At 52.0% G+C, this 70378-nt stretch overlaps 2 protein-coding genes across 2 annotated transcripts; both read right to left on the bottom strand.

Annotated features, from left to right (window-relative positions):
* Positions 1-43842: 43842 nt before the first annotated feature.
* On the bottom strand, positions 43843-44760 carry LOC148591586 (olfactory receptor 14C36-like). Its single transcript, XM_088537271.1, has one exon. The coding sequence runs from the start codon at positions 44758-44760 to the stop codon at positions 43843-43845; it is 918 nt and encodes a 305-aa protein (XP_088393397.1).
* Positions 44761-62579: 17819 nt separating this feature from the next.
* Positions 62580-69492, bottom strand: LOC148591585 (olfactory receptor 14C36-like). Its single transcript, XM_088537270.1, has 2 exons — positions 68827-69492; positions 62580-62885 (listed from the first exon to the last, which is right to left on the bottom strand). Exons 1-2 carry the CDS (start codon positions 69490-69492, stop codon positions 62580-62582), a joined length of 972 nt encoding a protein of 323 aa, XP_088393396.1.
* Between the last annotated feature and the right edge of the window lie 886 nt (positions 69493-70378).

Genomic DNA, 70378 nt, shown 5'->3' with positions numbered 1-70378 from the left:
TGGCCCCGCCCACGGCACGCGCCGCCACGCCCCCAGCCTCCCGCCGCGCGCTCATTGGCTGCTCCTGCCGCTGCCCCGCCCACCTGCCAGCAGCAGTACCTGCCCCGCCCCCGGGCCCCGCCGCCGCCACCTGATTGGCTGCGGATTAATGAATATTCAATAACATCGGTAACATTGGAGCCCAGCGCTGCGCCTGGTGCCAGCAGGGGACGATCCTCTGTGGGCTGGAAATGTCCCACTGCAGAAGCCTCTGCTCCCGCCACGGAAGAGGACAGGACACCTGCCCAGGAGCAGGAAGTTGGTTCGTTTCCTCCTGCTCCACAGGCTCTTCACGGGGAGTTAATCCATGCACCAAATGCCCATGGAGAAGCTCCTGGGATGCAGCGGGGTTCAGTTCCCTCCTCTGTGCTCCGCAAGTTCACAGGAGGTTTCCCCTTGACTAAATTTTATGTCTCTCTGCATAGGAGCTTCCTGTCTAAGCTCGTAATCCATAGGGATGGAGAGAGGGTGGCAGCTGGACACACACAGACACCTTTGGACTTTTGAAGGGACAGAGTGGTGGTGGGGTTGTGTTTCCATGTGTTTCCTAAGTAAAGCAGGACAAGGCAATGGGCAGCCTTACGCCAGACTTAGCCTCCAGAAAAACATTAAGTTTGTGTCTTTCTTCTGAAGCTGGGGTCAACAGTACACCAATGCACCCAAGGGATTGCAGCATGAAAGGGCCTCTGCTCTGCCTGTGCGCTCTGTGGGCTCCAGGGGAGGAGGTCAGAGGCCCAGCGTGGTCTTTCAGGGACCAAGGGCTGCATTCGGGGTTCATGTCCCTGGGAGCACTGCCATGGGAGGTGCAGAATGGTCTCTGAATTGAATACCTGGGGCTGTCGCACAGGTGACAGTGCTGATGACAGATGCCCATCCTTGTGGAAGGGAACCTGAGGCTCCAGGAGAGCTCAGGGGAACCCCGGGGATGCCTAGGGGTGGCAGTGAGTGGAGTCTCACCAAACATGGGGCAGCCCATGGTAGAGTCCCCCAAAGACCACGCAGCAAATGCAGGCATGCCTGGGGAAAGGAGGGCTCGGCAGTCCCTGGAGAAGCAGGGGGGACCCAAGAGGTGCAGGGAAGCAGAACTGGAGAGTGATTCATGCACTCACAGTGAAACACCACAGGCCAGAGCTAGTGCACCCCTGAAAACATCTCCTGCTCTTGCAAGAGCCCTGGGGTCACTCTGAGAACCATAGACACATGCCAGCCGTGTCAGTCATGACTAGCCCTGTTTGGCCCAGCCACCAAGGCCAGTGAGGAGTCAGGAGTCACCCAGTCAGGTGCACACAGCCTGGCTGAGCTCAGTCTAGAGCTGCTCCCTGAGCCTCAGCACAGAGCTCACAGGGTTTGGGTGGCCCTGGGAGGACCCTGGTTGGCGTCTTTTGTCTGAGAAAAAATACCAAGGGCTGAGAATAAATGAGCCTGTCCCAGAAGAGCTCGTGCCTGGCTACCTCACCCCAGCTCCCCTTCCAAACCATCCTTGTGCTCTCCGTGTCAGTCCCATCCCTGCTGCGTGCCTCTCCCTTCAGCCCCACTGCTCACCTCGCTCCCGCTCTCCTGCAAGCCTGAGAGCCCGTCTGTGGGCTGGGAGCAGGCGTTGACCTGCTGCTCCTTGTCCATATTCAGGATCCTCTTGTGGGGACCTGACACTGGCACCAAGGGGAGCTGCTCTCTCCTGATCGAGCTGCTCTCCTCAGAGTGGGGATCTGGGGTCTTTTCCCCCAATAAAGGCATGGTCACCATGGGGACTGCCCCCTCACAATGACCTTGTGAGCATGATGCCACTGACATCACAAAGCCCTGCTGAGTGCCATGAGGACCTCGTCACGATGTCCTGGTGGAGACCACGGGGACACCATCACGATGTCTTGGTGGAGACCATGGGGATTCATCCCATAATGATGCCTTGGTGGAGACCAAGGGGACCCCATCATGATGCCTTGGTGGAGACCATAGGGACTCCACCATGATGTCCTGACGATCTCCATGGGGATGCCCATCACCATGTTGCTACCTCCAAGTCCTGATCCCAGCCTCTGAGCCTGCCTGGGAACTGCTATGAGGGGAGCAGGATGAATGTTCCTCCCTCCAGCTCTGCACTCCCCAGGCCTTGCAGAGGCTGCACTTCTTCAGGCGCTGCATAGCAGAGATCCACACAAGGCCATCGCTGTTGGTCTGCCCATTAATCCTCACCCCTACAATCCTGACTGACTCTCTGTCTGTCCCTAGGCAGAGTTCCCTGCATCCTGCTGCGCTCTCTGGGGTTTCCTTTGTCCACCTCACCTGCACCTTTCCCTGCCATCCCAGCCCATCACTCCCTCACTCTTGCTGTAGTCTTCTTCTCTGAGTCATTCTCAATTTAAGACTCTCCTCACCAGCTTGGCCAACTGGTTGGTGACCATCAGGTGGGCAGATGGGAACAGTCTCCTTCCAGATGAAATGTGACAACATGCAGTCTTGCTGCCTTGCTCTAAGCTCAGCTCCAGGTTCTCCTCCAGCTCCTGCTGAAAAAAAAAGACAGACAAAAAGAGAAGAAAAAAAAAAAAGGAAAAGAGACTCTTTGCTCTTCATCCTCTCCATTTCTTGCTTGTCTTAAGCTGGTATGAGGGTACATGAGAGCAATCTGAATTATGGTACCTGAAATGCAGAATTAAAACCTGAATCCTTCAGACATGTTTCTCCTTCTTGTATCAGTGCATGAGAAAATTCCTGTTCCTTCTGGATGAGGACATCCTTTCATGTGGCCACACTGAGGACATCAGTAGCATGCTCACAGTCAGGATCACCACAGGTAAGAAGGTTCAGGAAGAGGAGACCCCTCAGCCTTTAAGAACATAGGTTCATGAAAAGAGACCCCAGTGTCATGTGTCTCCCATTACTGATTCCTCCTTTCATGTGTTGGTGCTCAGTTGCTGGTCCATAGGCCCTGGACCACCTTGAGAGGCCTCAGAGTTCCTGCCCTCTGCACCCATTCCAGGAGGTTGTGTCTTTCCTGGAGGTGCTGTGCTGTATTTGCCAGCCATGGCTGGCTGTAATGGGCACACAGGGCACCTGGCACAGCTCTAGAGACCTTGGACTGAACTTGGATGCCTGCCGTGCAGGGATGTGTGTGTGTCACTTTGCTTTGCTCTGATTTGAGCTCACATGCCCTAAATGCACATGCCTGGTTCCATTTCATGTGGTCAAGGACACCCTCCTTGCCCCTATGTCCACCAGCTGGTGCTTGGGAAGGATGTCTATCTCTCAGGATGGTTCCAAGAGAACTCGAAGACCCTTGCATTTGCCTTGGACCACCCCATCCCCTCAGGCATTACCAGGTGTTATTACTGACTCCTACCCTCTCTCTCTAGCGATTAGAGATGCCAGGGCCATTTCCTACCTGGGATGTGCTGCACAGGTCTCTGTCTTCTTGAGTTCAAGAGAATGTTTTCTTCACACAGTCATGGCTCAGACCACTTTGAGGCCATCTGCAGACCCTTGTACTACGGGATCCTCCTGAGCAGCAGAACTTGTGTTGAAATGGCAGCAGCTGCCTGGGCCTGTGGGTTTCTCAATGCCCCGGTCCATACTGCTAACACTTTCATGCTTTCTTTCTGTAGAGACAGCTCTACGGACAGTAGTTTTGTGAAATCCCCCAAATCCTCAAGCTCTCCTGCCAGGCTACAGGCATTTCCATGTATTTGTGATGCAAAACATCAGGATGTGGCACAGAAGACAGATTGGTCATGGTAGACCCTATTACCAAGAGCCAAGGACATCGTGTGTGCAGTGGCCCCACTTGAGAGCAGAGAAATGCTGGCATGGAGAGAAGATGTCAATGCAATGGTGAAAGAAGGTTCCCACTAAGCGAGCAAAGCCTGCAGTGCCCAAGGCCAGGGAGAGGCCACACCCCTGGGGCCTGTGACAGAGTTGGGCCAATCTCCAGGCAGGAGAAGGCATCATTGAAGGTGTTCTTGGGCTGGAGCCGTCTAAGATCCAGCCATCCTGAGGCCATCATTAGCCCAGTCATATCATCCAGGTTGAAAGGAGGTTCTGTTTGATAAAAGCGAGAAGCTGTTAAGAGAGCAGAGACCAGAGCAGACACCTTGGTGTGATGTGCCTCTCCCATTTAGGGAGCACGCTTGGCTGTAGGAGGGATGGACTTGGCCTAAAGGCAGTGGTGGGATCCAGTTGTTTTGGCACTGGTAGTGAACCCGAGAGGTCCTGGGGTGCTTGCCCAGCTCCAGCTCCAAAGGGACATGGCTTCTCATAGATCCCATGCTAGAGGAGGCATTTGGTTATGCTGGACAACGCAGGCATCTCTCGGCCCAGCCAGCCTATTCCGATGTCACTGAATGATATGCCTGCCCTGAGTTAATTATATTAACTTTTTGCACTGTGATGATCTGTCTGAGTCTCTGCTTTATACTGCATGGTGCTCACACAGTAGTGGAAGGCACCTGGGGTCATTTGAGATGGCCAAGAACATTCCCCACCTGGTCTCGTCCTGGAGCTCCATGAGAATGTGGGTCTGAGATTTGCTTCTTAAGAGCAGACAGACCTGGGCAGCTTTTTGGTACCTCCACTGTCTCTTCAACTGTCCCCAGGTGTTTGTGTGTCGTCAGCTGACTCCCACCTTCCTTCAGCAGTGATTACAAGGGGAGCTTAGGGAAGGAGCTCCCATGGAGCTCCCATGGAGCAAAGTGTGCTGTGCACACTTCAGCATGGGGAAGCAGAATCCCACCTTCTGTGTGTTTGTGGAGTTCAGGGGAGGAATCTGAATCCCATCCCAGACCAAGGGCTTCAGAACCAGCATGGGATGCCCAGATTGACTCATCTGAATCCATGAGCCCCCTTCTAGCCCCTTTCTCAGTGTCCTGCTTATGGGGTCTTCCTAACTAGGTACTTCCAGAGTGGGACCATTCTAACTTGCACAGATAGTCATTCTCTTGATGAAATAGACGGCAAGTTGGGAATCCTTCTTTCTCTACTCATTAGGAAAAGACAACAAGTGATTATTTTAGTTTACTTAACAAACATTTCCCAGGAGGACAGGGCACGAGGGACAGAGAAATTGGTGAGTTCAGCTGGGCCTCTGCTCCTGAGCGGGGCCAGGCTCCTGGGACGGAGGCAGCTCGTGGCAGCCTGTCAGCACTGCCCAGAGACAGCCGAGTGCAGGAGCAGCTCCTGTGCCAAGAGCAGCAGGGCTGCGGGCACTGCCTGCTGCTGCGGACAGCAGAGGAGAGAAGGCAGCGAGAGGGGAACGGCAGTGTGGAGCGGGAGCACACAGGAGACCTTCACAGCTCTTGACATGGTGAGTTTGTGCTTACAGGACAATGCTACGGAGCTTCTTGAAGGGGATATAAGAACCCATCACACCTCATGGCTGGCAGCATTTTTCTCTTCTTTATCCTGGCTTTTCCAGTGCAGAGGAAGAGGAGCTGCTTCAGAGCAGGGATTCTCTACCATACCACCTAAGGGCAGGGCATCCTGCTGCCTTCCCCAACAGAAACAGCAGTGATGTGAAGCTGGGTTGTGCAGACAGGGTGAGAGGTCTGCACTTCAGAGCAGGGTCCCTGCACCCAAAGGTGCTGTGTGCCCGCAGCAGTGACTGTGTCGCCTGTGAAGGTCAGCGCTCAGCCTGCCCAGGGAGCTCCCCACAGCACTGAGGGGAGAAGTTCTGGGTGGGAGGATTATCCTCTACCAGGACAGGCTCCTTCTCCTGCTGGGAGGTGCTGCGGGGGTCAGGTCTGCTCACACGTCTAGCTGTGAGCACATTTCAGGGGGCACTTTGCAAAAGGAAAGGCAAGGCAGGTATTGAGATGGTGCTTAGAATTTCCTTCCACTTGGTAAGAGGAAAATGGAAACGAAACTGGCAGATTTGAACAAGACACTGAGACTCATTAAGAGATTCAAGGAGCAGCCAAAGAGTCTGCCAGGGACTTCTGACTGTCCCCTCAGCCATCCCTTAGTCCATAGACAGCACCAGCTTCTCCTGGGCTGCTGCATCAGGGTCTATCTGAGCTGCTCGTTAGCCCCCGCAAACATGGGGGTGCCCCTGGACAGTCCCCTTCTCCTGGGAGGTGTCTGCAGGGAGAACTGGGCTCACTTGTGAGTGTCGTTGTCCTTCATGTGAGTGAGGTGCAAGTACATGACAGTGAGGGGCAAGGCTCAGTGATGAAGCAGGTCCCATGACAAATAACTTTTTCTCCTGAGATTGATTGAAATGCCAAAGATTTCTGTTCTATCAAAGAATGCTCCCACATTGAGGAGGCACCTTTGTGTGTTTCTGTGTGCACCATCATATGTATTATATATATGCACATTTCTATACCAACAGACTCCTGCAGTGACCCTTTTGCAGTGAACCCTTGATTTCCGCATATTGAAGAGTCCTGCCATAGAAGGGGAGGCCATCGATTCCTGCATATTTTGTGCAACAAAGCTACTCCTTCTCTCTGAAGTTTCTGGAATACAGGTGCAGATGGTGAAGTGGCATGAGGACAAGTACTGTCTCTAGACATCTTGACATCTAAAATGAGGTAAGGTCTTTCCTTGCTTCCATTTGACTGTTCTCCTCCCTGGCTGGAGTCAGATCTGGTGTGACAGATTCAGATACAAATATCTCTGTTGAGGAGGGCAAGGTTGATGGGGACAAATCCTTCACAAAGCTCTGTTCCTTCAGACAAAACTGGTGTGAATGCTGTATTCAGCTCTGATGCTGGTGAATGGAGAATATTCCCAGCGCGTTTTCCAGAAATACTAATAAAAGCGTAGCTTGACACATCCAATTACACCTGCAGCACAGCAGAACCAACTCCTTTGTAGCCATGGGAGTGGGTCCCTGCTGCAGAGAATACAGCCATTTCAATGTGGATCACCCGAAATGGGACTGAATTAAGGGAGAGAGGAAATATGGGGGATTTTTGAGAAACTGAAATGGTTTGGCCTAGACGAGTCTGCTCTAAATTTTTGCTTTCTTTCCTTCCTTGGACAGGACTAATGTCTAACAGCAGCTCATTCAATGAGTTCCTCCTCCTGCCATTTGCAGACACACGGGAGCTGCAGCTCTTGCACTTCTCGCTCTTCCTAGCCATCTACCTGGCTGCCCTCCTGGCCAACGGCCTCATCATCACAGCCGTAGCCTGCGACCACCGCCTCCACACCCCCATGTACTTCTTCCTCCTCAACCTCTCCCTCCTCGACCTTGGCTGCATCTCCACCACTGTCCCAAAATCCATGGCCAATTCCCTGAGGAACAACAGGATCATTTCCTACTCAGGGTGTGCTGCCCAGGTCTTCCTGGTAGCATTCTTGTTTTCAGCAGAGTTTTATCTCCTCACAGTCATGGCCTATGACCGCTACATTGCCATCTGCAGACCCCTGCACTATGGGACCTTCCTGGACCTCAGAGCTTGTTTGAAAGTGGCAGCAGCTGCCTGGGCCAGTGGCTTTCTCAATGCTCTCCTGCACACTGGGAACACGTTCTCACTACCACTGTGCCAAGGCAATGTGGTGGAGCAGTTCTTCTGTGAGATCCCCCAGATGCTCAAGCTCTCCTGCTCAGTCTCTTACCTCAGGGAAATGGGGCTCCTTGGGCTTACGATCTCTTTGGGCTTTGGGTGTTTCATTTTCATTGTGGTGTCCTACATGCAGATCTTCAGAGCTGTGCTGAGGATCCCCTCTGAGCAGGGCCGGCACAAAGCCTTTTCCATGTGCCTCCCACACCTGGTCATAGTCTCCCTGTTTCTCAGCAGTGGTACCTTTGCCTACCTGAAGTCCCCTACCATCTCCTCCCCAGCTCTGGATCTGGTGGTGGCTGTTCTGTATGCAGTGGTGCCTCCAATGGTCAACCCGCTCATCTACAGCATGAGGAACAAGGATCTGAAGAATGCCCTAATGAAACTGGCTCAGTCAGTGCTAGAAATAAGCTCCCTGTCCTTTCTAACAAGTGGTTCCTAATGCATCTCAGACACTTCTGTGCTTTGAGCATTCTCTCTGTGTTTATAATGATTTTTTTACATAAGTTTTTGAATGCATCCTACTTTGCCAGAAGCATGAACCCACTCTGTGTAATTGCCATACCTGCTGTAAATATGTCTGTCCTTGCGTTTCTGTGTCAGTCCTGGCTTCACTCAAATAAAAGTGGATTTCCCTACTGTAGTACTTGAAGGTTGGCCTCTCCTTCCAAAGTCAGATTCTAAAATGTGCTCAGGGACTTTCACCATCAAAGTATCTGTTTTTTTCTCAGGGCTTTCCAGGACCTCCAGCAATGATCTCATATATGATGTGTTAGGGAAGGAGGGTTGGATTCAGTTCTCACTGTGGGTGCTCGGAGCTCCTCCAGATGGTGAATGGCCAATCCGTATCTTCCATGTCACAGGGCTGAAGATGGATATGGAGCCTCCAGGAGATCACAGGGCATCTCCAAGGGCACCATGTTCCTCGCAGTGAATGGATCTTCAGGAACTCAAGGGGAGCCACCCAAATGGAAGGGGCAAAAGCAATGAATGTGCATGCTAGGGAGAGCTCTGCACTCCCACAAGAGGCAGTGTGGACCCAGGAGGCCCAAGGATGGGAGCCTGGAGAGTCACTAAGGTCACCTTCAGTGTCAGTGTTTGGCTGCCTGGGCAGCTCCTTCCTGCCGGCCTCGGTGCCTGTAGCCAGAGGACCAGCCGGCCCTGCCCAGCCTCCCTCCCAGCTCAGAGGCCAAGGACGGCTCTGCACCAACCCCAACGTGGTACAAGGCTGGGCCCAGCAGGGTTTGTGGGGGGACAGGGCAGTGCGGGCTGTCATGGGGACCATGTCAGAGGGACATTTCCCCAGGGCTGAGCACCCTGCCCTGGGTGCTGTCTGCACAGTGGAGCCAGGGAGCCGTGTGCGGGTGCAGGGATGGGCACACATGGAAGCCCCCATGTTCCACTTGGGAGAAGGGAACCTGCCAGGAGCTCTCCCACCCCTGCCCCACCAGCACCAGTGATGACCAGCCCTGCTGCTGCACCCACACTTTCTTGGTGCTGAACTCAACCACATCCCCAGGCTGCTCCCTACAGGTGGCTGCAGGGACACCCATGGGGCCTGGCCATTCCTGCTCCTCACAAGCCGCTTGTTCAAGGCAATGCTGGAAGAAGAGGCCTGGCGCCATCCTCTTGGCCCTGCACTGCCTGGGACTGTCACAAGTGAACACTCCCCTCCAGAGAATGGTTCCTGGGACAGGCACTTGGGAACAAGCAGCTGGCAGTGTTGATGGGAGTCCATCCGGGACATGTCCTCTGGGTGGACAAGGAGGCCTCAGGCTGCCTCAGCCTCTTGGGGAGGAGTTGTCCGCTGGGAGGAGTGCGGGGAGGAAGAACATGAGTCCTCCTGTGGTTTGCGAGGTGAAGGCGCTGACATGTGGTGGAGACCAGGGCACTGCTGCCTCCTCGGCCCTCTCCCAGCTCCTGGGAGATCATTGCAGGAGCCAGCCAGTCCCCAAGAACAACTATTCCCACAGCTTTGCAGCCAGTGCTGGCAGGCTGTGTGCACGTGGGGTGCCCTTTGAGCCACACACTTGTTCACATTGCTTAAAGGAGACTGTACCCACCTCCTCACCCTGCCTGGGTGCTTGGTAACTCCCACTGTGGTCTCACCCTTGTCACCTACAAGCTTGAACTCAGGCCCTAGCCCTCATGTTCAAAGAGCTCCACACAGCTGAGCTGCCCCTTCACACTAAGGGCCACCCCTTTGCTCATCTTCCTCCGCTCACTCCTGAAGATCTCCTACCCTGCTACTGTATGAGATGTAGAATCATGTGTGAGATTCCACCACACCTCAGCAATATTTCTCAGTCAGATGGGCACCTCCATCTGCTCCTCTTTCTTTGCCCCAAGCTTTATGCACTTGTGCATGTTTCTACTGCAAAGCCTCAGCTGTGGTGCCGAGAACAGGTTGGTGATGGTGAGACTTGTTCTACACCAAGGGCCAGGACACAGTGTTTCTGGTGCCTGCACTTCAGAGCATGAGCATGCTGTCATAGAGAGCAGGTGGCAACGTGATGGTGAGAGAGGGGTCCCTCTAAGAGAGCAAAGCCTGCAGAGCCCAGGGCCAGGGGGAAACAGAGCTGGGTTGCCCAGCCTTGGCACCTGGAACAGAGCTGAACTGATCTCCAGGAAGGACAATGCACCAGTGAAGAAGGTCCTGGCTTGGACTGCCATCCAGTCACCCTGTGAACATCACTAACATTGTCCTTGATCCTTTCATCCAATGGGAAAGGGGTCTCTGCTCTAGTAGCCTCACCCTTAAAATCTTGTAGCTCTCCTTCTCCAGAAACTCTTCACACCCTTACATGAGGGAAATGGGCTAACGATGACCTCCATGTGGTAAATCACAGCCAGCCCAGGTCCAGGGACTTCTTCAGTGGCACCTTATCCTTCCTGGAGCGGGGTCCACTTCTGTCACAGGCCCAAGTTGCCTTTAATTACCCCTAGGAGGCAAATCCCTCTCCTGTTTCTCCCTGGCCTTGGGCATTCCAGACTTTTCTCTCTTGGTGGGAACCTCCTTTCAGCATAACCCTGACAACTGCTCTCTACACGAGCATGTCTCCGCTGTCAAGTGGGGCCATTGCACACACGGTGTCCTTGGCTCTTGGTAACAGGTTTCTCCATTGCAGACCTCTTCCTTGTGCCTCAGTTGAGGCTTTCCAACCCCTATATCGCACACAAGTGCGTGCAGGCTGCGCCACAGAGGAGGGCAGATGGAGAGGCACAAGCTGTCACTGCACGGAAACACGGTTGGAATAATGGAGATGCTTTGAGACCACTCACATGACTAGAGGACTACGATGGCAGAGGACAAGCCCCGCAGGAAGAAAGGTTAGGGGGAAAGAGCAGGATGTCCTTGATGTGAAGAGACAGCTCAGCTGGAAGGAGCTCTTGCATGGGATGGATCAAGGTCTCGGCGAGAGCTTGTGTAGGCTCCCTCCCCATGGGAGAAACTGACAATCTGAAGGGTGGTGGAGCTTAGGAAAGCCAGCAGGTCTTTAAGGAGCACAGCCACCCAGCCCAAGGATGGTCTATCCAAATGCTCATTAAAACTAGAACATGCCTTGGGAGATCAGCTTGGCTACACAGGATAGCATTGTCTGCTTTGTAGGAATGGTGTTCCAATAAGGACAAAAAACAGGTCCTGCCCTTCGGACAGACCAACCCTTGCAGTGATATGGGCTGGGGAATGTCCGGCTGGGCAGCAGGTCTTTGGAGAAGGACCTTTGTGGGCAGCAAGCTGCATGTGAGCCAGCAACATGCTCTGGAGGCCACAGCGTCCTCAACTGCATGAACAGGAGTCCCTACTCTGTACTCATTAGAGTGCCTCTAGCTACTGCATCCAATTGGGGCTCGCTGTAGAAGAACTCTGATCATCACATGAAGTGAGTTCAGTGTCAGGCCCCCAAGGTGTTTGGAGGCTCGAGTATCACTTGCCCCACCCTGTGAGGAGAGGGTTTGTGTTTGTTCAGTGCAAAGAAGTTAAGGCTTCTACCGATGTTTTTTTTACCCTTTATTTTTCTTTTTTGCCTATGGGTCAGTACCTGACCTGGCCTCCCCAGAGTCAGGCCCTTCTGCTGGGGTGAGGTTGCTTTTTCAGGCCTGGGCAGCACATGGCCTGCATGGAGAAGCTGAAGGCCATGAGCTTCTTTAGCCTGCTCAAGTGTTACAGCTAATGGGAAGAGAGCAGGAGCGTGTAACTGCCTGCAGGGTGGTTTCAGGGATGATGGAAGTTCTGGTAGTGGGAAAGAAACTGAGAAGGGGAAAGAGCCACAAACTGCCGCTTGAGGTACAGACTTGACTTGAAGAAAAGAGAAATGTCACTTAAGAGCAGTGATGTGGTGCATCATGTCACCTGGAGGGGACCTGAGATCAAGCCTTGCCTTTGTGTTTCAAACAACAGTCACTAAGGACAGAGAGACATGAGAAAAGATGGAGAGATGCTGGGGTGAGAACAAGGTGGGGAAGCAGCTTGATGTCTACAGGCTGCAGGGAAACAGGCACAGGCATGGGAAAGTGTAGGAGAGCCCAAGGGAGAGACAGCTGAGGGTGGTGCCAAAATCTCCTCAAGAACTAGGACTATGTCCTCTTGGCCATGGCTGGTGTCTCTGCCATTGAGGCCTAGAAGAAGAAACTTCTTCCTTCTGGCAACAGGGCCTCCTTGCCTGCTTTCCCCCAGGGACACAAGAGGTCCTGGATCAGTGTCCTGCCCTAGGCCTTGAACACCCCCACCTACACACTGCTCCAACCAAAAGCCTTGGGCAAAGCATGATGGAAAGGATCCCCCTCCTTAGGGACTGGTTCTCTGTTTGGTCAATCTGCTTGAAAACACACATGTAGGGTTGACTTGGCATCAGAGGCACCTGCACTTTGCATTTTCCTACATTTAATCATGGCTTCCAACTCTCTTCTCTAATCAGCCCCTGGGGAGGCTTTGCTTGGTAATGAACCACAGTGGGACCCATTAACTCTCCAAGAAACTTGGGGATGTGCTTCTGACTTGAACTTCTGGAGAAGTTTCTTCAGTCTCCTCTCAGCATTGGTGGTTCATGGACTCAGTGCCAACTACTCCCAAAAGGTCAGTCAAATGCAAAACCCCTCAGGAGCCATGATTCTTGCCATAATTTTCTTCAATTTTCAAATCTTCTCTAGCTAATTGGAAAGGAGTGTCTTAACATTAGACTGATTACAATGAGAACCTGAAAAACAAAGTTGCCTCATGCAGATGTCTCTGTCAAATGCAGTTGTCTGCATTTCCCTTTCTAGTCAATGGAGGGAAAATAAGAGGTCTTAGCCTTTTTTTTTTTTTCTTTATTTCAGATATTTTTCCTAATGACAAGCTAAGGGCCTGCAGGAGCCACCTCCAAAAATTTCAGCACCACAAGGGAACTAGCCCAGGGCATCTCCAGCAGCACCAGCCTCTCTACGTGATCAAATTGAATCCATCCCCTAAAGCAGATTGTAGTCATAAGTAGGAATATTCTGAAAGAATAACAAAGATGGCCTTTTCCAAAACTTCAGGCAGTCTTTAACAATTTGAAATACATTTTCATTCTTCTAATTTGGCAGCACCATGTTCTTGCACTACTTTCACCATGGCCATGAAGCAAGGCAGGAAGCAGAGCCCTAGATAAAGTTCTCAGGAGGATCTGTGTTAAGGGCACCTTTGCTCTTTTCTGGACTATCATCTCTCTCTTAAGCAGCACAGTGCATGAAACCCTGCTGAGGAATTGAAGAACAGCGAGCCTGCTTTGGTGCCTCCAGGAGGAAGACTGTCTTCTGCCACAGACTGTCCTCCATCCCGCTTCTACCCAAAGAGCAGCCCACAGCAGTTATCGTGGAGCTGAGGCTCACCCTCATCTCACCCTGTGCTCAGACTTTGTTCTCTTTCATCCCACAGGGCTTTGATCCTGTCTTACCAAACGCCAAACCCTCAAACCAAGCCCCAAGCCCAGGCAATCCCATAGGTCTGCCCAGGGCACACACTTGCCAGGGCAAGGACAGAGAAGTGACCTCTCCACTTGCACCATTTAGACATTTCTGGGGCTTCACCTTGTTGGCGAAGGTTGACTGAAGCCAAGCAGGGCTGCACTTGCTAGAATCCCAGTCCCATTCAGCCATGAGCCCACATTTTCCTTCTTCATTCTTTTACTCTCACTGAAGCAGGAGCTGGGAGATTTGGCTTTCCCCAAACCATCCTTACTTTACCGGACAATATTTCTGACTTCCTCCTTTGCAGCCTCTCCCTTCTTCCCCTTTCCACATGCTGCGTTACTGACTTGAAGGCCACATGCCAGTTCCCTGTTTAGTCAAGCTGGGCTCCAGAGATGTTTCCTAATTTTAACAACTGTTTGTATGGAGCATTCTTCTTCTTGACAGATGCGTACTTAATGGCTGCCTTTCCTGAGGTCCTCCACCCTTCAGAGCTGCTTGGAGCTGCTCTCCTCAGAGTGGGAAACCTGGGGCCTTGGCCCCCAACAAGAACATGGTCACCATGGGGACCACCCGCTCACAATGGCCTTATGGGCAGGCTATCACTGCCATCACAAAGCCCTGGTGGTTTCCATGGGGACCCTATCATCATGCCCTGCTGGACAGCATGGCAGACCCCATCATGATGCCTTTGTGGGCACTATGGAGGTCCCATCATGATTCCTTGGTGGAGACCATGGAGAAAGACGCCATCACAATGTCTTGGTGAAAACCATGGGGATCCCATCATGATGTCTTTCTAGAGATCCATAGTAGAGATCTACACAAGGCCAGCTCTGTTGCTCTGCTCGCTAATCCTCATCCCTACAATCCAGACTGGCTCTCTGTCCGTCCCTAAGCAGAGCTCCCTGCATCCCACTGCTCTCTCCAGGGGTTCCTTTGTCCACATCACTTGCACCTTTCCCTGCAATCCCAGCCCATCACTTCCTCACTCTTGCTGGAGTCTTCTCCTCTGAGTCACTCCCAGTTTAAGGCTCTCATCACCGGCTTGGCCACCTGGTTGATGACCATCAGGCCAGCAGATGGGAAGAGCTTCCATCCAAAGGATATGTGACAACCTGCAGTCTTGGTGCCCTGCTGTGGGCTCAGCTCCAGGTCCTCCTCCAACTCCTACTGAAAAAATAAAATGAAAAAGAAGAGAAAAAAGGGGGGAGAGAGCGGGAAAGACCCATGCTATTTGTCCTCTCCAATTTCATCTTGTAATAAACCGGTATGAGGGTACATGAAAGCAATATGAATTAGGGTATCTGAAATGCAGAATTAAACCATGAATCTTTAGGACATGGTTCTCCTTCTTGCATCAGTGCATGTCCAGATGTGCAGGGATGCTGCTGCTGGGCGCATGTTCTGTGCATCACTGTGCCAGAGAAAAGGCCACCCCAAGGGAACTGACTGTAGACTCCAAAGCCCATGGAGAGACCAGCAGGTTGTGAGGAAGCTCCAGAAGGGCCTTTGCCCACTCTGGCCCATGGGCAGCACCAGCAGCCCCTTTGTTGGCCCTCTGAGTCCACGAAGCAGGGTTAAGGAGATAACGAAGGGATCCCAGGCACCCAAGGGCCATGCCAGTGCCATAGGGACCATGGGTGTGCGTGTGCAGGGGTTGTAGGTGGGCACATGGACCACTTGTGACTATCCCAGCTGCCTAGCCCGTGGGACAGGGCAGGATGGCAGATTTCTTGAAGCAATCTCTGGGAAAGCAAAGGTGCTACTGCAGAAGTCCCTAGACCTGGGCAGCCAGCGGTCCATCCACACTGAGGCCCTCATTAGCCCAGTCCCTGTTCATATCATCTGGCGGGGTGAGCAGAAATTCAGGGCAGGAGAGCTAGAAGGGTGTGAGAGTTCAGAGACCAGAGCACAGAGCTCAGTGCGATGTGTCTCCTATTTTTGCAGCACGCTGCGTGCAGGCAGGATGGATTTTCCCTACAGTCCGTGTGGGAATTCATTTATTAGCGTAGAGGTAGGAAACCCTGCACAACCTGGGGCACTTGCCCAGCAAGCACTGCAGTGTGACATGGTTTCCTACAGGTGCCCTACTGTACCTGTTCCTGTCCCCACTGCTAATGCTTTCCTGTTTTCTTTCTGTAGAGAGAACTCTGTAGACACTTCTTGTGTGAAATCCTTCAGACCCTCAAGCTCTCCTGCTCACACTCCTACCTCAGCCATGTTAGGCATCTTATTATTAGTGCCAGTTTAATGTTTGATTGTTTCATTTTCACAGTCTTATCCTACGAGCAGATCTTTGCTGTTGTGCTGAGAGCAGGGCCAGCACGAAGCCTTTTCCATGTGCCTCCCGCACCTGCCCATTGTCTGTTTTTCTCTTAGCACTGGCATGTTTGCCTACCTGAGGTCCCCTATGTCTCCTCTCCTGCTCTGGATCTGCTAGGGGCTGTTCTGTACACGGTGGTGCCTGCACTGAATCCCCCTCATCTACGGCACGAGGAACAAGGCTCTCAAGGAGGCCGAGGAAAACAATTTCATGGATATTTTTCAGACTTGGGAAATTGCCATTGCTCTCTAAAAAATGGCTCCCTCAGCATCCCATACCAATGCTGAACATTGTTTCTTCACTATTTTTTCTAATATTTATATTTTTAATATTTTTTCACTTCATTTTTTATTAACGGAAGGAGTATTTTATATCCTGTTGCTACCCAGACTGTTGCATATCTTCCACCTTCACTGAGACTTCTCTGTTGCATCTGGTGTCCACACTCCAGAAAACTCACGGCCTGTTTACACTCTGGTCTTTGCCTTTCCAGGGAATGTTAGGGGGATTCAAGAGCCTTCCAACCTGTTCTGCCAGTAAGAACCAGGGCCTATGATCCACAGACTTTGTCATGTTGCTTAAAGACGTCATCCATGCCAACAGCCTGACTGCATGGTCTGTAGCTCCCAGCATGATGTCACCCTTCATCTGATGCTCACCCACAAGCACATGCCCAAACCTTGTCCATGCCATGGAAGCACTTTGTCCATCCGCGCTGCCTCTCCACACAAAGGACCTGCCCCCTCCTCCTCTTCCCTCACAGCCTCCCCTGAAGAGCTTTTACCCCAGCAGCGCAGGCCTCCAGTCGTGTGAGTGGTGATAATGCATCTCAGTTATTGCAATGGTGTTGAGGTCCTGCGACAGCTTGTGCTTCTGTCTGCATGCCAGGCTATAGGCATTTGCATATATTTGGGCTGCAAAACATCAGGATGTGGCTCAGAAGACAGATTGGTCCTGGTGAAACCTGTTACCAAGAGCCAAGGAGACTGTGTGCAATGGCCCCACTTGAGAGCAGAGCCATGATGGCATGGAGAGCAGGGGTCAATGCAATGGTGAGAGGAGGTTTCCACTAAGAGAGCCAAGGCTGCAGTACCCAAGACCAGGGAGAAACAGAGCTGGGCTGTGAGGGAACGACAGGAGAGGGTTTTATTGCCGGAGCTGATTTGTAGCACCCTGGGGCCTGGGACAGAGGTGAGCCCATGTCCAGGCAGGAGAAGGTGTCCCTGAAGATGTCCTTGGGCTTGAGCCAACTGTGATCTACCAATCCCAGGGTCAGCATTAGCCCCATCGTGTTTTCCAGGGTGCAAAGAGGTTGTGTGGGAACAAAGCGAGAAGCTTTTAGGAGAGCAAAGACCAGTGCAGACCCCTTGGTGTGAGGTGCCTCTCCCACTGATGAAGCACGCCCAGCTGTCGGAGGGATTGGACATGGTTTGCCATAGATCCCAGGTCGTGCCTCCTAGAGGAGACATCTGGTTATGCTGGACAAGCCAGACATCTATCTTGGCCCTGCAGCCTATTTCTATGTCACTGAATTAAATGTCTGCACTGAATTGTATGAACTTTTTGCACTGTAATGATCCGCCAGGGTCTCTACATTATACTGCACTGTATTATGGTGCTCGTGTAGTGCCCCCTTCTTGCCCCTTTCTAGGTGTCCTGCCTCTTAGGGGCTTCATAACTAGGGCCTTCCATAGTGGGACACTTCCAGCTTTCATAGATAGTCATCCTCTGATGAAACAGATGGCAATTTTGGAATCCCTTTTTATCTATTCATTAGGAAAGGACAACAAGTGTGATTCTTTTAGGTTACTTCATGCAGATTTCCCAGAAGGAGGGGACACAAGGGACAGAGAAATTGGTGAGTTCAGCTGGGCCTCTGCTCCTGAGCGGGGCCAGGCTCCTGGGACGGAGGCAGCTCGTGGCAGCCTGGCAGCACTGCCCAGAGACAGCCGAGTGCAGGAGCAGCTCCTGTGCCAAGAGCAGCAGGGCTGCGGGCACTGCCTGCTGCTGCGGACAGCAGAGGAGAGAAGGCAGCGAGAGGGGAACGGCAGTGTGGAGCGGGAGCAGAGCTCATTGTGGGGGAAATCTTCACAGCCCTTGAAACAGTGAGTCTCTGTCTGCAGGGCAATGCTGCTGAGGTTCCTGGAGGGGGTGTCTGCATCCCAAACAAACCATGGCTCATAGGATTTTTAATGGTCTCTCTCCTGGAGTAAGCAGGACATAGCAGGAGGAGGAGATGCTTCAGGGCAGGAATTCCCTGACACATGGTCAGAGGATCAGGGTCTGCTTCTCTTGGCTATGCCACTTGAACACATGGCTGCAGGGCTGTGAAGGCAGGGAGTGCACCAAGGTCTGCCTGGGGCTGTGATTCAGAGCAGTGTCCCTGTACCTCATGGTGTTGTTTGCCCAGGGCAGTGACTCTGCCACCTGTGAGGGTCAGCACACAGCCTCTCCAGGGAGCTCCCTGTGGTGCTGTGGGGAGAAGCTTTGGGTGGGAAGAGAGATCCCTGGCAGGGCAGGTTCTTTCTGCCTTTGAGAGGTGCTGCAGGGCTCAGGTTCTGCTCACAGCTCCAGCACATGCGCAGGACATGTCTGAGGGGTCCTTTCAAGAAGAAAAGCAAGAGAAGAGCTGCTTGAAGGAGAAGGAGCTTTCCTTCAGGTCTCTGCACTTTCACTTTCCTCATTTTGATAGGGAGAATGAAGGAACAAGTTTTCTGTTTTGGCAATGAGCTGGGAGTCATAAACCTTCACTCTGAGAGATTAAAAGGTCTGTGAGAAACATCAGTGAGCTGCTTCATCCCCACTTTAGTCTAAAGGCAGCATCAGGATCTTTGCAGCATCCTAGGACTATTTGTGACCTGCTCCATTCCAACCTGCAACCACAGAGCTGCCCCTGGACATTGCCAGAGGTTTCTGTAGGGCAGAAATGAGCACCCAGAGGGTGACATGGGATCTTTGAGCAGTGACAGGGACAAGACACTGGGACAGAGAAAGAGCTGCCAGCAGGGACAGCTCCAGGCAGCAGAGATGGGCAGGGAAGGAGAAGGAACTGCAGGGCATGGGACTCTGGCTGAACTCTGCAGCCAGAGCTGTGGCAGGGGAGAGGGGCATCTCTTTGGTGCCTCCCCACCAAGGGGCTGAGAGGGGCAGTGCTGCAATGTCCCCCTCTGCAAGGTGCCATACCCTGCGGGTAAAGCGAAGGTTTTCCAGAATGCCTCTCTGTCCCTCTCCTTGCCTCCCTTGGCAACAGGGTCATGGTGTTGCTCCTTAATCCTTCTCCTGTCCATGCTGCTCCTGTTCTTGCTCTCTGCGTCCTGTGCTTGGGAGTATTCAGCTGCAGTTTAGGCACCAAAGCTACAAGTAGTGGAAAAGAGGGATTTCCAAGGTAGTGATGTCTCCCCAGCCCCATTCTGTCCTGTGGAGCTCCAGGAAATGCAGTACAGGGAAATGAGTTGACTGTCCCTTAAGGAAAGTCCGTCTTAAATCCTCACAATCATCTGGCTGTTACTCTGTGGTGTCCTGCAGGCTGCCACCTGCCCTCCAGAAAGACTCTGCTGTCTCATGGCATATCTGTGGTATCTCAGCGACCCATGGGGAACCTATGCAAATACTGATAGTTTGGAAGTGATGGTGGGAGGCTGTAAATGGGCAGCAGAAAAGGGTCTTGTGTGTTGTTTGCTAGAAGGGTAGTGTGGAGACCTCCCTCAGGTGCACGTAGAAAGGGTGAGAAGGTCAGAGATGGGCACTCTAAAACCAGACTCTGCTCTCAGCAAGGGCTGCCCCCTTTTTAGAGTAACATCATTTTCTACCTAGCAGAGGCAGGAGCCTCAGAGATCTGGGAATGAGACAAATAGACAGATAGATAATAAAACTTCATTAATTTGTTTATTTTCCTTTTAAGAGTGTCTCCTAACTTGTCTCTGTTTTTCCCTTGGTGAGTCCCCCATATGGATGGGGAGGAAATGTCCAACAGCAGCTCCCTCAGTGAGTTCCTCCTCCTGCCATTCTCAGACAGGCGGGAGCTGCAGCTCTTGCACTTCTCGCTCTTCCTGGCCATCTACCTGGCTGCCCTCCTGGCCAACGGCCTCATCATCACAGCCGTAGCCTGCGACCACCGCCTCCACACCCCCATGTACTTCTTCCTCCTCAACCTCTCCCTTCTCGACCTTGGCTCCATCTCCACCGTTGTCCCCAAATCCATGGCCAATTCTCTGTGGGACAACAGGGCCATTTCCTATCTGGAATGTGCAACCCAGATGTTTGTCTTCTTTTTTTTAATTTCAGCAGAGTATTATCTCCTCACTGTCATGGCCTATGACCGCTATGTTGCCATCTGCAGACCCCTGCACTACGGGACCCTCCTGGGCAGCAGAGCTTGTGTCAAAATGGCAGCAGCTGCCTGGGCCAGCGGTTTTCTCTATGCTTTCCTGCACACCGGGAACACATTTTCCCTACCCCTCTGCCAAGGCAATGTGGTGGAGCAGTTCTTCTGTGAGATCCCCCAGATCCTCAAGCTCTCCTGCTCACACTCCTACCCCAGGGAAGCTGGGATTATTGTGGTTAGTGCCTGTTTAGTCTTTGGGTGTTTCACTTTCATTGTTATGTCCTACGTGCAGATCTTCAGAGCTGTGCTGAGGATCCCCTCTGAGCAGGGCCGGCACAAAGCCTTTTCCATGTGCCTCCCGCACCTGGCCGTGGTCTGTATGGTTGTCAGCACAGGTCTGTTTGCCTATCTGAAGCCCCGTTCCATCTCCTCCCCATCTCTGGATCTGGTGCTGGCTGTTCTATACTCGGTGGTGCCTCCAGCAGTGAACCCCCTCATCTACAGCATGAGGAACAAGGAGCTCAAGGATGCCATTAAGAAAGTGATTTCATGGACATTTTTAAACAGTGGTTATTTTTCCATATCTCTCCGCAAATGACTCTTTCTGTATCCCATAACTGGATTGAACATTGTTTCTTCATGTTATTTTTATTATGGCTTTTACTAGTGTTAATTATTGTTATCATGTTGCTACACAACTACCTGTATTCATTCCCCTTTTTGCAGTGTCTGCTCTGTCTCACCTGATACCCTCAATTGTGTTGAATGCTGGACAAGGACTGGCTCCCTAACAGTATCTCTGTAATAAAGTAATTTCTCTCAGTACAGTGCGTGAAAGCTGGGCTTCTCCTCCAAAGCTGGTGTCAAGAATAGGCCCAAGGACTTGCACCCCTCAAGGCCCTGCTGCACAGGATTATCCATGGCTTCAGCAACACAGAGCTCAGAATCATGTAATGACCTTTCAGAGACCAAGGGCTGGTTTGGGAATTCACCTATCAGAGTCCAAGGATAGTGGAGATGCTGAATGCTCATGGATTTACACATGCACAGCTCTCCTACGTATTAAGGCACAGTTTCAGACGGCTGTTCTCATGGAGGGGAAGCTGGCGGTGTCAGGAGAGCACAGAGATCCTCCTGGGATAGCATATGCCTGGGATGGACTGTGAGTAGAGCCTCATAAAGGGAGAGGTCCTCAAAGATGGAGTTTCTTAGAGGTAAAGCACTGGGTATTCGCAGGCAAAAGAGGACTCTGCAGTCTCAGGAGAGGCAGTGAGGACTCAACTGTCAGGAAGAAGGGAGAATGGGGAGCCCTCTGGGTCACCATCTATCAAATACCAGGGGCAGGATGTATAGGCACAATGGACACAACGAGCACCCTTGGAAATGCTCTGCAGTCCAGGTGCCCTGGACTGTGCAGTCATCTGCAGTCCCCCGGAGGGATTAGAGGTCGTGATACCCATTTGGTTGGGTCTGACTCCTACCCCCGGTCACAGGGGCAGTGAAATGTCACCCTTAGCCACTTTATTCCCCCCCCTCTCCTCCCTCCATATCCTTCCCAGCTCTGGATCTCTCTGTACTGGCCATCCTCTACTCAGTGGTGCCTCCAGCACTGAACCCCCTTGTCTACAGCATGAGGAACAAGGAGCTCAAGGAGGCACCGAGGAAACTTCCTCAATGGGTACAATGTCAGTGCCAAGAACTGTCCTGTGTGCAGTCACTTGTCATTCCCATGTACTTGGCATGAAACCTGTGCTCTTCATTTATTTCTTTCTAAATGTTCACTCTTACCTTCCTGATAAAATAATAATAAATACTTATTTAAAATATATATAAAATATAACAATAGAGCAGGAACAAAAGGCTGACTAGGGAAAATACGGGCCTGCTGCTAAATGGGCCAAGAGCCCTGGTGAGAGAGGACACAGAAAAGGCCACCTTTGCCGCAGGCTTTAGTGCTAAGAGTGACCCTCAGTAATCCTAGGCCCTGGAGACCATGGAGAAATGGGGAAAGGAAGACTTTCCCTTGCTGGAGGAAGATCTGAGTAGCGCTCACTTCAGCAAACTGGACACCCACAAAACCATGGGCTCTGAGGGGACTCTCTTGCACTGTTCAGTGCCCACGTCTGACAGAGCTCCATGAACTGGAGAAATCGAGTCCCTCCAGTTACACTGCTTGTACCTCTGGCCCTTGGCAAGCGACCTTCACACATCAGAGACTCTCTGAGCACTGCCTGATAGATGCAAAAAGGGGCTCACATTGGAATGCTGCATTTATGGCACTGCATCTCGCACTGCTTTCATGCCTCCTGATGGTTAGCTTGCTTCCCTTTACCCCTTCTCTGTTTGTCACACTGCACCATTGCATGTGTCACCATCACATCTCAAAGTGCACAAGTGGCAGTTTCTCCTCTGGTGTTATTCCTGTGTTTCACACCTCAGACAACTTCACCTGCCACCTGCATGGTCAAAGTGAAACTGGGAATAGAAGAAGCTGAGCGCAAGGAAGGACCTTGCTCTACCTTGCTTGGTCTTGTTACAGGCATTGCCTGGTTCAGGCTGGGCTGCTTTTTCTTGGAGAGCAGCAGGAGAAGAGGCATCTTTCCCTTCTTTTAAAAGTCATCAGGCAATAATTTGCATCCTGCTTGTAACACACACTTGCTACTCAGGGCCATAAGGGCAAGGGGCTTGGGGCATGCAAAGGAACACGATGAAAAAGAAGAGCACCGGCACAGCTCAGCACTGGAACTGAGCTCTTTTTCCCCTTGGAGGGTGGTCGGGAGGGGGGATTAGCGGGTGGTGTCACAGCCACCCACGGGATGGAAAGCCATGCTGTCACACACAGCATGTGGCCCTTCCTCTACAGTCCTGCACTCCTGCCTTTCACAGGATGGGGACGTGTGTGCTGAGAGGGATTTCTGGCTGAAAATGAGCCCCGGCAGGATGAAGAGGGTCACAGGGGAAGAGGACTGCTGCTTCCAGGGCTTGTCTGAACCTACAGCAGCTCATGGATGTTACTAAAACACAGTTGAGCCACGAGACACTGAACAATCTTGGCCTGCAATCAGAACAAAACCACAAGGACTGCTCCTGCTCTTTGTCCTCCTTGAGCCTGGAAAAAGGAAAGACAGTTTTACTTGCCACCAATGCCCACTGCATTTTAAGTGAACGTGCTCTAAGGCAGGACCCGAGGTGACAAGATCCACACCTCCAGGCCATCTGCTGACTGCTATGTAGAGCCCAGAAATCAGGTTTGGACAGAAGAAAGGACAGAAAGCATGGAGCTCGGGAGAGTTTTCCTTCTTTCTTTACATCACAGGATCCAGGAAGGAGGAATTTGTGATTCGAATAAGAAACATCACATGAAAACCAGGAGACCCGTTTACCAAATGAAGAGTACAGTAACACTTGCCTGCTCACTACCCTGGAGCAGGCAGCTGCTGCCTGAGAGAACTCCAGGTACAACTTGTGTCCTTGGTACCTCTTCAGAGCTGGCTGGAAACACTTGTGGTCCCCTCCAACTGATCTTGATTTGAGGGTAACCACCTGCAGGAAGCAGCACCAGACCAGAAGAACAGCTGCCTTCAGAAATACTGTGGCCTGCAAGACTGAAAGTCAGAGGCCAACCTTGCATCGTGAGAGCTGCAATGGACATCTGCAAAGAGCATGGTGTTTTGCCAATTGACTGGGGCAGATGGGGCGATGGAAAGAAACAGACACCACTGGAAAGAATTGTCTTATTTCACTATTAATATTAAGGCAGTACAGAAGGATAAATTTAACAAAATAAGCTTATTACACACTCAGGTTTAGCAACAGACAAAATAGGCAAGGTAATGCACCTAACCATTACTATATGAGAAAGGGAATAGTGATTAAAAGATACATCACCAATTGCCTAAATATGCTACTGTCATCCAGATCCGCAGTCGCTGGGGAGTCCCTGTTGTGGTGAGGATTTAGAGAACCCTCCCGGCAACTGGGAGGTCTTACGTGGTGCATCCACCCGTGAGGTCTCCAAAATCGCGGCAAGAGTGTCCATGTTTCATAGAGCCAAATCAGCAAATCATGATAACTTGCATTTTGTTTGTGAGCGGTGACATCTGGTGTGGCATACTTTCCCTATCATGTGGGATGGGGATCTGGTCAGAGCCCAGGCCTCGGATGGGAGGGTTCCCTTCAAGGTCAAAAACAGCCGCACGAGAGCTTAAAAAAGCTACACTTTAATAAGTCTCTGTGCAAGCTGGCATGAGCAATTCTACAGGTGAGTGTTGTGTCCTGCAAAGGCGGTGCCGTATTCATCTCTAAGTCAACCCCGACTCGGGCCTGTTGTTCAGGCCCTGGCACTTCAGTTCCTCACGTTCCACTCTGTCGTGACACACAAGGTTATATTCATCTCCACGTTGTGGGGCTGCCAAGAGATTTCCTTGGTAGTGGGAAGCAGCGTGAAAAGAGGAAACAGGACCAAAATACAGCTTGGGAAGCTCACATTGGGCAACAGGATGAAGAAATATCACTTAAAGGGCAGAGCAGTGGTGCTAAAGGGCACCCAGAGCGAGTCTGTCACCACCCATGGCTTTGTGTTTCAAGAAACAGCCACTGAGGATGGAAAAGCCATCAAGGAAGGGAAGGAGAACCTCTTGTGAGAACTTGCTGGGGAAGCAGATTGGGTGTCCATAGTCTGCAGGGACACAGGAGCAGGTCTAGGATGACCTGTGGTAGAGATGGCCAAGGGCGCTGCCAAGGCCCCAACACAATGGAGGTCTTTATCTTCTTGACTATGGCTGTTGTGTCTGTCACCGAGGCCTACTCCAAATCATCAGGACTTCTTTGCCCCCTTTATCCTTCTGGGGACCTGGGAGGTGTCGTGTGTTTTTCCTGCACTCAGCATTGCACACCCTCAACCAAACACTGATGCCAAGGAGGACATGGGCAACACATGGAGGAAAGGATCTCCCTTCCCAGGGTTTCTCTGCCTGTGCTCTGCCATTTTCCTTGATAAAACACATCAAAGGTATTTGGCATGAGAGCCACATGAGTTTTTCCTCTACCTAACTATTACCAATGATTATATTTTTTAGGTTTAATCAGCCCCTGGTGAGTTGTTGTAGTTAATGGCCTCACTGGGATCCATTAATGCTCTACAAAACTTTAGGGTTTCCTTCTGATTTTGACTTCTTCAGTGATTTCTTCAATCTCCTTTCAAAGCTGCAGTTCATGGACTCAGCTCCAAGTACTGCATGGAGCTCATTAAAAAGCAAAAAGCTGTGATAAACTAGGACTCTCTTTGCAATTTCCTTCAAGTGACCATGGCTAATTGAAGAGGTTTGGGGAGTGTAGCTTAAAGATGAAGACAACAATCATATACAAGTATTTCATCTTTTTAAGGTTTTACATTATTATTCCAAAGAAGAGGTGATAGCACACTGCCAATTCACAGCCATCCAGAGCGACTCCTAATAAAGTTAGGAAAGGCAGGAAAAGCCGTGTCCCAGAGATGAGGCACTGTATGCACAATCTTCCTCCCCATCTCCCCAGCTCTACCATTTCTCTCATCAGCCTCTTGGGAATTTAAGTCACTCTTGCTGAAAGCCAGCCTTAGTCCACCAAAGTCTGCATTGAATGTTATAGCTCACCTGCCCCAATTACCACCTGCTTTACTTAGACAACTGTCTGCAAACAGGCATAGGAGGATCTTGTTTTAGTTACAAGGAAACAAACAAGAGCAAAGTATAGTTTCATGGAAAATAATGACACTCTTTGAATGTATGCTAAGTCCATACAAGCCATACATACAGTTGGAATTTGGCTAATGGGGCAGACTACAGAGATACAGAGCAAGCTCTAACCTCCCTAAAGGGCAAACCAGCCGCTCGGTCTCTGAGTGAACAGAGTTTCAGGAGGAGTCACATTGTGTCCGCAAGGTGTTCTAAGAGGATGCTTGAAATTGTCACTTTAAACAAGACATGTGGGAATGGGAGACTTAGGTAGATGCACAGGAGACAGGGGAGAGAATGGGCCAAGACTCCCAGCATGCAGAGCTGGGCTCACAGCATCATTGCCACATCCCTGGCAGGACTCCAGGGAGATGGGGTTTCTCTTCTTTAAGATGGTCCCCAGGACTAAGCACAGATGAGGAGGAGCACGAAGGGAGGATGCAGGGATTGTTGTTCGCCAGCTTCATCATCTGCAGAGCAGGGAGCTGGTCATCTCACAAACTGCTGATGGAGTCAAATCAGGTGGGGACTGATGAGTGAGATGGAGACTGCTGGATCAACACCCGCAGCCTAGACCTCGGTTCTTCTTCCCAGTGATCCTGCTGCTTCCACCAAGGCTCCCAGCTTCGGGAGCTCCTTCCCGAGGTGTCACACAGAAACTGTCACTGCAAAGACCCCTGTGGATCCCGGGCTGTGGCAGTAGCTGCTCAGGGCTGGAGGCTGCTGCAGGAGTCCTGCCTGAGGGTCCCAGCTTGCTCAGGGGACAATGTGGCAGCCAGCACTCCTGGGGCTGGGGCTTTCCCGAGGCCCAAGGCTCCCGTGGGGCAGCTCCAACCCTTGTGTGGGTGCTGGGGGCAGAAGGAGAGAATCCAGGGCAGATTTCCCTGGCACTGGCTGCCCCTCTTCTCCCCCACGCCGGGGTGGGCAGTGCTGGCTGAGCCCAACACAGCAGCTCACACAGCCCCCCAGACCCCCAGACCCCCACACCAGCACCCCCAGCACCAAGCTGGGCTCCCCTCCCTGCCCCGGCCCCGCAAAGCCCCCAGCACAGCCAGGAGCCCCACGGGGCCTCACAGCCAATGGCTGCGCTGGGCACGAGGAGGTCACTGCTGCCGCAGCCCCTGATAGGCCAGCTGCAGGGAGAGGGCGTGGCTGCTGCTTGGGAGGTCCCCGCTGCGGGCAGAGCTGATTGGGCAGCAGCAGGGCTGGCTCTGCCTGGTGACTGTGAGGTCACCGCTCCCGCAGCGCCTCATTGGGCAGCAGCCGGGCCCTGCGGGGCTCTGCGCTGCTGAGATCATCTCCGCGGAGCAGCTGCTGAGCCCGGGCTGGGCTCCTGGCGGGGAAGGGCTGGGGAGGCCATTGCTGCCCTGGAGGGCAGGGCCAGAGAGCTGGGCGGGACGGTGCTGTGATGTCATGTCTTTGTGAGTGCCTGATTGGCCGGCAGCAGGCAGGCAGGCGTGGGCGGTGGGTGGGGGGTCTCTGTGGTGAGAGGAGCTGAGAGGGCAGCAGTGGTTCCTGTGTGGGGAAGGGGTTTGAGGAAGCTGCTGTCTCTGAAGGTCACAGGCAGCAGCAGGGATGTGGTGGGTTTGCACCTGTGAGGTCACCTCCGTGTGAGCAGCTGGGTTTGGGGTTTAGACTTTAGGGTTGTGATCAGTGGTGCAGAGCCCAGTTGGAGACCTGCAACTATTGGTATCAGGAGTCAGTCAAAACCTGTTCAGTTTATTAATCAGTGACCTGAAGGGACAGAGTGCACCCTCAGCAAGTTTGCTGAGGATAGAAAAGAGGGAGGAATGGCTGATAGCCCAGAGGTCTGTGCAGCCTTTAAGAGGGACCTGGACAGCCTGGAGAGCTGGGGGTAGAGGAACCTCATGAAGTTCAACACGGGCAAGTGCAGGGTCTTGCAGCTAGGGAGGAATAACCCCATGCACCAGGACAGGCTGGGGGTTGACCTGTTGGACAGCAGCTCCACAAAAAGGGACCTGGGAATCGTGTTTAGCAACAAATTGAGCATGAGCCATCAGTGTGCCCTTGTGGCCACTGCTACTGGTGGCTGAGGTCTGACGGTACTCAGAGTGCCCCACAATATTGCAATGGCAGGAGATGTCTTTGGGTGGCCACTAGCTCCAGGCTGTGGTGTTTCACCACAGGTGCAGGAATCGCCCTCCACTGCCCCTTCCCTGGTCCTCCTGGGTCCCCACTGCCTCCCTGGGGATTGCAGAGCCCTCCTTTCTCCATATGCACCCGGGTTTAGTGCTGTACCTTCTGGTCCCTGCACTGTGAGTCATCCCTGTTTCATTAAAGCTGCACTGAATGGCCAATCCCAGGCACACCCTGTGCCTGGAGATCCCCTGGGGGTTCTCTCATCAGCACAGTCACGTGTGGGGCAGCCTGGCACAGGCAATGCAGAGACCATTGCCTGTCTGCAGTGGTCACTGAGAGATGAACCCTAGATTAAGGCTAACGGATCACCATGGAATGCTGAGGTCATCCCCTGGATCTCATGGTGTTCACAAGCAGAAGAGCAGGCCCATTTGTGGTTGCACACCCTTGGGCATATTTTTTGATTCCAGTTTCTAAAGAGAGGCCAGATTCAGGACCATCATAGGGCAGATCCCCTTTTATTATGGAAATGTGATTCTGGAATCCAGCTGTGGCTTAAGGGAGCCCAAGGACTGCTCCTGCCTGTTCTTCCAGGGTACAAGGGAAAACAAGCCCCTCTCTACCTGGTTATGAGAGTTCCTGGGCCGTATCTGCAGAATAAAGTGAGGGGGGACAGAACAGAAATGAGGAGGACAGCTCTAAAGAGAGAAAGTCCTGCTCCCCTCCTGGAATGTGTCTTCAGGAAAGATGAACTGCCACAGGAAGGCTGCCTCTAGACTTTCCTTCAATTCACTCATGTTCAGTTTTGTGTGTTGGAGCTTTGCATGGAAAGCTGTGGTGACCCTTGGTTGCAGAGGGAAACTCTCCTCCCTGCACTGGGCACATCCAAGGGAGCTCAAAGAAGCGGCTCAGAGAATCCCCCCTCTCTGCTAGTGAAGGGGGATGCCTGGCTTCCTGCTTTATCATGGTGTATGTTTAAGTGCTAAATGAGAGATTCCTGTGCAGATGTGACAAAAACTAGGTATCTTTATTTTAGTATTTATTATTTTAAGATGGATGTAAAAGAGAGAAGTATAAAAGAAATGGATAAAATACAGCCTTGATGCCAGATATCCTGGTGAGTGAATGAAACAGTTGTTACCACTGACCTTGTACCCACTGGATGAGTTTCCTCAGTGCCTCCTTGAGCTCCTTGTTCCTCATGCTGTAGATGAGGGGATTCAGGGCTGGAGGCACTACAGAGTACAGAACAGACATGACCAGATCCAGAGATGGGGAGGAGATGGAGCGGGGCTTCAGGTAGGCAAACAATACAGGAATGACAAACAAGGACACCACGGCCAGGTGCGGGAGGCACATGGAAAAGGCTTTGTGCCGACCCTGCTCGGAGGGGATCCTCAGCACAGCTCTGAAGATCTGCACGTAGGAAACCACAATAAAAACGAAACACCCAAAAGTTAAATAAAGACTAACCACAAGAAGCCCAACTTCCCTGAGGTAGGAATTTGAGCAGGAGAGCTTGAGGATCTGGGGGATCTCACAGAAGAACTGCTCCACCACATTGCCTTGGCAGAGTGGTAGGGAAAATGTGTTCACAGTGTGCAGGAGAGCATTCAGGAAACCACTGGCCCAGGCAGCTGCTGCCATTTTGAAACAAGCCCTGATGCCCAGGAGGGTTCCATAGTGCAGGGGTCTGCAGATGGCAATGTAGCGGTCATAGGCCATGACTGTGAGGAGAGAAAACTCTCCTCCAAGCAAGAAGACGAAGAAAAATATCTGGGCAGCACATTCCAAATAGGAAATGGCCCTGGTGTTCCACAGGGAATTGGCCACGGCTTTGGGAACAGTCGTGGAGATGGAGCCAAGGTCGAGGAGGGAGAGGTTGAGGAGGAAGAAGTACATGGGGGTGTGGAGGCGGTGATCGCAGGCTACGGCTGTGATGATGAGGCCGTTGGCCAGGAGGGCAGCCAGGTAGATGGCCAGGAAGAGCGAGAAGTGCAAGAGCTGCAGCTCCCGCGTGTCTGAGAATGGCAGGAGGAGGAACTCGTTGAGGGAGCTGCTGTTGGACATTCACTCCCTCCAGTCATGTGGAACTGTCTAAAGCATAGAAGATACAGAGAAGTTAAGAGAAACTTTTAAAGAAAAAAGCCCTGAAGTCATTCAGTTGTCCGACACCATCCTCTATTACTTCCCTTTAGTAAGATTGTCTTAGTTTAGCTGCTTTGGTTGAGCTCCATTTTGTGCTGTTTGTTGTGAGGAGGAGGGACGTCAACACAGGAACTCCAGGGAGTCTGTCATGTCGTGCAATAGCAGGAACGGAGGCACGCTTGGACATTCACTTTCTATGAAATCTACTTAAGATGTAGACAGGCTTTTCAGCATCTTTACGGCCAAGACTACACAAAGTTCTTTGAAGAACATAGTTTTATGGAATTGTTCAATATTTTGTAGTTTCTTTGAGATGTCCTTGTCACTCCTGAGGAATGTTCCACAAAGGACAAATCCTTGGAATTTCAGCCCTGAATCCTTAGAGAAATGCATCCACTGTCTCTATATGCAGAGTGGGGACATCTTGTTTATCTATTAGTCTTGGTCTGTCCTGTACTCATGTCTCCTTGAGCTAGAGGATCATCGTGTTTATTATGCTGCCCTCAAAGGAGGCCAGGCTCTGCTGAGAGCAGAGCTGTGCAGTTTCAAAGTGCCCATCTCCAAATTTCTTACCCTTTCTCCACACACCTAAGGGAGATCTCCACAATCTGGAATGACACAGGGCTCATTCCAGCGGCTCATGGAGAGCCTCCCACACCACCTCCATACCCTCAGCATCTCAGCAGCTTCCTCACGCATTGCTCAGATATCACAGAATGGCCATGAGACAGCAGAGCCTTTCTGGAGGGCAGGTGGCAGCCTGGCAGGACACCACAGGGAAACAGCAAAAGGAGCGTTAGCACTAAAGATGGGCTCTCCTTAAGGGAGAGTCAATGCAATTCCTAGGCTCACAGGCTGCATTTCCAGGAGCTCCACAGGACAAAAGGGGGCTTGTGAAATCACACTCCCACACAGACCCCTCTGTTCACAACTTGTAGCATCAGTGTCTGAACTGCAGCTGAAAACATCCAGCTGCAGAAGGCTGAGAGCAAGAACAGGAAAAACATGGACGGGAGGGGAAACAAGGAGCAACACCATCAATGTGCTGCCAAGGGAGGCAAGGAGAGGGACAGAGAGGCCTTCTGAAAACTTCCACTTTACCGTCTGGGTATGTCACCTCTCCGAGGGGGACGTCGCAGGGCAGTCCCTCTTAGCCCTTTGGTAGGGCGGCAGGCAATGACCTGTGGCAGGAGAGCTGCCCCTCTCCTCTGCTGCAGGTCTGGCTGCAGAGGAGGCGGCTCCTGCCCTGCACCTCCTGCCCCTTCCCTGCCCATCTCTGCTGCCTGCAGCTGTCCCTGCCACCAGCTCTTCCTCTATCCCAGTGCCCCGTCCCTGCCATTGCTCACAGATCCCATATCGTATCACCCTCTGTGTGCTCAGTTCTGCCCTACAGAAACATCTGGGCAATGTCCAGGGGCAGCTCTGCAGTTGCAGTTCCTAAGGAGTTGGACACATGAGATCCTGTGAGTCCACAAAGACAATATGGATGCTACCTGTAGGCTAAGGTGGGCATGAAGCAGCTTGCTGAGGCTTCTCACAGACCTATTAATCTCTAGGCATGAAGATCTAGGACTCCCAGTTCCCTGCCAAAACAGAAAACCTGTTCCTTCATTCCCCCTGCAATATTAAGGAGGCTGAAAGAGCAGAGAGAGGAAGGAAAGCTCCTTCCCTTTCAAGTGGCCCTTCTGATCTTGCTCCTGTAAAGGACCCCTCGCACATGCCCTGTGTATGAGCTGGAGCTTTGAGCAGACTTCACTCTGCAGCAGCCTCTTAGCAGCAGAATGAACCTGCCCTCATGGGTGTCTGTCTCCCCACGCAGCGCTTCCCCTCAGCGCTGTGGGGAGCACCCTGGGCAGTGCTGCCCCTCGCAGGCTGCAGAGTCACTGTCCCGGGCACACAGCACCCTGGGCCTGGGGGATGCTGCTGTCAATCACAGCCCATGCAGAGCTGGGTGCAGAGCATGGCTTCATACCGCCCCCCCCCATCTTCCCTAAGAAAAGGGAGCAGGATGCCCTGTCCCTGTGAGCGTGTGGCAGGGAATCCCTGCTCTGAAGCATCTCCTCCTCCTGCTAAACCCTGGATACTCTAGGAGAGAAACCTTTAAAATCCCAATCCATGATTATATGCACTGAGTTCAGAAGAGCCCTCCAGGAACCTCAGCAGCATTGCCCTACAGAGAGAGACTCACTGTTTCAAGGGCTGTGAAGATTTCCCCCACAATGAGCTCTGCTCCCGCTCCACACTGCCGTTCCCCTCTCGCTGCCTTCTCTCCTCTGCTGTCCGCAGCAGCAGGCAGTGCCCGCAGCCCTGCTGCTCTTGGCACAGGAGCTGCTCCTGCACTCGGCTGTCTCTGGGCAGTGCTGCCAGGCTGCCACGAGCTGCCTCCGTCCCAGGAGCCTGGCCCCGCTCAGGAGCAGAGGAACAGCTGAACTCATCAATTTCTCTGTCCCTCGTGCTCCCTCCTCCTGGGACATGTTCACTGGAAGAGACTGAAGTAATTACCTGTTGTCTCTTCCCATTGAGTGGAGAGCAACTATTTCCAACCTTGCAAATTCTTTCATCAGAGGATCACTACCTATGACAGATGGAAATGTGCTCCTGTGGAACACCCAATTCTCATCTCTGACCTAGGCAGGACACCTAGTTAGGACATGAAGGGAGCTCCTTGACACATGGTTCAGGGATTGACTCAAATGTGTCAGTCTGGGCATCTCATGCTGGTCTAGAAGACCCTGACATGAAGTGGGATTCAGAAAAATCCTGTGAGCTCCACAGTCAGGTCAAGTGATTCCCCTTTCAAAACTGAAGTGAGCACAACATAGAGGTCTGCAAGAGAGCTCCTTGTCTAAGCTGCAATTGCAATCACTGGAGATGGAGGATGGGAATCAGTGGCTCCCACACAAACACCTGGGGACAGCCGAGAAAACTGAGGAGGTCCAAGGCATGTGCCAGGGCCCACTTGCTCTGATGCAGCTCCTCGGAGACCTGCATCATCCCAGAGCATCAGGGTGGGGGCCTCTGAGAATTTGCATTGCCCATCTGAAATGACCCCAGATGTCAAATACAATGACAGCCCCAGAAACTATGAAGACCAGGCATGGAAAGATTCTGGCATAAAGCAGCAGTTCTGGTAATTCAATGCAGCTTCTTGATCTGATGGCATAGAAAAATGCTGGCAGGGCCTTGTCAGATGCCTGGGGTGTCCACCACAACCATGTGTCTCTAGCAGATACAGTAGGCCACCTGCAGGAAAACCATGCCCCATTGCAGTGCTTGCTGGGCAAGTGCCCCAGGCTATGCTGAGTTTCCTACCTCTACCCTAACCAATGAATTCCAGCACTGACTGCAGGGAAAATTGTCCCACCTACGTGCAGAAGTGTCCCAGCTACATGCAGAATGCTGCAAAAAAAGGAGGCACATCACTCCAAGCTGGAGTCCACTCCAAGCTGTGGTCTGGTCTCTGAACTCTCAAACCCTTCTTGCTCCCCTCCCCTGAACTCCTGCTCACCCTGCTAGATTATATGAACAGGGACTTCAGTAGCACCTTCACTTTTCTAGAGATTGCTTCAAGAAATCTGCCATCCTGCCCTGTCCCTCAGGCTAGGCAGGTGTGACAGTCACAGGTGCTCCATGTGCCCACCTACAGCACCTGCACACATACACCCATGGTCCCTATGGCACTCGCATAGTCTTTGGGTGCCTGGCTCCCCTTGAGAATCTCCATTCTTGTGCTTATTGGCCAGATAGGCCCAGCAAAGGTGCTACTGGTGCTGTCAACAGGCAGAGTGGGCAAAGGCACTTTTGAGGCTTCCTCATAACCTGCTGATCTCTCCATGGGCTTTGGAGTCTTCAACCAGTTCCCTTGGGGTGGCCTTTGCTCTGGCACAGTGATGCACAGAACATGCCTCCAGCAGCAGCATCCCTGCACATCTGGGCATGCACTCATGCAACTAGGGGAAACATGTCCTAAGGATTCATGGTTTAATTCTGCATTTCAGATATCATAATTCATATTACTTTACTGTACAATCTTACCAGCTTATTAGAAGCTGAAAATGGAGAGGACAATGAGCAAAGATTTTTTTTTTTTTACTTTACTTTTTCTTTTTTAGCTGGATTTGGAGGAGGACCTGGAGCTGAGCCCACGGCAAGGCAGCAAAACTGTCGTGTGTCACATTTCATTTGGAAGGAGACTCTTCTCATCTGCCAACATGAAGGTCATTAACCAGCTGGCCAAGCTGGTGAGGAGAGCCTAAAATAGGGAGTGAGTCAGGGGAGAAGAAGACTCCAGCAAGAGAGAGAAGGTGATGGCCTGAAATGATAGGGAAAGGTGCAGGTGAGAGAGCAGTGGGATGCAGGGAGCGAGGCTTAGGGATGGACAGAGAGCCAGTCAGGATTGTTGGTATGAGGATTAGCGGGCAGAGCAACAGCTATGGCCTTGTGAAGATCTCTGTAATAGATCTCAAAAAAGGCGATAATGATGAGGTCCCCATGGTCTTCACCAAGACATTGTGATGGTGTCTTTCTCCATGGTCTCCACCAAGGCATCATGATGGCATTTCCATAGTCCCCACAAAGGCATTGTGATAGGGTCTCGGTGGTCTCCAGCAGGGCATCGGAATAACGTCCCCATGGAAACCACCAGGGCTTTGTGATGGCCGTGGCATCATGTCCATAAGGCCCTTGTGAGGGGACGGGCCCCATGGTGACCATGCCCTTGCTGGGAACAAAGATGCCAGGCTCCCCACTCTGAGGACAGCAGCTCCATCAGGAGGGAGCAGCTCCCCTTGGTGCCACTGTCAGGTCCCTATAAGAGGATCCTGAACATGGACAAGGAGCATCAAGCGAAGGCCTGCTCCCAGCCCACAGATGGGCTCTCAGGAGAGCGGGAGCGAGGTGAGCAGTGGGGCTGAAGGGAAAGGCAGGCAGTGGGGATGGGACTGATACGGGGAGAACAAGGATGGTGTCGAAGGGGAGCTGGGATGAGGGAAGAGTTGAGAGCTCTTCTGGAGAGGGTTCCTTTCTTCCTGGCCCTGGGCATGGCTTTAACTGGGGTAGATTTAGTTTGTGCAATGTTGGCCCCACCAAAACAGAGCATTTCCTTGAAGTTGGTCCCCAATTTTCTGCACCAGTTGAGAGAGGACGACACCTCCAAGTGCAACGTGCTCTGTGCAGAGAGTGAGGGGTGGCAGGGACAGCTGTGGGCAGGGGGCTTTTCGGAGCACTGGGCTCTGAGTGGGACAAAGAAACCTCCTGCTTAGTGGTATAGGCCTGATGGTAACAGAAATGGTTAGAAAATGTCTTCACAAACAAAGGTAGAATTAAATTAAGAAAAATAATTAAAGCAAATAAATGCTTTGTTATACTTTCCACCTTTATTCATTATTCTGTTTTAGTACACTAGACATGGGCATGATCATTTGTTCTTGAAAAGGGAAGTGGTTTTCAGAAGTGGGTGGGATGCAGTCCCAGAGTCCTGCACAGCTGGTGCCATTCCAGGTGCTGTGGTCCCCTGTCCCCAGCCTCCCTCTGCAGCTCTGAGGGGCTCTGCTCTCCCGCAGGTCCCTGCGAGAGCTCTCAGGCCCACGCAGATCACTCAGAGACACTGGGACATCTCCAAGTCCCTCTGGGTGCTGGTGCTCGGGCACTTGAGCTCTGCCTGCAAAGATGAAGGGCTGTTTTGAATGTCTTCCAGTGCTGAAAGAGTGGAGATCTTCAGGAACTTGCTGAATCTGCTGTGAAGGACTATTTATCTGCCCTTGCCTTTTAGTGTCCACTTCTCTCTCCATCAGACTGTAGAGGAAATCTCTGTGATCGCCCCCATATTTTCTATGTCTTGAACACATTAATCATTTCCTCAGCCCCTCTGGGCAGCCCCTCTCCCAGCACAGCACTCACCCCCACTCCAGGCATGTTCAGCCCCTGGAGGTCTCCTGTGCTCCGTGGTGGCTCCATAGCCCCTTCCAGGAGGATGGGCATCTGTCCCAGCTCTGTAATGAGTGGGACTGTCCTCAGCAGATCCCTCCTGAGCACTCACCCTCTCCAGGGCACTGTGCACCCACAAGTGGCAGCTGAATCCATTCCTCTTTCCCTAACACATCACTCCAGGAGCTGTTGGTCTTTGGCCCATGCAAAACCCAGACATGTCCAGAGGGTATTTTTTAGGACTATTCCCTGATCCCATTCTTATGTCCAGCTTTGGAAGAAGAGCCCAGTCATCAGGCACACAGGAGACAATCCTGTTTTACTACTGGGGAGGCCAGTTCTGACCCAGTGTGAGGCAGATTGACAGAAGGGCACTGGGTTAGACAAAATGGGTTTGTGTCTTTTGAGAAGAGAGATGAATTTAGATATTTGTGTAGAAATATGCTTCTCAAACACAGAACAGCCCAAACACTGCTGTTACCTAAAACAGCTATGAAATCACTTTTGAAGAGTGATGTGCAACAGGTATACCCTGTAATTAGAATAAGGGAGACGTAGTAAGATCATTTGAATGGCTACATTCCTTCAATGGCAGCATGGAATTCTGGAGGAGAGACCACCAGGGAAGATGAGGAGGGGGAAATGCTAGAATGGAGAGCTTGGATACATGGAGGTCTTCCATAGGATGGACCAAGGCAAGTAGCTCTGAAGGGTGGAGGACCTCAGGAAAGGCAGCCATTAATTAAGTATATGTCAAGGAGAAGAATGCTCCGTACAAACAGTTGGTAAAATTAGGAAACATCGCTGGAGCTCAGCTAGCCTAAAGAGGGAACTGGCATGTGGCCTTCAAGTCAGAAAGGCAGCATGTGGAAAGGGGAAGAAGGGAGAGGCTGCAAAGGAGGAAGTCACAAGTATTGTCCGGTAAATTAAGGACGGTTTGGGGAAAGCCAAATCTCCCTGCTCCTGCTCCAGTGACAGGAAAAGAATAAAGCAGGAAAATGTGGGCTCATGGCTGAATGGGACTGGGGTTCTAGCAAGTGCAGCCCTGCTTGGCTTCAGTCAACCTTCACCAAGAAGGTGAAGCCTGAGAAATGTCTAAATGGCGCAACTGAAGAGGTCAATTCTCCGTCATTGCCCTGGCAAGTGTGTGCCCTGGGCAGAGCTATAGGGTTGCCTGGGGTTCGGGCTTGGTTTGAGGGTTTGGTGTTTGGTAAGACAGGATCAAAGTCCTGTGGGATGAAAGAGCACAAAGTCTGAGCACAGGCTGAGATGAGGGTGAGCCTCAGCTCCACGATAACTGCTGCGGGCTGCTCTTTGGGTAGAAGTGGGATGGAGGACAGTCTGTGGCAGAAGACAGTCTTCCTCCTGGAGGCACCAAAGCAGGATCGCTGTTCTTCACTTCCTCAGCAGGATTTCATGCACTGTGCTGATTAAGATAGAGATGAAAGTCCAGAAAAGAGCAGAGGTGGCCTTAGCACAGATCCTCCTGAGAACTTTATCTAGGCCTCTGCTTCCTGCCTTGCTTCATGGCCATGGTGAAAGTAGTGCAAGAACATGGTACTGCCAAATTAGAAGAATGAAAATGTATTTCAAATTGTTAAAGACTGCCTGAAGTTTTGGAATAGGCCATCTTTGTTATTCTTTCAGAATGTTCCTACTTATGACTATAATCTGCTTTAGGGGATGGATTCAATTTGATCACGTAGAGAGGCTGGTGCTGCTGGAGATGCCCTGGGCTAGTTCCCTTGTGGTGCTGAAATTTTTGGAGGTGTCTCCTGCAGGCCCTTAGCTTGTCATTAGGAAAAATATCTGGAAAAAAAAAAAAAAGGCTAAGACCTCTTATTTTCCCTCCATTGACTAGAAAGGGAAATGCAGACAACTGCAGACAACTGCATTTGACAGAGACATTTGCATGGATGGGGTCTGTCATGGGGTGGAATCCGCCCGCTCACAGACACACTTTGACCAATTCCTCACATATCTCCACATGTCTGATTAACTTGGACTTTTTGAAAGTCAACTTTGATTAAGATGATCTGCACATCTGCACTTTCCATGGTGTTAGTCTTCCTCTTGCCCTTGCTCTTTATCTCAGACACCTCTCAACTCTTCCCTTGCTGCTTTGAGCTTCAGGGAGTCTTTCAGGAGACTCTTGTTGTCTCTTAACCAGCTCCTTCACCGTGTGTCTATCCAGCCTTTACTAACTGTTTGTGAAAAGTGGTTCAAGGAAGGTTATTCCTTGTAGGCTGTGGAGCTCCTTGGAGGCAACTCAGAATTCAACCTACAGCTGAAGTTTGGATTTTGTTTCCTATTGACATAGGATCCAGGTTATTTTGTTTTATCATACTTCATACTTTTACGTATTTGCAGCTAGTTCAGGTGGGAATTGGTGCACATGAGCTGTAACATTCAGCTACGGGAGTGAGAAAAACAGTTTGATTTTAGCCAGAGTGATCCAAGGACCCAGTGGCTGATGAGAGAAGTGGCAGGGCTGGGGAGCTGAGCAAGAAGGTTCTTCATACAGGTCTCCTCTCAAAAACACTGCTTTTCACACATGTCCAGACTTCACTGGGAGACACTCTAGGAAGTGGAGAAAGTGCATGCCTGGTTCAGAACATGGAAAAAATTAAGAAAGCTCAAAAAAAAAAAAAAACTTTCTTTTTCAGGTGCTCATTGTAATCAGTCTAATGTAAATACACTCATTTCCAATTAGCTATAGAAGATTCGAAAATTGAAGAAAATTATGGCAAGAATCATGGCTCCTGAGGGATTTTGCATTTGACTGAGCCTTTGGGAGTAGTTGGTGCTGAGCCCACGAACCTCTGATCGTGAGAGGAGACTGAAGAAACTTCTCAAGAAGTTCAAGTCAGAGGCACATCCTTAAGTTTCTTGGAGGGTTAATGGGTCCCACTGTGGTTCATTACCAAGCAAAGCCTCCCCAGGGGCTGATTAGAGCAGAGAGTTGGAAGCCGTGATTGCAGATAGGGAAAGGCAAGGTGCAGGTTCCTCTGATGCCAGGTCAACCCTTCATGTGTGTTAACAAGCAGAATGACCAAATAGAGGTGCCCAGTCCCTGAGTACAGACATCCTTTCCACCATGCTTTGCCCAAGGCTTTTGGTTGGAGCAGTGTGTGGGTGGGGGTGTTCAAGGCCTAGGGCAGGACACTGATCTAGGACACCCTGTGTGCCAGGGGGAAAGCAGGCAAGGAGGCCCTGTTGCCAGAAGGAAGAAGTTTCTTCTCCTAGGCCTCAATGGCAGACACACCAGCCATGGCCAAGAGAACATAGTTCTTGAGGAAGTTTTTGGTTGTGGCCCTGCCCTTGGCTGTCTCCCTTTTGGGCTGTCCCACATTTTCCCATACCTGTGCCTGTTTCCCTGCAGCTTGTAGACACCCAGGCTGCTTCCCCACCTTGTTCTCGCCCCAGCATCTCTCCAGCTTTTCCTATGTCTCTCTGTCCTTGGTGACTCGTCTTTGAAACAATAAGGCATGAGTTGATCTCAGGTCCCCTCCAGGTGACCTCTTGCACCACAGCACTGCTCTTCAGTGACATTTCTCTTTTCTTCAAATCAAGCCTGTACCTTAATAAGCAGTTTGTGGCTCTTTCTCATTCACAATTTCTTTCCCACTACCAGAACAACTTCCATCATTTCTGAAACCACCCTTCAGGCAGTCACAGGCTCCTGCTCTCTTCCCATTAGCTGTAACACTTCAGCAGGCTAGAGAAGCTCATGGCCTTCAGCTTCTGCATGCAGAGCATGTGCTGCCCAGGCCTGAAAAAGCAACCTCACCCCAGTAGAAGGGTCTGATTCTGGTAATGTCAGCTGCTGACCCACAGGAAAACACCAAAAAAAGGAATTTTCAGCAGAAACCTTAACTTCTTTGCACTGAACAAGCCCAAACCCTCTCCTCACAGGGTGGGGCAAGTGATACTCAAGCCCCCAAACACCTTGGGGGCCTGACACTGAACTCACTTCATGTGATGAGCAGAGTTCTTCTACAGAGAGCCCCAACTGGATGCAGTAGCTAGAGGCACTCTAACGAGTACAGAGTAGAGGACTCTGTCCATGCAGTCCAGGACATGGTGGCCTCCAGAGCATGTTGCTGGCTCACATGCAGCTTGCTGCCCACAAAGGTCCTTCTCCAAAGAGCTGCTGCCCAGCCGGACATTCCCCAGTCCATATCCCTGCAAGGGTTGGTCTGTCCCAGGAGCAGGACCTGATTTTTTCCTTATTGGAACACCATCCCTAGAAAGTAGACAATGCTATCATGCGTAGCCAAGCTGATCTCCCAAGGCGTGTTCTAGTTTTAATGAGCATCAGAATGGACCATCCTTGCGTTGGGTGGCTCCGCTCCTTAAAGACCTGCTGGCTTTCCTAAGCTCCACCACCCTTCAGATTGTCAGTTTCTCCCATGGGGAGGGAGCCTACGCAAGCTCTCACCCAGACCTCGATCCATCCCATGCAAGAGTTCCTTCCATCTGAATTGTCCCTTCCCATCAAGGACATCGAATCCACCCTGCTTTTCTCCACTAGCTTTCCTGCCTGTGGAGCTTGTCGTCTGCCATCACAGCCCTCTAGTCAAATGAGTGGTCTCAAAGCATCTCAATTATTCCAACCGTGTTTCTGTGCAGTGACAGCTCGTACCTCTCCATCTGCTCTCCTCTGTGCCCCAGCCTGCATGCACTTGTGTGCGATATTGGGGTTGGAGAGCCTCAACTGTGGCACAAAGAAGAGCTCTGCAATGGAGAAACCTGTTACCACGAACCAAGGACACCATGTGTGCAATGGCCCCACTTGACAGTGGGGACATGCTTGTGTAGAGAGCAGTTGTCAGGGTTATGCTGAAAGGAGGTTCCCACCAAGAGAGCAAAGTCTGGAATGCCCAAGGCCAGGGAGAAACAGGAGAGGGATTTGCCTCCTAGGGGTGATTAATGGCAACTTGAGCCTGTGACAGAGGGGAACCCCTCTCTAGGAAGGACAAGGTGCCACTGAAGAAGCCCCTGGACCTGGGCAGGCTGTGATTTACCACACGGAGGTCATCGTTAGCCCATTTCCCTCATGTAAGGGTGTGAAGAGTTTCCGGAGAGGAAAAGCTACAAGATTTTAAGGGTGACGCTACCAGAGCAGAGACCCCTTTCCACCACTTGATGACAGGAGCGAGGACAATGAAAGTGATGTTCACAGGGTGACTGGATGGCAGTCCAAGCCAGGACGTGCTTCACTGGTGCACTGTCCTTCAGGGAGATCAATTCAGCTGTGTCCCAGGCCCCAGGTGCTGCAGAGGGAGCTCAGGCAGCAAAACCCTCTCTTGCCAGGGCTGGGCGGTCCAACTCTGTTTGTATAGTGTCTGTAAGTACCTCAAGGGAGGGAGTGAAGAGGATGGTGTTCGTCTCTTTTCAGTGGTGGCCACCGACAGAACGAGAGGTAATGGCCACAAACTGAAGCACCAAAAGTTCCACAGGAACTTAAGGAAAAAATTTTAACAGTGAGGGTGCCAGAGCACTGGAACAGGCTGCCCAGAGAGGTTGTGGAGTCTCCTTCTCTGGAGATCTTCAACACTCACCTGGATGCCACCCTGTGCCACATGCTCTAGGGGTCCTTGCTTGAGCAGGGGGTTGGACTAGATGACCTCTAGAGGTCCCTTCCAACCTTAAGCATTCTATGATTCTATGATTCCCCCTACCCCAGACTCTGCAGGCTTTGCTGTCTTAGTGGGACCTTCCTCTCACCATCACATTGCCACCTGCTCTCCATGACAGCATGCCTGTGCTCTGAAGTGCAGCCACAAGAAATGCTGTGTCCTTGGCCCTTGGTAGAACAAGTTTCACCATCACCAACCTGTTCTCGGCGCCACAGCTGAGGTTTTGCAATGGAAACATGCACAAGTGCATAAAGCTTGGGGCAGAGAGAGGAGCAGATGGAGGAGCCCATCTGACTGAGAAATACTGCTGAGGTGTGGTGGAATCTCACACATGCTTATAGAGCCCGTACAGTGGCAGGGTCCAAGATCTTCAGAAGAGAGTGGAGGAAGATGAACAAGGGGGCTGCCCTTGGTGTGAACGAGCAGCTCAAATGTGGAGCTCTTTGAACATGGGCTAGGGCTAGGTCTTGGGTGTGAGCTTGTAGGTGACAAGGGTGAGACCACAGTGGGAGTTACCAAGCAGGGTGAGGAGGTGGGTACAGTCCCCTTTAAGCAATGTGAGCAAGAGTGCGGCTCAAAGGGCACCCCATGCACACACACCCTCCCTGCACTGGCTCCCAGGCTGTGGGGATAGTTGTTCTCCAGGGCTGGCTGGCTCCTGCAATGACCTCCCAGGAGCTGGGAGAGGACCTAGGAGGCAGCAGTGTCCTGGTCTCCACCACATGTCAGCACCTTCACCTCGCCAACCACAGGAGGACTCATGTCCTTCCTCCCCACACTCCTCCCAGCGGACAACTCCTCCCCAACAGGCTGAGGGCAGCCTGAGGCCTCCTTGTCCACCCAGAGGGCATGTCCCAAATGGGCTCCCATCAACACTGCCAGCTGCTTGTTCCCAAGTGCCTGTCCCAGGAATCATTCTCTGGAGGGGACTGTTCACTTGTGACAGTCACAGGCAGTGCAGGGCCAAGAGGATGGTGCCAGCCTGTTCTTCCAACATTCCCTTGGACAAGCGGCTTGTGAGGAGCAGGAATGGCCAGACCCCATGGGTGTCCCTGCAGCCAACTGTAGGGAGCAGCCTGGGGATGTGGTTGAGTTCAGCACCAAGAAAGTGTGGGTGCAGCAGCAGGGCTGGTCATCACTGGTGCTGGTGGGGCAGAGGTGGGAGAGCTCCTGGCAGGTACCCTTCTCCCAAGCGGAACACGGGGGCTTCCATGTGTGCCCATCCCCACACCCGCACATGGCTCCCCGGCTCCACTGTGCAGACTGCACCCAGGGCAGGGTGCTCAGCCCTGGAGAAATGTCCCTCTGACATGGTCCCCATGACAGCCCGCACTGCCCTGTCCCCCCACAAACCCTGCTGGGCCCAGCCCTTGTTGTACCACGTTGGGGTTGGTGCAGAGCCGTCCTTGGCCTGTGAGCTGGGAGGGAGGCTGGGCAGGGCCGGCTGGTCCTCTGGCTACAGGCACCGAGGCCGGCAGGAAGGAGCTGCCCAGGCAGCCAAACACTGACACTGAAGGTGACCTCAGTGACTCTCCAGGCTCCCTTCCCTGGGCCTCCTGGGTCCCCACTGCCTCTTGCAGCACTGCAGAGCTCTCCCTAGCGTAGACATTCGTTGTTTTTGTCCTTTCCATTTGGGTGGCTCCCTTTGAGTTTCTGAAGCTCCATTCACTGCTAGGAACATGGCGCCCTTGGAGATGCTCTGTGCTCTCCTGGAGGTTCCATATCCATCTTCAGCCCTGTCATATGGGAGATATGGCCTGACCATTCACCACCTGCAGGAGCTCTGAGAACCCACAGGTGAGAATTGAATCCAGCCCTTCTTCCCTAACACATCATCCATGAGACCACTGCTGGAGGCCCTGAAGAGCCCTGAGAAAGAAACAGACACTTTGATGGTGAAAGTCCCTGAGAACATTTTAGAATCTGATTTTGGAAGGAGAGGCCAATCTTCAAGTACTGCAGTGAGGAAATCCACTTTTATTTGAGCGAAGCCAGGACTGACAGAAACACAAGGACAGACATATTTACAGCAGGTATGGCAATTACACAGAACTGGATCATGCGTGTGGCAAAGTAGGATGCATTCAAAAACTTATGTAAAAAAAACATTATAAACACAGAGAGAATGCTCAAAGCACAGAACTACCTGAGATGCATTAGGAACCACTTGTTAGAAAGGACAGGGAGCTTATTTCTAGCACCAAGCCAGTTTCATTAGGGCGTTCTTGAGATCCTTGTTCCTCATGCTGTAGATGAGGGGGTTGACCGTTGGAGGCACCACTGCATACAGAACAGCCACCACCAGATCCAGAGCTGGGGAGGAGATGGAGGGGGGCTTCAGGTAGGCAAACGTGCAGCTGCTGAGAAACAGGGAGACCACGGCCATATGTGGGATGCACATGGAAAAGGCTTTGTGCTGGCCCTGCTCTGAGGGGATCCTCAGCACAGCAGCAAAGATCTGCATGTAGGACACTACAATGAAAACGAAACACCCAAAGGCTAAACAGACACTAATCACAATAACCCCAGCTTCCCTGAGGTAGGAATCTGAGCAGGAGAGCTTGAGGATCTGGGGGATCTCACAGAAGAACTGCTCCACCACATTGCCTTGGCACAGTGGTAGTGAGAATGTGTGTCCAGTGTGCAGGAGAGCATGGAGAAAGCCACTGGCCCAGGCAGCTGCTGCCACTTTCAAACAAGCTCTGCTGCCCATGAGGGTCCCATAGTGCAGGGGTCTGCAGATGGCAACATAGCGGTCATAGGCCATGACTGTGAGGAGAGAAAACTCTGCTGAAAATAAGAATGCTAGCAGGAAGACCTGGGTAGCACATCCCGAGTAGGAAATGATCCTGTTGTTCCTCAGGGAATTGGCCATGGATTTGGGGACAATGGTGGAGATGCAGCCAAGGTCAAGGAGGGAGAGGTTGAGGAGGAAGAAGTACATGGAGGTGTGGAGGCGGTGGTCGCAGGCTACGGCTGTGATGATGAGGCCGTTGGCCAGGAGGGCAGCCAGGTAGATGGCCAGGAAGAGCGAGAAGTGCAAGAGCTGCAGCTCCCGCGTGTCTGCAAATGGCAGGAGGAGGAACTCGTTGAGGGAGCTGCTGTTGGACATTAGCTCCTTTGGGAGTTCTGTCCAAGGAAGGAAATAAAGCAGAAATTTAGAGCAGGCTTGTCTGAGCCAAACCATTTCAGTTTCTCAGAAATCCCCCATATTTCCTCTCTCCCTTAATTTAGCGCTATTTCAGGTGATCCACATTGAAATGGCTGTATTCTCTGCAGCAGGGACCCGCTTCCCATGGCTCCAAAGGAGTTGTTCCTCCTGTGCTGCAGGTGTAATTCGATGTGTCAAACTACTCTTTGATTAGTGTTTCTGGAGATGCCTGGGAATGGCGTCTTGCATTGCTTGGAAGGGACTTGTCCCGGAAAACCCGCTGGGAATATTCTCCATTCACCAGCATCAGAGCTGAATACAGCACTCACACTGGTTGTGTCTGAAGGAGAAGAGCTTTGTGAAGGATTTGTCCCCATCTATCTTGCCCTCCTCAACAGAAATATTTGTGTCTGAATCTCTCGCACCAGATCTTACTCCAGCCAGGGAGGAGAACAGTCAAATGGAAGCAAGGAAAGACCTTACCTCTTTTTACATGTCGATATGTCTAGAGACAGACCTTGTCCTCATGCCACTGCACCATCTGCACCTGTATTCCAGAAACTTCACAGAGAAGGAGTAGCTTTGCTGCACAAAATCTGCAGGAGCCGATGGCCTCCCCTTCCACGGCAGGACTCTTCAATATGCAGAAATCAAGTCTTCTCTGCAAAAGGGTCACTGAAGGAGTCTGTTGATATAGAAATGTGCGTATATATAATATATATGATGGTGCACACACAAACACACAAAGGTGCCTCCTCAGTGTGGGAGCATTCTTAGATAGAACAGAAATCTTTGGCATTTCAATCACGCTCAGCATGAACCCTTGTGCATTCCAACAGCAGAAAAAGGACTTTGTCATGGGACCTGCTTCATCACTGAGCCTTGCCCCTCACTGTCATGTACTTGCACCTCACTCACATGAAGGACAGCGACACTCACAAGTGAACCCAGTTCTCCCTGCAGAAACCTCCCAGGAGCAGGGGACTGTCCAGGGGCACCCCCATGTTTGCACGTGCTAACGAGCAGCTTAGATAAACCCTGATGCAGCAGCACAGGAGAAGCTGGTGCTGTCTATGGACTAAGGGATGGCTGAGGGGACATTCAGATGTCCCTGGCAGACTCTTTGGCTGCTCCTTGAATCTCTCAATGAGTCTCAGTCTCTTGACCAAATCTGACAGTTTTGTTTCCATTTTCCTATTACCAAGCGGAAGGAAATTCTAAGCACCATCTCAATGCCTGCCTTGCCTTTCCTTTTGCAGAGTGTTCCCTGAAATGTGCTCACAGCTAGACCTGTGAGCAGACCTGACCCCCGCAGCACCTCCCAGCAGGAGAAGGAGCCTGTCCTGGTAGAGGATAATCCTCCCACCCAGAACTTCTCCCCTCAGTGCTGTGGGGAGCTCCCCGGGCAGGCTGAGCGCTGACCTTCACAGGCGACACAGTCACTGCTGCGGGCACACAGCACCTTTGGGTGCAGGGACCCTGCTCTGAAGTGCAGACCTCTCACCCTGTCTGCACACCCCGGCTTCACATCACTGCTGTTTCTGTTGGGGAAGGCAGCAGGATGCCCTGCCCTTAGGTGGTATGTTAGAGAATCCCTGCTCTGAAGCAGCTCCTCTTCCTCTGCACTGCAAAAGCCAGAAGAAAGAAGAGAAAAATGCTGCCAGCCATGGGGTGTGATGGGTTCTTATGTCCCCTTCAACAAGCTCCGTAGCATTGTCCTGTAAGCACAAACTCACCATGTCAAGAGCTGTGGAGGTCTCCTCTGTCCTCCCGCTCCACACTGCCGTTCCCCTCTCGCTGCCTTCTCTCCTCTGCTGTCCGCAGCAGCAGGCAGTGCCCGCAGCCCTGCTGCTCTTGGCACAGGAGCTGCTCCTTCACTCGGCTGTCTCTGGGCAGTGCTGACAGGCTGCCACAAGCTGCCTCCATCCCAGGAGCCTGGCCCCGCTCAGGAGCAGAGGCCCAGCTGAACTCACCAACTTCTCTGTCCCTTGTGCTCCCTCCTCCTGGGAAATGTTCACGGGAATAGAGTGAAGTAATCACCTGTTGTCTCTTCCCATTGAGTGGAGAGCGACTATTTCCAAGATTGCAAGTCTGTTCATCAGAGCATGACTACCTGTGAGAAACGGAAATGTGCTCCTGTGAAACCTCTGATGCTCATCTCTTCACAGAAGCACAGGACGGTTAAGATTGGAAGGGATCTCTAGAGATCATCAAGTTCAAGCCCCTGCTCCTGCAGGGACACCCAGAGCACATGGCACAGGGTGGCATCCAGGCAGGTTTTGAAGATCTCCACAGAAGGAGACTCCACAACCTCTCTGGGCAGCCTGTTCCAGGGCTCTGTCACCCTCACAGTAGGTTCAGGGGATGAGTCACTCTGCCCATCTCATGCTGGTCTAGAAGTCCCTGGCATGAAGTGGGATTCAGAAAAATCCTGCAAACTCCACAGGCAGGTCAAGTGATTCCCCTTTCAAAACTGAAGTGAGCACAACATAGAAGTCTGCAAGAGAGCTCCTTGTCTAAGCTGCAATTGCAATCACTGGAGATGGAGGATGGGAGTCAGTGGCTCCTGCACAAACACCTGGGGACAGTTGAAAAGATTGAGGAGGTTCAAGGCATGTGCCAGTACCTACTTTGTCTGATGCAGCTCCTTGGAGACCTGCATCATCCCAGAGCATCAGGGTGGGGGCCTCAGGACAATTGCTTTGCCCAGCTGAAATGACCCCAGATCCTAAATACAACAGGAGCCCCATTAACTATGAAGATGAGGCATAGAAAGATGCTTGTATTAAGCAGCATCTCTGGTAATTCAATGCAGATACTTGATCTGATGGCATAGAAAAGTGCTGGCAGGGCCTTGCCAGATGCCTGGGATGGCCAGCAAAAATCACATGTCTCTAGCAGATACAGTAGGGCACCTGCAGGAAAACCATGCCCCATTGCAGTGCTTCCTGGGCAAGTGCCCCAGACTATGCTGAGTTTCCTACCTCTACCCTAATCAATGAATTCCAGCACTGACTGTAGGGAAAATTGTCCCACCTACATGCAAACTGTCCCACCTACATGCAGAATGCTGCAAAAAGAGGAGGCACATCACTCCAAGCTCTGTGCTCTGGTCTCTGAACTCTCAAACCCTTCTAGCTCCCCTCCCCTGAATGCCTGCTCACCCTGCTAGATTGTATGAACAGGGACTTCTTCAGTAGCACCTTCACTTTTCTAGAGATTGCTTCAAGAAATCTGCCATCCTGCCCTGTCCCTCAGGCTAGGCAGGTGTGACAGTCACAAGTGCTCCATGTGCCCACCTACAGCACCTGCACACATACACCCATGGTCCCTATGGCACTCACACGGTGCCTAGCCCCCCTTGAGTATCTCCTTTCTTGTGCTTATTGGCCAGACAGGCCCAGCAAAGGCGCTACTGACGCCGTCAACAGGCAGAATGGGCAAAGGCACTTTTGGAGCTTCATCACAACCTGCTGATCTCTCCATGGGCTTTGGAGTCTTCAGCCAGTGTCCTTGGGGTGGCCTTTGCTCTGGCACAGTGATGCACGGATTATGCCTCCAGCACATCTGGGCATGCACTGATGTAAGAAGGAGATACATGTCCTAAGAATTCATGGTTTAATTCTGCATTTCAGATATCACAATTCGTATTGCTTTATTGTACACTCATACCAGCTTATTACAAGCTGAAAATGGAGAGGACAATGAGCAAAGATTTTTTTTTTTTTACTTTACTTTTTCTTTTTTAGCGGGATTTGGAGGAGGACCTGGAGCTGAGCCCACAGCAAGGCAGCAAGGCTGCAGGTTGTCACATTTCATTTGGAAGGAGACTGTTCCTGTATGCCAAACTGATGGTCACCAAGCAGCTGGCTAAGGGACAAACAGGGAGTGAGTCCAGGCAGAAGAAGACTCCAGCAAGAGTGAGGAATTGATGGCCTGGGATGGCAGGGAAATGTGCAGGTGATGTAGACAACGGAAACCCTGGAGAGAACAATGAGATGCAGAGAGCTCTGCTTAGGGATGGACAGAGATTCAGTCAGGTTTCTAGGGATGAGGATTGGTAGGCAGAGCAAGAGCAGCGGCCTTGTGTAGATCTCTGCTATGGATCCCCACCAAAGCACCATGATGATGAACTAGGGCATGATGATGGGCTCCCCATAGAAACCACTAGGGCTTTGTGATGGCAGTGGCTTCATGCCCATAAGGCCATTGTGAGGGGATGGTCCCCATGGTGACCAAGTCCTTCTTGGGGGCAGATATCCCAGGATCCCCACTCTGGGGACAGCAGCTCCATCAGGAGGGAGCAGCTCCCCTCGGTGCCAGTGTCAGGTCCCCACGAGAGGATCCTGAACATGGACAAGGAGCGGCAGGCGAACGCCTGCTCCCAGCCCACAGACGGGCTCTCAGGCTTGCAGGAGAGCGGGAGCGAGGTGAGCAGTGGGGCTGAAGGGAGAGGTAGGCAGCGGGGATGGCACCAACACGAGGAGCACAAGGATGGTGTCGAAGGGGAGCTGGGATGAGGGAAGAGTTGAGAGCTCTTCTGGGGAAGGTTCATTTATTCCTGGCCCTGGGCGTTGATGTAACTGGGTAGATTGAGTTTGTGCAAAGTTGGCCCTCCAAAACAGAGCATTCCCTTGAAGCTGGTCCCCAACTTCCTGAACCAGTCGAGAGAGGACGACACCTCCGAATGCGATGTGCTCTGTGCAGAGAGTGAGGGGTGGCAGGGACAGCTGTGGGCAGGGGGCTTTTCTGAGCGCTGGGCTCTGAGTGGGACAAGGAAACCTTACAGGTATAGGCCTGATGGTAACAGAAAGGTTTAGAAAATTTGTTTAAAAACAAATCTAGAAAGAAATTAAGAGAAAGAATTAAAGCAAAAAATCATTTGTTATACTTTTCACCTTTATTCATTGTTGTATTTTTGCACACTAGACTTGGGCATGATCATTTGTTCTTGAAAAGGGAAGTGATTTTCAGAAGTGGGTGGGATGCAGTCCCAGAGTCCTGGACAGCTGGTGCCATTCCAGGTGCCGTGGTCCCCTGTCCCCAGCCTCCCTCTGCAGCTCTGAGGGGCTCTGCTCTCCCGCAGGTCCCTGCGAGAGCTCTCAAGCCCACGCAGATCACTCAGAGACACTGGGACATCTCCAGGTTCCGCTGGGTGCTGGTGCTCAGACACTTGAGCTCTGCCTGCAGAGATGAAGGGCTGTTTTCAATGTTTTCCAGTGATGAAAGAGTGGAAATCTTCAGGAACTTGCTGAATCTGCTGTGAAGAATTATTTATCTGCCCTTGCCTTTTAGTGTCCCCTGCTCTCTCCATTGGACTGTAGAGGAAATCTCTGTGTTCGCCTCCATATTTTCTATGTCTTGAATACATTAATCATTTGCGCAGCCCCTCTGGGCAGCCCCTCTCCCAGCACAGCACTCACCCCCACTCCAGGCATGTTCTGCCCCTGGAGGTCTCCTGTGCTCCACGGTGGCTCCATAGCCCCTTCCCGGAGGATGGGCATCTGTCCCAGCTCTGTAATGAGTGGGACTGTCCTCAGCAGATCCCTCCTGAGCACTCACCCTCTCCAGGGGCCTGGGCACCAACAAGTGACACCTGAATCCAGTCCTCTTTCTGATGAATTTAGATATTTGTGTACAAATAGGCTTATCCAAAACAGAACAGCAAAACCACCTCGAACAGCTATGAAATCACTTTCAAAGAGTGGTGTGCAGCTTATTGCTGTTGGAATATCCCCAAGTAAACCCATTTCCTCTGTGCATCCTTGAGCTCCTTGTTCCTCATGCTGTACATGCAGGCACCACCAAGTACAAAGTGGCCAGGGCCAGATCTAGAGCTGGGGTGGAGATGGAGGGGGCTTCAAGTAGGCAAAGGTGCCAGTGCTGACCAAGAGGGAGACCACGGCTAGGTGTGGGAGGAACATGGAAAAGCCTCCCATGTAGCCTGGCATGCAGCCAGGTGCAAAGGGAGATGCACAAGTTGCCACAGGAGTGCCATGTAGTTAGAAGAAGGGAGATGTGGTGAGATCATTTGAATGGCTACATTCCTTCAAGGGCAGCATGGAATTCTTGACGAGAGACCACCAGGGAAGATGAGCAGGGGGAAATCATCGAATCACAGAATGCTTAAGGTTGGAAGGGACCTCTAGAGGTCATCTAGTCCAACCCCCCTGCCCACGCAGGGTCACCTAGAGCACGTGGCACAGGACTGCATCCAAGCGGGTTTTGAAGATCTCCAGAGAAGGAGACTCCACAACCTCTCTGGGCAGCCTGTTCCAGTGCTCTGTCACCCTCACTGTCAAGAAATTTTTCCTTAAGTTCCCGTGCAACTTTGATGCTTCAGTTTGTGGCCATTTCCCCTAGTTCTATCAATGACCACCACTGAAAAGAGGCCAGCACCATCCTCCTCACTGCCTCCCTTGAGGTACTTCTAGACACTGCTCAGGTCTCCTCTCAGTCTTCTCTTCTCCAGGCTGAACAGGCCCAGCTCCCTCAGCCTCTCCTCGTAGGGCAGATGTTCCAGGCCCCTGATCATCCTTGTAGCCCTGCGCTGGACTCTCTCCAGCAGCTCCACATCCCTCTTGTCCTGTGGAGCCCAGAACTGGACACAATACTCCAGATGCGGCCTCACCAGGGCTGAGTAGAGGGGCAGGATCACCTCCCTCGACCTGCTGGAGACGCTCTTCTTAATGCAGCCCAGGATCCCATTGGCCTTCTTGGCCACGAGGGCACACTGCTGCCTCATGGTCAACTTGTCGTCCACCATGACACCCAGGTCTTTCTCCGCAGAGCTGCTTTCCAGAAGGTCAGTCCCCAACCTGTACTGGTGTTTGGGGTTATTCCTCCCCAGGTGCAGGACCTTGCACTTGGCCTTGTTGAATTTCATAAGGTTTTTCACCACCCAGTTGTCCAGTCTGTCCAGGTCCCTCTGGATGGCAGTGCAGCCCTCTGGGGTATCGGCTACTCCTCCCAGTTTGGTATCATCAGCAGACTTGCTGAGAATGCCAAGCAGAATGAACAGCCTGCATACAGGGAGCTCTTCCATAGGGTGGACAAAGGCAAGAAGCTATGTAAGGTGGAGGACCTCAGGAAAGGCAGTCATTAATTAAGCATTTGTCAAGAAGAAGAATGCTCCATACAAACAGTTGATAAAATTAGGAAACATCTCTGGAGCTCAGCTTGACTACACAGGGAACTGACATGTGGTCTTCCAGTCAATAAGGCAAGCATGTGGAAACCAGGGGAAGAGGCTGCAAAGGAGGAAGCCACAAAAATTGTTCAGCACAGTAAGGATGGTTTGATGAAAGCCAAATCTCCCTGCTCCTGCTTCAGTAAGAGTAAATAATGAAGAAGGAAAATGTGGGCTCACTGCTGAATGGGACTGGGATTCTAGCAAGTGCAGCCCTGCTTGGCTTCAGTCAACCTTCACCAACAAGGTGAAGCCGGAGAAATGTCTGAAAGAAGCAACTGGAGAGGTCACTTCTCTGTCCTTGCCCTGGCAAGTGTGTGGCCTGGGCAGAGCTATAGCGTTGCCTGGGGTTGGCGCTTGGTTTGGGGGTTTGGCATTTGGCAAAACAGGATCAACGTCCTGTGGGATGAAAGAGCACAAAGTCTGAGCACAGGCTGAGATGAGGGTGAGCCTCAGCTCCATGATAACTGCTGTGGGCTGCTCTTTGGGTAGAAGTGGGATGGAGGACAGTCTGTGGCAGAAGACAGTCTTCCTCCTGGAGGCACCAAAGCCGGCTCGCTGTTCTTCACTTCCTCAGCAGGGTTTCATGCACTGTGCTGCTTAAGATAGAGGTGATAGTCCAGAAAAGAGCAGAGGTGGCCTTAGCACAGATTCTCCTGAGAACTTTATCTAGGGCTCTGCTTCCTGCCTTACTTCATGGCCATGGTGAAAGTAGTGCACGAACAAGGTGCTGCCAAAAAAGAAGAATGAGAATGTATTTCATAAGGTTAAAAACTGCCTGAAGTTTTGGAAAAGGCAATCTTTGTTATTCTTTGGGAATGATCTTACTTATGACTTTTGTCCATGATCATGGTGGATGATAAGTTGACCATGAGGCAGCAGTGTGCCCTCGTGGCCAAGAAGGCCAATGGGATCCTGGGGTGCATTAAGAAGAGCGTCTCCAGCAGGTCAAGGGAGGGGATCCTGCCCCTCTACTCAGCCCTGGTGAGGCCGCATCTGGAGTATTGTGTCCAGTTCTGGGCTCCACAGGACAAGAGGGATGTGGAGCTGCTGGAGAGAGTCCAGCGCAGGGCTACAAGGATGATCAGGGGCCTGGAACATCTGCCCTATGAGGAGAGGCTGAGGGAGCTGGGCCTGTTCAGCCTGGAGAAGAGAAGACTGAGAGGGGATCTAATCAGTGTCTATAAGTACCTCAAGGGAGGGAGTGCAGAGGACGGTGATGGTCTCTTTTCAGTGATGGCCACTGATAGGACTAGAGGAAATGGCCGGAAACTGAAACACCAAAAATTCCATAGGAACTTAAGGAAAAATTTCTTAACAGTGAGGGTGCCAGAACCCTGGAACAGGCTGCCCAGAGAGGTTGTGGAGTCTCCTTCTCTGGAGATCTTCAAAACCCGCTTGGATGCAGTCCTGTGCCACGTGCTCTAGGTGTCCCTGCGTATGCAGGGGGGTTGGACTAGATGATCTCTAGAGGTCCCTTCCAACCCTAAGCATTCTATGATTCTATGATTCTAGTTCATGGGGCTGTGTCAGATTTGACCTTGTGCACATCCTCAGGACAGCTTCTGTCATCCCCCTTCTCTATTTATTTACATAGTTACAGAACTGCTTGACATTAATCTTTTCATTGCTTACTGATGGCAGGTAAGGAGTTTGCATCTGAAAATGCACAAACAGACGCTGATGTGGCAAGAAGGGCTGGAAACCACATGCACTTCAAAAAACAGCAACAACCAGGAGGTGGGAGGTCTTGTGAAGGCAGGACCATCCTGGCGCGGGGCTGCTTCCTGCCCCATGGCAGCCCCACAAGCAGCGGCCCCGTACAGCCCCTGCCCACTGCAGGGCCAGCCCTGGCCCTGCGCCCTGGGGGCAGCAGGGGGACGGGCCCCCTCTGTGACACAGGTTGGCGTCGCAGAGCACATCCCGTGTCACAGCCGCGCCTGCCCTCTGCCATGCCCCGGCCCCTGCCACTCTTGCAGGCTCTTCCCCTGCTTGGCCACTTAACAACTGTGATAGGAAATTATCTTCATGCACTCCACGAACATCCTAGACTCTTTCCTCTCTGCCTTATAGTATTTCCAACAAACATCTGGTAGTTCGAAGTCTCCCACAAGAACAAAGGCTGCCTATCGTGAGTCTTCTGCCAGCTGTTCATGCAAACAGAGGCAGAGAGGTGGAGAGGTTCATGTTCACTATGCCCAAGAGTGGTAAAGAGGCGCTTGTGACAGCCGTGCAGCACTGCCTACCCCATCAGGCTCACAGGAAATATCTTGGGCTGAGCTTTGCCAAGGAATGAAGGGCAGAGGGCCAGAATGTTCCTGTGGGGGAAACATGCAGGACAGATGCCCTCCAAAGAGGGCAAAGGAGTTCCCCAAGGGTCCCGCTGCCACATGGCATGGTCTCAGAGCATGGGGACAGAAAGCCCCCCAAGACACTAGAGTGGACACATGCAGCTGCTGATCTGGGTGCACAAAGAGTCAGCTCAGTCCCTGTCTCCTAAACTTTCTTTCAATCTCCCTCCAAAGAACCCAGGCTGCAGATTCCTGCTTCACATCCACTCCAACAAATAATTTAATACAACATAGGAGACTTGAGGGTGCAGGAGCCTGTCTGGAGATCAGCGGTACCTCTCCCTCTTCTCCAGGAGGCGAGATGTCTGTTGACTGCTGCAGAGTACAAGAGAAAGAGGCTGATTGTGAGGAGAAAAGCAGACAAACACGGCCACTCTCAGGCCCTTCCTAAGGAGGAGATGCTTGCAGCTTCTCATCCCCTCCTGAGTGCCCAACAGTTCTGTGGGGGCAGCAGGGCTGTGCGGCTTAGGTACCATGCTCCCAAGTCTGCTGCAGTGCCAGCACAGGGCTGAGGAGCAGATCCTCCTTCCCAGGTGCTGCTCACCAGAGAAGGAAAGATTTGGAAGGGAGCATAACTGCTCCCCATGGTAGCAGGTTCTTACCCAGGAAAGTGCTGCTGCCTCTGGTATTGCTGCAGGAGCTTCCTGGTGGCTTTCTGCACCTCCTTCTCCAGAGAGCTATTCCTCTTGATGGGCAGCAGAGCCTGTGATCCCCACCGTGATGTACTCCTGCCACAGCAGTGAAAAATCCTCTCTTACCCTGTGCCTGAGAGCCCTCCCATCACACCCAGCACACGCCATCGCTTGTGTACCCAGAGCCCCTTTGGCCCGCCAGTGCCTTTAGCCTTAAAGTTAGGGCAGCACAGAGGCTCCCAGAGGGAGAGTCTTCCTGCTCCTATGGGTTTTGCAGATGCCAGTGGATGCTGCTATCGATGCTGTGGATGAAGGAGTGGGGAAGGGGACATCCCACACATGGGGAAATGGGTACTTGGCCTTGCCAGGCCTTTGCCGCAGGTGTGCGCACTTACCCTTCCCCAGGTTCCGGCAGCTTAAACGTGACCCTCTTCCCTCGAGAGGGACGATTTCCCCGTTTCAGTATTGATTTGGGTTGTTTTTTGGGCCCGTCAGGCGGATGGGGAATCCTCTGCACTGGAGCACCCAAATGCTGCCAAGGAATAAAGACAGAAATGACATTGAGAGCAGAGGGGCTGTTTCCCGCTAACCTTGCATAGAGGTACCCCCCAGCACCCATACTGTGCCTCCAATATGGGATGTCCTTCCAAATTCTTCCCTGCAGCATGCCAAGCCTGGCTGCTCTTCCTGTGCCTCTTCCCAAGGTTTCTTGAGCACACCTCCCAAGCTTGTATGGAGAAGTTCCTTCCCATGCTCTTCCCAAAGGCCTCCTTTTCCAATTAAATTCTTACATGATGGTCCTGCATCCCTCCTGTTCTATGTAGCCTTTCTCTTCTGGCCAGAGAAGAGTCTTCTACACATATGCCTCCCTTCTTGGTAGCAGGCTGTCATGCGAGAGATGGAAAAGAAAAAGTGGAGGAGATGAAGGTATGGAGAGAGAAACTCTCACTCTGCATCAGACAGCCATGCAAGGCTGAAAGACTTCCAAGGTTGCCACTACCTTGTTCCTTAGATGTACACTTTCATTGGCATATGCCTCCCAGAAGGAGTCCATATCCAGCTTTTCTAGAACCTTGCGGGTATTCTGCGGGGAGAGAGAAAAGCAAACCGCCTTCCCCGGATCAGTTGTGCAGCTCTCACCCTCTCTCCTGCTGCTTGACATGGAGCTTCGAGCCCAGGGAGGAGGCTCACAACCATTTGCGCCCAGACGGTTGGTGGACTCCCAAATCCCCTTTAGTTACAACTGCATCTTCTGCCACAAGCATTCCAAGCGCTCAGGAGACCAGAGCCTGGTCATCCAACAGAAGCCCCCACGGCCACTGCCAGCATCAAGAGGGCACGGAAGGGAGTTTGATGAGATCCACAAAATGCAAGACGCCAGAGCATACAAGAGACAAATACAGAGCGACTCTCCTCTGTGCAGGTAGAACCCAAGGAAGTTCTTTCGTGAAAGGGCCAGCCATGCAACCAGGCCTTTCTCCAGGGACAGGTGCCACAGGAATTGTGTCCAACCAGAGCTCCTACCTCCGCAATGAGCCTGCAGTTTGGGCACTCCTTCACCATCCTTTGGACTTCGCAAGGATTCAGGAGTCTCTTCCTGCCATTCTCCTCCACCCAGGGGGAGCCTGCCAGGCACGGCACGTGTACTCTAGGGAGAAGCACCATGGGCAGTGGGTAGGAGCACTGGAGCACTTGGCTGTTCATGCTCACGAGCCATGCGCCATCTCCACCTACATCCTGTCCATTCCTCCAAGGACTCCATCCTCTCTCAGTCCCTTCGCACTCACCTCCAACAGAAGCTCAGTTTGGAGCAGAGCTCCGAGAAAGCTTGCACACTTGGCAAGCAAAGCAAGGGGGAAAGCATGTGCACCCTTGTCCCTGCTGCACTCGTGAAGCACTGGGAACACTGGGTCCCTCAGGCAAATCTGTCCTGCTGCTCCATAGAGCGAGCAGCTGGAGACCCTGCACTTCCCACTTGAGCATTGCCAGGGGCTCTCCAGATGCTCTGCATACTGGGAGCAGGGTGAGGGGAGAAATGACCCCATGCTCAGAGGGAAGAGGAGCTGCTCCTTCCCCTTCAGCCTTCACAGAGACCCTGTGTTCAAGGCAGGAACTCCCTGTCCTGGGGACAACAGCACCCTCCTGCACGAGTCTCACCTGGCGGGAGGTGTTTTCTGCTGGAGTCTCTCCTCCCTGGGTTTGTATGGATTGCCCTGAGGTATTCTGGGCAGGTGACATGTCCCGTGGGAGCCGGAGACCCTGGCAGGACTCTTCTCTGCATGGGCTAGAATAGAAATCTCTTGGGAACAGAGGCCAAGGACTCCTGTCTAACAGAGTTACTTCAGCAAACCGACTGCAGCCAGGCTCCATGGGGCCACCTTGTCCCCTATCACACGCAGGCAGCCTCGGCCAGGGTTCTGGGGCTGTCCCCAGCCCTCTCCAGCCATCCCCCCATATCCCTGGCTTTCCATAGCAGCTTTGCTGGGGAAGAGCCCCTGGACAGCCCTCCTGGCAGAGCTCCACAAGGCCTTACCCTCCATTTGGCGCCCACGCAGCGCCACATGGGGCAAGCGGCCGGCCTTTCCAAGGGCCCGCTCCAGGCTTTCCTTGCCCTTCCTGTTCGGCATCCCCATGGTCGCAGATGGATGCCGTCAAGTGGGAGAAAGGTTCTTTCTCGCTGACCAGAAGAACCTGGTCCTCTGGGCTCTCCTGGTCCTGCAGAGCCCTTCCAGCAGGCACCTCCCGCGCTCTCGTGACGCCTCCTTGTCCTTGCCCGTGTGGCTGCAGAGCAGCAGCTCTGGAGCAGGCGGAGGCGAGAGCAGCTCCCTGTGCCTTTTGTGACCAAGGCCATGCAGGGAAGTGTGGGGCGGTCGTGGGGCGCCGCGGGGAGAGGGCAGCTGTGATGTGTGAACGCCCCACTGTGAGGCCAGGCCGTGTCACAGAGGGGCTGCAGGGCCCCTGGTGGCCCTGGCCATGACAGGGTGCCCAGGAGGGCTGTGCGCTGAGGTCACACAGGGATGTCCCACCTCACAGCAGCTGCTCCCCTCTCCCCACGGCGACCGCAGCCTCTCCCCACGGCTCCCAGCAAGGCCCGCGCAGTGCAGGCCCTGGGCCGGCTCTGGGCGCCGCGCTGCTCTGCACCAGCTGCTCCGCTGGGAGCAGAGGAGGCCGAGGGACGGCACTGGTGGCGTCTGCTGGCAGCAGAGCAGGAGGCCGCAGGACAGCCGTGTCCTGGGCACCTCCCGCTGACTTTGCTGCTCACGCTTTCTCTCTCCTCGCGGGACTCTTTCTGGCCTCAGGACTGCTTCCAGCTGTCCTCATCTTTGTCAGAGACAAGATCCTATGGGAAGAAAGAGAGAGCATGCCAGGAGGAGAGACGGAGATGGCGAAAAAGGTGAGAGGCAGAAAGATTTCCCTGTGCTTTAGGAGAGTCTTGGGAGAGCTCCAGCAATGGGAAACAGAGCTGCTTGGAGAAGATGTCTCCTATAGAGGGCCCATAGCTGAAAAAGGTGACTCAGGACTAACTAAAATTACCATCAGCTCTCTCAGTCATGTGAAAATCCCTAGAGAATTCAGATGTGGCCACGAGCTGTGCGTGAACGACATGGCCTGTGAGAGCTGCCAAGTCCCAAGGACTGATGTGTCCGAGTGTGTCCAGCAGGCACTGCCCTCAAGCAGAAAATCTTTCCAGAGAGCTCTAGGGTTCACATTGCTCTGCCGCAGCCTCACCTGTGTTTTTTTCTCCATGGGGTGATGCTCAGGAGAGGAAGGAGAAAGAGCTGCTGCTTTGGCTGCAACTCCAGAAGGAGCTGGAGCAGGAACTGAGAACTGGGGAACTGCAGAGGAAAAGAAGAGAAGAGAAAGCCAGAAAGGCAAGTGAAGGAACATTCATTTCACCTTGGAGGTGGCAGGGAAGGGAGCGCTTCCTAACGAAAATCTTTAGGGTGTATAAAAGAGACACCAAGTGTGCTTTGGAGCCCAAAGGCACCCCTTTGACCTCAGCAAACTGGGGAACGTTGCAGTGTCTGGAGGACAAAACTCGGGCAAATTGGTAGCAAAAGCTTTGCTGCTTCTGGAGGTCCAAGTGGGACCGAGTCCGAACATGGAGTCTGAGCAGGAGGGTGATAAAGATAGAGCTGGGAAAGTGCTTGTGTCCCCCCAACCAAAAAAGACATAAACTAGGAGAGGACCTGTGCTCCTTTCCATGCATGTCATGTACCTCTGCCTCTTCCAACTGTGTGTCTTGCTGCCTGGAAGTTCTGTTGCTTGCCTGTTTATTCTTCATTGCACCCATATTGCACAAGGATTGTTCCCAAAAGAACAAGCCATGCCAGGAAATGTGTTGAGGCTTGTGGTGGCACTTTCTGTCTTAGAGAGAAAAGAGTGCGTGTGAGCTGTGTGCAGGATGCTTGAGAGAGCTTCTGTGGGCAAAGGAAACCTTGGGGTAATCTCATCTTCCCTGCTCTTCTTCGCTCTCATAGGAGCGACTCTTGCTGGAGAAAAAAATGGCCTTTCAGCTCCAGAAAGGACAAGCTCTTCTTGCCCTTGATGCAGAGGCCGAAGGCGATGGGAAATCCTTAGGCAAGCGGATGTCTCAGGACCCATCACCTGAAGCCACGGGTACCGGTAGTGCCAACGGTATGTGGAATGAGTTCTTGCTCCTCTCTTCTGGGTCACCTGCTCTCCCTTGCAAAGCTTCAGGCTCTGGAGGCAAGGAGTGAGTTGTGAGCGGTTGGGGCTGCTGCTCTGTTTTGGTCTTTCAAAGACTATTTAGGGGTGCAGTGCCTTGGCACTTAGCCATCTTAACCTTGGACAAAAAGGATGTGCTTTCATAGAATCATAGAATCATAGAATGCTTAGGGTTGGAAGGGACCTCTAGAGATCATCTAGTCCAACCCCCCTGCATACGCAGGGACACCTAAAGCACGTGGCGCAGGACTGCATCCAAGCAGGTTTTGAAGATCTCTAGAGAAGGAGACTCCACAACCTCTCTGGGCAGCCTGTTCCAGTGCTCTGTCACCCTCACTGTTAAGAAATTTTTCCTTAAGTTCCTATGGAATTTTTGATGTTTCAGTTTCCGGCCATTTCCTCTAGTCCTATCAGTGGCCACCACTGAAAAGAGACCATGACCGTCCTCTGCACTCCCTCCCTTGAGGTATTTATATACACTGATTAGATCCCCTCTCAGCCTTCTCTTCTCCAGGCTGAACAGGCCCAGCTCCCTCAGCCTCTCCTCATAGGGCAGATGTTCCAGGCCCCTGATCATCCTTGTAGCCCTGCGCTGGACTCTCTCCAGCAGCTCCACATCCCTCTTGTACTGTGGAGCCCAGAACTGGACACAGTACTCCAGATGCGGCCTCACCAGGGCTGAGTAGAGGGGCAGGATCACCTCCCTCGACCTGCTGGAGACGCTCTTCTTAATGCAGCCCAGGATCCCATTGGCCTTCTTGGCCACGAGGGCACACTGCTGCCTCATGGTCAACTTGTCGTCCACCATGACACCCAGGTCTTTCTCCGCAGAGCTGCTCTCCACAAGCTCGGTCCCCAGCCTGTACTGGTGTCTGGGGTTATTCCTCCCCAGGTGCAGGACCTTGCACTTGGCCTTGTTGAATTGCATGAGGTTTTTCACTGCCCAGTTGTCCAGTCTGTCCAGGTCCCTCTGGATGGCAGCGCAGCCCTCTGGGGTATCGGCTACTCCTCCCAGTTTGGTATCATCAGCAAACTTGCTGAGGGAGCACTCTGTGCCTTCATCCAGGTCATTGATGAATAAATTGAACAGGACTGGACCAAGGACTGACCCCTGGGGGACCCCGCTAGCCACAGGCCTCCCACTAGACTCTGCACCGCTGATCACCACTCTCTGGGCCCTGCCATCCAGCCAGTTCCTAATCCATCTCACTGTGCACTCATCTATCCCACACTTCCGGAGCTTGCCCAGGAGGATGTTGTGAGGGACGGTGTCAAAAGCCTTGGTGAAGTCGAGATAGACGACATCCACCGCTCTCCCCTCGTCTATCCAGCCGGTCATTTCATCATAGAAGGCTATCAGGTTAGTCAGGCAAGATTTTCCCTTGGTGAATCCATGCTGACTACTCTTGAGCACCTTCTTGTCCTCCATGTGCCTGGAGACAACAGCCAGTATGAGCCGTTCCATCACTTTTCCGGGGACGGAGGTGAGGCTGACTGGCCTGTAGTTGCCTGGGTCCTCCTTCTTGCCTTTTTTGAAGACTGGCGTGACATTGGCCTTCTTCCAGTCTTCCGGCACCTCCCCCGTTCTCCAGGATCTTTCAAAGATGATGGAGAGCGGCTTAGCTATGGCATCTGCCAGCTCCCGCAGCACTCTGGGGTGCATCCCATCAGGGCCCATGGATTTGTGGGTATCGAGGTTCCTTAGGTGCTCTCTGACCCAATCTTCCTCTACCCAGGGCAAGTCTTCCTCTCCACCCGCTTCTTCTCTTGCCTCTAGGGCCTGGGGCTCTAAAGGGCTGCCCTTGGTAAACACCGAAGCAAAGAAGGCATTGAGCAACTCTGCTTTTTCTGTGTTATTTGTAACCAAGGTGCCCATCCCGTCCTCCAGCGGACCCACGTTCTCCCTGATCTTCCTTTTGCTGTTAATGTATTTGAAGAATTTTTTTTTTGTTATTTTTAACGTCCCTTGCCAGCTTGCCTTCCAGACGTGCCTTAGCTTTCCTTGTCGCATCTCTGCACTCCCTGACTACGTTCCTGTATTTCTCCCAGGGGGCCTGTCCTTTTTTCCACATTCTGTATACCGCTGCCTTCTGCTTGAGCATTGCCACAAGCTCCCGGCTCATCCACGCAGGTCGCCTGCCCCCTCTGCCTCCCTTCCTACACACAGGGATGCACTGCTGCTGGGCGTGGAGGAAGTGCCGCTTGAAAACTAACCAGCTCTCTTGGGCCCCCCAGTTGAGTCCTCACTGCCTCTCCTGAGACTGCAGAGTCCTCTTTTGTCTGCGAATACCCAGTACTTTACCTCTAAAAAACTTCATCTTTGAGGACCTCTCCCTTTATGAGGCTCTACTCACAGTCCATCCCAGGCATATGCTGTTCCAGGAGGATCTCTGTGCTCTCCTGTGACACCACCAGCTTCCCCTCCATGAGAACAGCCGTCTGACACTGTGCCTTAATACGCAGGAGAGCTGTGCATGTGTAAATCCATGACCATTCAGTGTCTCCACTATCCTTGGACTCTGATAGGTGAATTCTCAAACCAGCCCTTGGTCTCTGAAAGATTATTACAGGATTCTGAGCTCTATGTTGCTGAACCCATGGAGAATCCTGTGCAGCAGGCCATGAGGGGTGCAAGTCCTTGGGCCTATTCTTGACACCAGCTTTGGAGGAAAAGCCCAGCTTTCACACACTGTACTGATAGAAATTACTTTATTACAGAGATACTGTTAGGGAGCCAGTCCTTGTCCAGCATTCGACAAAATTTAGGGTATCAGGTGAGACAGAGCAGACACCATAAAAAAGGGAATGAATACAAGCAGTTGTGTAGCAACACGATAACAATTATTATCACTAGTAAAAGTCATAATAAAAATAACGTGAAGAAACAATGCTCAATCCAGATGCAGCATACAGAAAGAGTCATTTGTGCAGAGATGTGGAAAAATTACCACTGCTTAAAAAGGTCCATGAAATCACTTTCCTAATGGCATCCTTGAGCTCCTTGTTCCTCATGCTGTAGATGAGGGGGTTCACTGCTGGAGGCACCACTGAGTACAGAACAGCCAGCACCAGATCCAGAAATGGGGAGGAGATGGAGGGGGGCTTCAGGTAGGCAAACACTACAGTGATGAGAAACAGGGAGACCACGGCCAGGTGCGGGAGGCACATGGAAAAGGCTTTGTGCTGGCCCTGCTCTGACGGGATCCTCAGCACAGCAGCGAAGATCTGCACGTAGGACACCACAATGAAAGTGAAACAGCCAAAGCCTAAACAGACACTAACCACCAGAAGCCCAACTCCCCTGAGGTGGGAGCGTGAGCAGCAGAGCTTGAGGATCTGGGGGATCTCACAGAAGAACTGCTCCACCTCATTGCCTTGGCAGAGGGGTAGGGAAAATGTGTTCCCAGTGTGCAGGAGAGCACTGAGAAAGCCACTGGCCCAGGCAGCTGCTGCCATTTTGACACAAGCTCTGCTGTCCAGGAGGGTCCCGTAGTGCAGGGGTCTGCAGATGGCAACGTAGCGGTCGTAGGCCATGACTGTGAGGAGAAAATACTCCGCTGATACAAAGAAAAGGAAGAAAAAGACTTGCCCAGCACATTCCAAGTAGGAAATGGCCCTCATGTTCCACAGAGAATTGTGCATGGATTTGGGAACAGTGGTGGAGATGGAGCCCAGGTCGAGGAGGGAGAGGTTGAGGAGGAAGAAGTACATGGAGTTGTGGAGGTGGTGGTCGCAGGTTATGGCTGTGATGATGAGGCCATTGGCCAGGAGGGCAGCCAGGTAGATGGCCAGGAAGAGCGAGAAGTGCAAGAGCTGCAGCTCCCGTGTGTCTGTGAATGGCAGGAGGAGGAACTCATTGAGGGAGCTGCTGTTGGACATCTGTTCTATTGGGCTCAGGAAAACTGTGTAGGGAAGAAAGGCAATAATAGCTTAGAAGTATTTTCTCTGAAATAAACTTTCCATTTTTCATAGAAATGCTTCTCGATCCCTGTCTCAGCTCTCAGTAATTCCTTCTTCTCACTATCACCTTCAGTCAGCTCCTCAGTCTCTGCTCCAGCTGAGTGTTCTGGGAGGAGCCAGAGCCTGAGTTACTCTACGCCAATGTGTATAAAGGACTGGTTCTTGATATCCCTCCTTTTCAGAGTTGATGTCACAGGACATCCACCTTTAATATAAAGGGTCTTTTAATATTCCCACACACACTTCCAAGGAGTCTGGGGTGCAGCAGGGGGTTTTAACTTTTTTTTAGAATTACTTATTTGGGAAATTTTTAGATTCTGTCACCATATCTCGTGAGGTTCTTTGCATGTCTTTATTGACATGCAAATAAAGACAGCTGTCTCTATTTCTGAAAATGTGAACATTAAGCAGGCTGGAGATGGAAATGGGCTCTCTGCTGCTTAGGGAACAGTGAGGAGTGCTGTCGAGCCCATTCCTCCAAACAAACCTGGACTCTGTTGAGATCATAGAAGACTGGTTTCAAAGCACTCACTTAACTTTGCTCGCCCTCTAAGTTCAAGGTGGATATGTGATGGAGAGAACAATGCTCTGAAGAACCTGTGTGCCCACATTGCCTTCACTGTCTTGCACCAGCTCCAGAAGAAGCAGCCATGATGCCCTTACCTTGTGATGCTGGGACAGGGAATTTCTCTTCTGAAGCATCTCCTCGTATGCGAAGTAGAAGCAGGGAGAACAATCCTCAAAAAATAAGAAGTCATCAGCTGGAGGGATGCTGCAGACCCCTCCAGAAACCTCAGTAGCATTACCCTGCAGCCGGCGACTTACCATGTCACAGATTGTTCCCACCATGAGCTCTGCTCTGTCCTCCCACTCCCCGCTGCCTTTCACCTCTCTGTCCTCTCTCCTCTGCTGTCCGCAGCAGCAGGCAGTGCCCGCAGCCCTGCTGCTTCTTTTTGCACAGGAGCTGCTCCTGCACTCGGCTGCCAGGCTGCCACGAGCTGCGGCCCAGCTCAATTCATGAATTACTCTGTCCCTTGGGATTCCTCCCTCTGGGATATGTTCCATCAAGTAGAGTAACCTGTTTTCCTTCTCTAAAGAGTACAGGGATACAGATTCCAACGTTGCAATTTATTTCATCAGATAATGATTATCTACCAAAGTTAGAAATGTCCCACTGGAAGTCCTGATTCACATCTGTTAACTAGGCAGGACACCCAGACAGGGATAAGAAGGGAGCTTGTTGATACATGGTGCATATATGATTCAGATGACTTATTCAGATGGCTTATTGGGGCTCCACATGTCCGTTCAGAAGTGTCAGGTTTGGAGAAGGATTCAGCTAACTCATGAACTCCACAAGTACATGGCAGGTGGGATTCCCGCTTACCAGGCTAAGCATGCACATGGTCTGCTTGCAAGCTCCTGGCCTAAAGGTCCTAATGGAATCTCTGGAGATAGACCTTCAGTGGGAGGCCAGGTCAGAAATTTCCTTGGTCATCTCTAATGACCCTGGATGCCTTCTATCCTACTCGAGCAGCATTCACAATAAAGCTGAGGGACAGGCAGATCCCTACAGCTCAAAAAGCTGATCTATTCCAGTGGAGACCATTTATAGAATCACAGAATGGTTGAGGTTGGAAGGAGCTTTGCTGATGATCTAGTTCAATCCCCTTGATCAAGCAGTTTCACCTACAGCATGATGCACAGGATCCTGTCCAGGCAGGTCTGGAATATCTGCAGAGAAGAAGTCTCCATAACCTTTCTGGGCAACCCATGCCAGTGCTCTATCACCTTCACAGTCAAGATGCTTTTCCTCAAATTCAGGCAGAATGCGCTGTGCTTCAATTTGTTTCTGTTGCCTCTCGTGCCATCACTAGTCACCACTAAAAAGAGTCTGGGCCATCCTCTTCTGCTCTTGGCATCCTCCCTTCAGGTATCTGCACACCCTGATAAGATCCTCTCTCAGCCTTCTCTTCTCCAGCCTAAAACAGGCCCCGTTCTCTCACCTTCTCCTCATAGGAGGGATGCTTCAGCTCTCCGAACAACTTTGTAGACCTATGCGGGGCTCTCTCCAATCGCTTCATGTCTCTCTTGTACTGCGGAGCCCATCACTGGACACAGGACTCAAGGGGTAGCCTCCCCTGGACCTAGTAGAGAGGCAGGATGACCTCCCTTGTCCTCCTGGCAACAGTCGTCCTACTACAGCCCGAGATACCACTGGACTTCTTGGCGGCCAGGGGACATTTCTGGCTCATAAGCAAGCTTCAAGGGGGCTTGAGTGAGAGAAGGCACCTTCCTCTGGTTGCAAGGGACATTTGGAGATACTCTAGTCCAATGATGGTCAAGTCAATGTTTGTAAGCACCTGGGAGGCCAGCAGCAGGCACATGGCACTGCTCCTGCTTGGCAGCGGGGTCACATTGTCTGTGCTCCTGACTGGACAGCAGCAGGCATTAGCAGGTCCATCCATGTCTGTGAGGGTGACCGTGAGCTCTGCTCTTTGTTGAGTCCTGGGCAGGCCAGCAAGAGGCGCCTGGCTGGGCAGTTCCTTGGGAGGTCCCTGCTGGCAGAGCAGCTGCGAGGCCAGCGCTGGCCCATGGCTGGGGACGGGCTCTGAGGCCGCTCCTGTCCCAGCAGCAGCGGCGGGGACGAGAGGGTTTGCTGAGGGTGCCCCATGGAGGAGCTGACACCTGCGGAGCTCTGCAGCCCTGGAGAAGGGCAGCTCCTTAATCAAGAGGAGGGAGATGGAGCACTTAGCACCAGGAATTTGTGCTGCTGTGAGCATGATCTTCTCTGGCGAACGTGGACAAGGAGCAGAGACTTGCAGCCAGCTACCATTGGACCAGGGAGTCCAGCAAGATCTTTCAGGCTGCTAAATGAACCCAGTGCCCAAGTAAGCATGCTATAACAAGAGCAGTGGCATTAGTAATTGATGATTCCCAGGCTGTTTGTGCTGCAGTAATTCCCCTCCCTGTCTGATGGGTGAGTGAAGAGTTAATGTAGACTCGGCTGAATTGCACTCTGAAGATGTGGTAAGAGAAATGATGGGCACTGTCCCCAGCAGCAAGTTCACAGAATCACAGAGTGGTTAACATTGGAAGGGACCTCTAGAGCTCATCTAGTCCAACCCCCTGCTCAAGCAAGGACCCCTAGAGCATGTGGCACAGGGTGGCATCCAGGTGAGTGTTGAAGATCTCCAGAGAAGGAGACTCCACAACCTCTCTGGGCAGCCTGTTCCAGGGCTCTGTCACCCTCACAGTAAAGTTCTTCCTCTCATGGAGATGGAACTTCCTGTGTTTCAACTTGCATCCATAATCCCTTGTCCTTTCACTGGCCACCACTAAGAAGAGTTTGGCACCATCCTCCCTACATTCACCCCTAAGGTACTTACTTCTACATGTTGACCAGATCTCCTCTCGGTCTTCTCTTCTCCAGACTAAACAGGCCCAGCTCAGTCTTTCCTCATACGATAGATGCTCCAGTCCCTTAATCATCTTGGTTGCTTTATGATGCACCCTCTCTAGAACCTCCATGTCCCTCTTGTACTGCAGAGCCCAGAACTGCACACAATACTCCAGGTGAGGCCTCACCAGAGTTGAGGAGAGGGGGCAACATCTGCTGGCAACACTCCTCCTGATGCAGGCCAGGATCCCATTGGCCTTCTTGGCCATGAGGGCACACTGCTGACTGAAGGTTAACTCCTTGTCAACCAGGATTCCCAAATCCCTCTCTGCGGAGCTGCTTTCCAGCAGGTCAACCTCTAATCTATATCGGTGCCTGGGGTTATTCCTCCCCAGGTGCAGGACCCCGCACTTGTCCTTGTAACGTCATGCTGGGCAATATTTCTAAATGCCTCTGCCTTTGCCTCTGCCTTTCTTCTCTTCTACTACTCTTCTCTCATCAGCACAGTCACGTGTGGGGCAGCCTGGCAGAGGCAATGCAGAGACCATTGCCTATCTGCAGTGGTCACTGAGAGATGAACCCTAGATTGAGGCTAACAGATCACCCTGGAATGCTGAGGTCATCCCCTGGATCTCATGGAGTTCACAAGGAGAAGAGCAGGTCCAATTGTGGTTGCACACCCTTGGGCATATTTTTTGATTCCAGTTTCTAAAGAGAGGCCGCATTCAGGACCATCATAGGGAAGATCCCTTTTTATTATGGAAATGTTATTCTGGAGTCCAGCTCGTTCTTAAGGGAGCCCAAGGACTAGTCCTGCCTCTTCTACCAGAGTACAAGGGAAAACAAGCCTACCAGGTTTTGAGAGTTCCTGGGCCATATCTGCAGAATAAAGCATGGAAGGAAAGCACGGAAATGAGGAGGACAGCTCTAAATAGAGAAAATCCTGCTGCCCTCCTGGAATGTGTCTTCAGGAAAGATGAACTGCCATGGGAAGGCTGCCTCTAGACTTTCCTTAAATTCACTCATGTTTACTTTTGTGTGTTGGAGCTTTGCATGGAACCGTGGGAACCTGTGGTGACCCTTGGTTGCCATTTCTCTCATATTAGAGAGATTTGAGATCACACTGTAGCCATAGCCACGAGAGCTGAGATCTCCTAAACAACACTGGACTCCTGGTCTCAGCCCACCTGCCCTTGTCCCGCCGTGACTCTGTACCCCAGAGGTCCCTTGGTGTCAGTGCTGGAAAAGACGCTGCAGAGGGAAACTCTCCTCCCTGCACTGGGCACATCCAAGGGAGCTCAAAGAAGCGGCTCAGAGAATCCCCCCTCTCTACTAGTGAAGGGGGAAGCCTGGCTTCCTGCTTTATCATGGTCTGTGTTTAAGTGCTAAATGAGAGATTCCTGTGCAGACGTGACAAAAATTAGGTGTCTTTATCGTTTATTATTTTAAGATGGATGTAAAAGAGAGAAGTAAAAAAGAAAGAAAAGGATAAAATACAGCCTCGATGGCAGATATCCTGGTGAGTGAATGAAACAGCTGTTACCGCTGACCTTGTACTCACTGGTTGAGTTTCTTCAGTGCCTCCTTGAGCTCCTTGTTCCTCATGCTGTAGATGAGGGGATTCAGGGCTGGAGGCACCACAGAGTACAGAATGGACACAACCATATCTAGAAGTGGGGAGGAGATGGAGGGGGGCTTCAGGTAGGCAAACAATATAGTAATGACAAACAAGGACACCACAGCCAGGTGTGGGAGGCACATGGAAAAGGCTTTGTGCCGGCCCTGCTCTGAGGGGATCCTCAGCACAGCTCTGAAGATCTGCACGTAGGACAGCACAATGAAAATGAAACAACCAAAGGCTATGCAGGCAGTAACCACACTAACCCAGACTTCCCTGAGATAGGAGTGTGAGCAGGAGAGCTTGAGGATCTGGGGGATCTCGCAGAAGAACTGCTCCACCACGTTGCCTTGGCATAGTGGTATGGAAAATGTGTTCCCAGTGTGCAGGAGAGCATAGAGAAAGCCACTGGCCCAGGCAGCTGCTGCCATTTTGACACAAGCCCTGCTGTCCATGATGGTCCCGTAGTGCAAGGGTCTGCAGATGGCAACGTAGCGGTCATAGGCCATGACTGTGAGGATAGAAAACTCTCCTCCAAAGAAGAAGACCAACAGGAAGACCTGGGCAGCACATGCCAAAAAGGAAATGTCCCTGGTGTCCCACAGAGAATTGGCCATGGATTTGGGGATAGTTGTTGAGATGGAGCCCAGGTCGAGGAGGGAGAGGTTGAGGAGGAAGAAGTACATGGGGGTGTGGAGGCGGTGGTCGCAGGCTACGGCTGTGATGATGAGGCCATTGGCCAGGAGGGCAGCCAGGTAGATGCCCAGGAAGAGCGAGAAGTGCAAGAGCTGCAGCTCCCGTGTGTCTGCGAATGCCAGGAGGAGGAACTCATTGAGGGAGCTGCTGTTGGACATTCGCTCCCTCCAGTCATGTGGGCCTATCTAAGGAACAGAAGACATTGAGAAGTTAGGAGAGACTTTTCAAGAAAAAAAAAAACCTCCTAAGTCATTCAGTTTTATAACACCGACTGCCATTGCCTCTCTTTAGCAAGAGTATCTTAGTACAGTTGCTTTGCTTGAGCTCCATTTTGCACTGGCTGAGAGTGCTGTGGGAAGCACTCAGGCTTCATCATACATCAACCCATGTATTACAAGGATCTGTTGTGTTGTACAATAGTGGGACCTGGGCAGTGAAGGTCACACACTTGCACATTCACCTTTTCTGGCAGGTGAAATCCACTCAACATGTACGTTAGCTTTTCAGCATCTTTACTGAGAAGAGTAAGCAAAGAGGTTTGAGGAACTGTAGTTTTATTTTTGGTAAACAGTTCTGAGGTGTCTTTGTCACTCCTGGCAAGGCTTCCCCAAAAGGACAAATCCTTCACATTTCAGCTCTCAGTCCTTAAGGGAATGCATCCACGGTCACTATGTGCAGAGTGGGGACATCTTGTTTGTCTGTTAGTCTCCTTCCCACAGCTCCTGTCTCCTTGAGGTAGAGGGTGGTTGCTCCCATATGCTGCCCTAAAAGGAGACAGGCCCTGATGAGGGCAGAGCAGTGCAGTGTCTTAGTGCCCATATCCAAATTTCTCACCATGTCTCTATACACCCAAGGGTATGTTCCCTCCTAGCCAAAACACCCTCAATGTGCTGCCAAGAGAGGCAAGGAGAGGTACAGAGAGGCATTCTGGAAAACCTTCACCTTACCCGCTGGGTATGTCACCTCACAGAGGGGGACACCTTAGTCCCTTGGTGGGAAGGCTGGAAATGATCCCGTGGCAGGAGAGATCTCCCAGGTCTGGCT

The sequence above is a fragment of the Tinamus guttatus genome, unplaced genomic scaffold, assembly GCF_059628265.1.
Source record: "Tinamus guttatus ecotype Peru unplaced genomic scaffold, ASM5962826v1 Tinamus_guttatus_pri_ptg000735l, whole genome shotgun sequence".
NCBI classification, from domain to species: domain Eukaryota; kingdom Metazoa; phylum Chordata; class Aves; order Tinamiformes; family Tinamidae; genus Tinamus; species Tinamus guttatus.
Note: the sequence above shows the minus strand (reverse complement) of the source record. Positions and strands in the feature narration are given on the sequence as shown.

Bases quoted from the DNA above. Each gene is read 5' to 3' on its own strand.
- LOC148591586 (XM_088537271.1), bottom strand. From the start codon at position 44,760: ATGTCCAACAGCAGCTCCCTCAACGAGTTCCTCCTCCTGCCATTTGCA.
- LOC148591585 (XM_088537270.1), bottom strand. From the start codon at position 69,492: ATGTCCAACAGCAGCTCCCTCAATGAGTTCCTCCTCCTGGCATTCGCA. The intron at 62,886-68,826 runs GTGCTGAGGATC...TCCTACGTGCAG, and splicing joins ACGTGCAGATCTTCAGAGCT to ATCTTCGCTGCTGTGCTGAG.